The sequence below is a fragment of the Salminus brasiliensis genome, chromosome 1 (genome assembly GCF_030463535.1).
Source record: "Salminus brasiliensis chromosome 1, fSalBra1.hap2, whole genome shotgun sequence".
In the NCBI taxonomy this organism is placed as follows: domain Eukaryota; kingdom Metazoa; phylum Chordata; class Actinopteri; order Characiformes; family Bryconidae; genus Salminus; species Salminus brasiliensis.
The window spans coordinates 40188564-40260652 of NC_132878.1; the positions used below are offsets into that span (position 1 = coordinate 40188564).

General features: G+C 39.9%; 4 protein-coding genes across 4 annotated transcripts; 1 reads left to right on the forward strand and 3 right to left on the reverse strand.

The window, feature by feature from the left end:
- Positions 1 to 1600: 1600 nt before the first annotated feature.
- ism2b (isthmin 2b) lies at positions 1601 to 9926 on the reverse strand. Its single transcript, XM_072695950.1, has 6 exons — positions 9464 to 9926; positions 7896 to 8126; positions 7176 to 7524; positions 4627 to 4761; positions 4480 to 4548; positions 1601 to 3907 (listed from the first exon to the last, which is right to left on the reverse strand). Exons 1-6 carry the CDS (start codon positions 9596 to 9598, stop codon positions 3390 to 3392), a joined length of 1437 nt encoding a protein of 478 aa, XP_072552051.1. The 5' UTR covers positions 9599 to 9926; the 3' UTR covers positions 1601 to 3389.
- Positions 9927 to 20786: 10860 nt separating this feature from the next.
- sptlc2b (serine palmitoyltransferase, long chain base subunit 2b) lies at positions 20787 to 35600 on the reverse strand. Its single transcript, XM_072679663.1, has 12 exons — positions 35416 to 35600; positions 33878 to 34072; positions 33580 to 33734; positions 33315 to 33463; positions 32869 to 32993; positions 31854 to 31947; positions 31564 to 31669; positions 28664 to 28883; positions 27273 to 27399; positions 24131 to 24266; positions 23721 to 23850; positions 20787 to 22982 (listed from the first exon to the last, which is right to left on the reverse strand). Exons 1-12 carry the CDS (start codon positions 35551 to 35553, stop codon positions 22866 to 22868), a joined length of 1692 nt encoding a protein of 563 aa, XP_072535764.1. The 5' UTR covers positions 35554 to 35600; the 3' UTR covers positions 20787 to 22865.
- A 5470-nt stretch (positions 35601 to 41070) lies between these two features.
- Positions 41071 to 46480, reverse strand: snw1 (SNW domain containing 1). Its single transcript, XM_072679675.1, has 14 exons — positions 46450 to 46480; positions 45513 to 45666; positions 45229 to 45390; positions 45048 to 45143; positions 44774 to 44880; positions 44582 to 44686; positions 44413 to 44482; positions 44252 to 44317; positions 44011 to 44127; positions 43691 to 43832; positions 42695 to 42797; positions 42356 to 42473; positions 41808 to 41971; positions 41071 to 41631 (listed from the first exon to the last, which is right to left on the reverse strand). The coding sequence occupies exons 1-14, from the start codon at positions 46461 to 46463 to the stop codon at positions 41439 to 41441; spliced, it is 1611 nt and encodes a 536-aa protein (XP_072535776.1). The 5' UTR covers positions 46464 to 46480; the 3' UTR covers positions 41071 to 41438.
- A 14984-nt stretch (positions 46481 to 61464) lies between these two features.
- Positions 61465 to 66612, forward strand: LOC140575666 (intelectin-like). Its single transcript, XM_072695951.1, has 7 exons — positions 61465 to 61547; positions 61680 to 61835; positions 61930 to 62177; positions 62494 to 62652; positions 62772 to 62892; positions 63021 to 63124; positions 63217 to 66612. The coding sequence occupies exons 1-7, from the start codon at positions 61484 to 61486 to the stop codon at positions 63367 to 63369; spliced, it is 1005 nt and encodes a 334-aa protein (XP_072552052.1). The 5' UTR covers positions 61465 to 61483; the 3' UTR covers positions 63370 to 66612.
- Positions 66613 to 72089: the final 5477 nt, after the last annotated feature.

The following is a 72089-nucleotide window of genomic DNA, read 5'->3' on the forward strand; positions in this document are numbered from 1 at the left end:
ACAAAACAAGCTGTTACCTACATATTGGCAAACAGATTTCTTACTAAGCACAACAGCACAACACTGGCCCTGCTTCACTTATATCTGCATGTCTACATATGTAGTTTGATTAGACTTAGTTTTGTACTCTCTTATATCTTATTACACCAGTGTAACCTTAGTATTGTAAACAAAAGAAAGAAAAAATAATGTTTCATTAGCTTTCATATATTCAGAATCTTGAAACAATCAGAAGCCCCCAGCAAATGGCATACATTATTAAATGCATACTACATATTAAATACAATAACTACTACAACAAAAAAGTTTGACAGCGTTCCATTCCAGGTAAAACATGTAGAGCTGACTGATGACTAATGCTGGGAAACCTAAATTCATCTATCATAAATCAACTCTGTTTGACTCAGTGACCTTTACCATTTTTCCTTGTGTTGTATAGAGGTCAGAAGGCAGCCCTGCACTGAAATCATATCAACACTATGGAATTTTATTACTTCCTATTCTCTCTTTAATCCTGGTCTAAGATCAGACTGACAGACATGGATATATGCGCATATCGCTGCTGTCCAAAGAAAACCATGTATCTCCACGTTTTTAGTTTTCTCCATGGTTTAAGCCCTGATCTGTACACTGTGTAAATAATTCTGGATAAACAGACCAATCAAAATGCTTGTCCTTAATGTCCATTCAAAGCCTTCTCCTATAAAGTCACCAATTTGGAGATACATGTTTTTCATTGGACAGTGACCACATAACCACAGAAATCTTATTTGGCAGAAAGTGGGCCAGCTACCAGTGCTATTAAGTAATAAGCATTTCATGTTTTTGTATGTGTGTGAAACCTACATATTTAGATTTTTTCCATCTTGGCTGGAAAACCCCTTTCATTGGTATAGGAGCTTTACATTACGTAAAGGTTATCTAAGCTTTAAGAAGCCTTTTTTTACAACTCATTAGCAAAAATAGTTCTTTAAAGAACCACCCAACCCAAAGAAAGGGTCTTTAGGGAGCTAAAAACATTTTTTTCTAAAACGACATTTCATGTGAACCAAACTTTGTGGAATCTTCCTCCATAGTTTATTCCCCTTTTCTCTAAACTATAGCCATCGTTCCCAGCCCCCTTTTGAATACAAAGAGCCTTTTGATCCCACAGCTTTGTTTGTTTCCGATGGAGAAGATAGAGCAGGTTTGTAGAAGAATAAACAAAAGGCAAAGTGGAACTCTCTGCTCGTTCCTGGGCGTCCTAATATGAAACTGTGGCCTGGGCTCGGCAATTGAAACCAGATTGCCACACATATGCGAAAGCCTTATTGCCCAGGCAGAACGCTCGACTGTCCCTGGATGTTCCTGGTTAAGGCCCAGGCAGGCAACGGAAAGGCAAAGCAATTAAAAGTTATTCTTGCCCTGCCCCCAACCCCTGCTGCAGATATAGCAGTGATGATGGGTATTTTGATTGTCATGCCAAATCGCACTCTGGGAAACATGCGGAGGCTGGCAGCTTCGTGTCGATCAGGGCCGATGCTTACAAGCTTGAGTGAGCTTTTCATGTGGCACTCTTCTGATGTGATGATTGACTTGACTCATCATGTGATACATAAGATTTTTACTCATCTTTGTATTTATTGCAACACAGATTTTAGCTTGCAGAGCATTAAACATACAGTTTATGGTGTTTTTTTTCCTTTGATTTACTGTTAAAGTGATATGAGACAAAATGATTTCCCTTTTTCGAATCAGAGTGTCCTGAAGGTCAAAGCCTCAGCACAGTTAAGAAAATAAGACAATAAATACTGTACAGTTACACATCTAACATAAACAAATATAGTGCTTGCCATTACTGATATAAAAAAATAAACAATGGCAAGTAAATCCCTTCACAATAATAACACCACAATGACCAACTGTAATGGTATACAGATTAATTTGAATATACTTTAAATAAAGTGCCATCCTTAAAAAAAAAGGCGCATACAAATGTGTATGCACTTGAAAATGATTCCTGAAAAGATGTCTGGAGCACACACGTTAACAATATATACAGCTCCCAAGCAATGCACCATCATATACAATAAAACAATAGAAAGCTCACAGAAAATAGAACTGCACAGAAAACACACACACAACATATTACCCATCCATGTTCTAAAACATGCACTTCTTTTAGTGCTCCTCTACTTGTCAACCTGAAATTGGAGGTTCTGACTTTAAGCTTTAATTGAAGAGGTAAATGAACTGTGCTACCTGTGAATTGAGTTCCCCTGAGTTGGCAGTGGAAGTTAATGTCCGGTCAGCCTCTCAAATGTCCCCACAACCTCAAACTACAAGTCTTTACCAAAGGATGAGCCTGATGTGCTTTGTCAGAATGGAACTTCGTCAAAACCTGAAAACATTTGTTGTTGAGCAGGAATTGGAATTATTGAGTGTTTATGGGTTTATGACCACTGTGCTTTCATGGAAGCTGTTAATGTAGCTGTAGATGACTGCCATGTAAACATTTGAAAAGTTGTGATCCAATCGTAAGGCATATAACCTAACATAAACTTAGTCTGGACAGACAATTATAATGTATTATGCTTCAGATTTTTCCCATAACACCTGAAATAGCAAACAAAGTATTCATTCATCCGTGTTTACTTTTGAATAAAATAAATAAATGATGAATAAGACAACAGATTCCAAACTAAACCACAGTGGTCATGTTTGTGTTCCGGTTTATGTGCTGGCAAGTTCTCTCCTCTATCATGACACAACACCAGTTTCAGGGGAAAAGCTCCCCACACAAATACTTTCCCATGCCTAGGAAAAAAAAAATCCTTGAACTGCCTCAATGCAAACACAGATTCTGTTTGATCACGGAAGATGTTGCTAAGCCTGGAACTTTGACCAGCGTTTAAACTCGCTCCGTATGGCTTGTCTGACCTTTCTTTCCTAAAGCCATTTAAACTGAGTGACTAGCTGAACAAGTCAATGTCAGGTCAGTCATATTTTCTGTAGTCATAGCAGCATTTTACATTAACTGGATTTGTTGCTGAAAGAGTGTTGCTGTTGTTGAGAGTTTCCATCTGTTCACAACTTTGAAGTACATTCTGGAATTAGAAAAATGTGTGGCTACTCCCATATACCTTTTGACAGCTTTGACATATTTGACATATGAAAAAAAAAAACGAGTGTGCTTGTCTGTGTGCTATCTTTGACCTCTGTGCAGAAAAGCTCCTAACACTGAAGTCAAAAGCACACAGATGGCAGGGAACCATGCTTAAAAACATGTTGCACATTTAAGAGGCTGGAAAGCAGCTGTGGGATGGTTTACGTGTGAACGCGGCGTGAATTTCAACGACTGAAGTTGAACTTCATACAGACAGGTTTGGCAGTGGCCTTGGGGCATTTGATCAGTACTCCCTGGCCTCCTCCAGCTCATTCAAGAAGATTTCCTGACGGGGGTTTTCAGGGCAGTTAAGGCCATTATTGGGGGGCCGTACGGCATGGAAGCGGCTCCAGTCACCTTTACATAGGATCCAGGGCAGCACGTCCACTTTGAAGTGCAGCTCAGGTGAGAATTCTGTGCTGATGAGGTTCGGCGTGCCTGCCCCTTTGCCCCGGGTGATCAGTTGGCCTTGGCTGTCGTAGCAGCAGTGCTGAGCAGCCAGCGTAGTGCCCTCTGCTGACAGAGCAGAGCGTAAGCATCTGCTCGCTGAGGGCTTGTAGATGTCCATGCGCTCCTTGGGGTCACTGGCGTCCGTCCAGTGGAATGTTCGGTTGCGCTCCTTGTCTGGCAGGGTGACCATGCTGTGGGAAACTGCAGAGGGATAGGTGCAGGGGCAGCTGGGCAACTCCATGAGGACCTGCTGCAGGTAGCGCTGGAGGAACTCGCTCTTACAGTTCAGCCACTTCTCACAGCTGTCAATGTCTGAAGAATTAAAACCGACACCAGAGATGACTAGAAGGTCAACAAAGAGAGCTCAAGTGGACAAACGGTAAGGGGCCTGTTTATTTGGTACACCATTTGTAGGTCAATAAACCAGATATTAAATGCAGCTTACCAAAAATGACCCCTTATGCATTTACCTTGTTGATATACATTTTTCATCTATGATAGATCATCTTTCCATACACAGTTTGTTTTAGTCATGTAACTGTGAATAATTAGTCATTGACCACAGGATCACTGTTGGCTCTGTATTTACGTGCCTGTTCAGAAGTGGCACTGCGGTGCTTGAAACCCTAGCATTGCTGTGGCTCTCATGTAACACACAATAATAATATCAGTGCAATGTCAGTGTCACTGCTGGGTTACAATATATATATATATATATATATATATATATATATATATATATATATAGTACAATATACATTCATATAGTTGGTCCTATAGAAAGGTGCTGGGTAGCTACACCTCATAAATCAATAACAATCAATCAGAAACTAAAAATGTGCAAGATTTTCAATCTCATAGCAGTTCATGGACATGACGTTTACCTGTGCCAAATGGTTCTGTTCCATTGTCCATCTCAAAGGGAAACACATTTGATACTGGGTTCCGATCATCTGCAAAAAGTAAAGGATTGTTTTGCACTGCTCGTTTATATGCATTCAACTTTATACACGAAAAGCAGGTGGATTTACCAGGGCATGGGTCCAGATCACAACTCCTGGATTCGGTGGATATGCAGAAATCTCCACATGCCCTCGTGCGTGTCTGGTTGCCATGGCCACAGGTGACGGAGCAAGGGGTCCAAGGACTCCACTCCTCCTTTTTCTCTGAAGAAAGAAATTAAACACAACAGAAAGATCAAACAGGCTCAACATCCAAGCATTATATAGAACAATCAGGATCCCTAAACTAGGCAGGCTCTCACATTTAAACCTACTGCATATCCTTAAACTTTACTGTCTATCCTCTTCAGGCATAAATCAAAGGGAGTTTACCACAGCAGAAGTTCTACAGCACTTACAACTTGTCTCCGAGTTCTTTAAATACTATTATCATTACTATGTTAGCATCATTCTTTACACCTCAGCAAACCCAACCTGAACCATTCAGGAGCATACATAGTTTATTACATTGAAAATGTTGTACCCAGAACCAAAATAGGGTGATTCCACACAAACCCTTCCACTTAAGTATACAAAAAAAGTTTAGCAGGATAAATAAAAACTTTAGAGAACAGTTCTTTCGATAAAAACAATAATGTTGTGGCGTTTGTCTTTCCCTTTTCATCCAAAAGGCCAAGCATCTGTTGCACAGGAACAATTCCCTCCCTAACAACCTAACCTCACTCTAGTCCTGTAATGTAAAATGCAGATTAGAGATGTTGCATGTTTAAAATATTTGATTCTTTAGAAGACGGAGTTAGGTGCTAATGATACTGAATGCACAGACATAGTCCTGATTACAGACATAGCAATGGGTGATGAAAAGGATGGGGTGGGCTCAGGGACTGCCCACTTTGCCTTTGTGGCACTGCCAACACAGCGGCCACAATAGCCACAGGATCAGGCAAACAGCAGAGGTGTAATTACAGGACCAGTCGCTGGTGGCAAACATGTCTTCAGCCTGCTGTATGTCATATCTGACCACCTAATGGCATTTCTGTGCTTAAATTGGAAGCTTCTCACTAATATAGACTGGTCTGGCTGTGTAACCAGCCTCTCACTCGTTCATTCTTACAACAACAACAAATATATGAACATATGTTAGTGAATCAGTGTAACGATATATATATATATATATATATATATATATATATATATATATATATATATATATCGTTACACTGATACACTGATGAAAGTGTATATATATATATATATATATATCGTTACACTGATACACTGATGAAAGTGTGTATATATATATATATATATATATATATATATATATATATATATATATATATATATACACTTTCAGGTTCAATTTAAATTTTTAATTCAATAGTATTTCTGAATAGTTTTTTATGTGGTAAAAGTCTTGATTCTAAATGGTTTGGCTCAGATAAATAAGGTCTCCAAAAACGTTTTTCAATGTCTCCCAGAATGAATTCTAACAAAAACAGCAAACCTGAGCATTTATGTGTGACTTAAAATAAAATTTTGATACTATTTCGGCATAAAAAGTGACAATCCTTATAATGAAAACAACATTACATTTTGTTCTCTAAGGAAAAGACAAAACGAGAATCACAAAATTCAATGTATGGTGTTCTTTGTTTATCTAATTGTGTAGCGGGTTCTAAGTCAGAAACTGGTTCATAATAGGAACCATAAAAGTTTCCTAAGTGACTGTGCAGAGAAAAAGACATGACTATGAAGACGACCGAAGTGCTTTGACCCAAATTCGCAGTTACATCCAAACCACTTTTCTTCTCCTCACTGATCCTGTTCATACCATTTCATTTGGACTGCCACAGATGGAGACTACACAGTTAGGTGGCACGCTCGTCTTTTCCCACCCCGTTGAAGGACAAGCAAGCAGAGGGAGAGACAAACAACAGAGGCGTAATTTTCTTTAGTGGCCTTGAAAAAATTCCTGAACTGGCTCTAAACCTAAGCCGCGCTGAGTCTGGGGCCTGGCCGCGGGGGATGAAAAGAGCAGCCGAATGGCCTTTGTCACGCTGTGTTCCCAATCCGTGCTCTAATTGAGCAACCATGGACCTTGTTTTGTCCTCATGCTGCCATTAGTGACTGCATCAGGCCCCGCTTCAAAAGTCGGTGCTGTCTACCGAGCGGGGCCCGGCATCCACATCAAAGTCCCCGGCTCTCACAATAGCCCCACCGGCCAAGCGCTCGCTTTCAGTCAAGGCATGAGACAGTGCGCTTCCCTCAATCGGCCTGCTTCTCACCCTTCTCTTTTTATAGTTCTATTTCTTTCAACAAACTCATTCTCAGCTCAACAATCTTCTTTTCCTACAGCCAGTTACAGGCAGAGCCTTGGGACTGTTTTGAGCCCATACAAGTAGCATATTGGCATCCACCCCATGATCTTACAAATGCAAAGCACCTGCCTTATTGTCTTAAATACACTCCCTCTTAAAAATTCATTATCTTGAGCTCACCTTGACCTCAGGAGAACTATGTCAGCTATGGTATCTCAATCCCAGTGAGCCACACTGCTTCTATTTTAAGGCGGCTACAGACAAAAACAAAGGACTGCAGTCCGCAGCTTTGCTCACCATAGTAGCTATGTGTGGGGTCCCAGCCCAGGTTCCATTGGTTGTCCCATTCACCCCCCATCCCACCTAGCCCACTAGGGAGGGGCTCTCCACTGTCATAGTCAGATGTGTAGTCCTCCTCCTCCTCTTCTTCTTCGTCCTTCTCCTCCTCCATTGCTTGGCTCAGCCCGTCCTCGCCCGAGTCCACATCAGTGTAGCCCCAAAACAGAGGCCAGAACAACTTCTTACCGCCCAGCCAGTCTACCACAGAGGAGGGGGAAGAGGAGGAGATGGGCCAATCACTGTTGCGCTCTTTAACCAGATCCATCTCCACTTCCATCGGAGAATCATCCACCACCTCTATGGTTACCTACGACAAAGAAAAACAAAGGGCTCTAATAAGAAAGTAAAGGCTTTCCCATAATAATGCTGAAGGACTGATGCTCAAGAATATCCCACTTTCTATCCCACAGGAAATGACAATCAGTTCCTTCTTCTCTACATAACAGTTTATCCTGTCCAGGGCTGGGTTTCTTACTAGATTTCGAACATTGCTGTGAGGATCTGATAGCATTCAGTGACAAGATTGTTACACTGAGGTCAGGATGTTGGATAATCACCACCCCACATCACCCCCAAAGAATTGGATGGAGCACCATCCATCATTCCAGAGAACACATCCACTGTTCCAGAGCTCAGTGCTGAGGGGCTTTATACCCTGTGCACTGTGACCACTCTTACCTGAATGTTTGGGTTTTGAGAACCGACATCGGCATTGGCCAAGTCAGGAAAATTCTTGAGGTCCAATACGAACAATTTGGACTCCTCTTCAGGCTCAGGCTGTGGCAGGAGTCCTGGGGATCGGTGCTGGGACCACCTGCGCTGATGCGAGCCAGCCAACACACTCTGCACCTGGTTTTGCTGTAAATCATAGCCTTGGCTGATGTCGCTTGAGGCTGTCTGAATGCGTGTCTGATCAGAAGAAAAAAAGGGTAAAAACAGGGCAATGTTACTTGAATGCCGTGTGATACAGCACCATTGGTTCAACACATGGTTCAACATAAAATCTAGCACCGCTGTCATCCATTAGACAGGAACTTAGAGAGAAACACGTGAAGCTTTTTAACCAGTACACACTTTGACACACTTTGACAGTGACATCCTCTTTTTCATATCAAGCATCACTTCGTGCTACCGGAAGTCTCCCTACCCCCTCCTGGCCTGTCACTGCATTGTCCATTCATGATCAAACTGCTTTCTCTCCTGCTGGAATGTGGCCTGTCCTTAAATGACTCTGTAGTGGGAGTATGCTCCCTCACCATCACTACCATGTAATTCCTAAATTCCAAAACGTCAAACACGAAGCCTTGACAAAGCCTGAACACAGGCTCCATTGAGTTCTCTGGTGACACACATACGCTGAGAGGATTGGCAGCCTAGATTTACGGATCCATCAATATCGAAGGCCGCAAGCATTTTAAAATCATTGCTGAAGAACAATAAATGACACCCCCCCCCCCTTTGATTATCCCTATTTCCACCAACAAACACCCCCGCCCCCTCAATCCACACACACTCACCCAAATTTAATTCCAAAGCTTTGAGGGTGAGGGTGGTCAAAGCTGAGATGACCTCCCACAGCATCGAGGGCAGCAAACCAAGGGACATTCCACAATAGCAGAAAAAGGAGCCAAAAGAAATAATCAATTAGGTGACCTCTGACCCTGAGAGAGGAGAGGCCGACTGGGACCTAGTTATGTAAGACCAATAGTACTAAACTACTCAAAGCACAAAGCAGCCCCCATCCTTCCCTAGTAATGGTGAATTTATGAAAATGGGCACTGTCATCATGCCCCTCTATTATATTATATTTCCGGTGGAAGCAGACTGTGCTGTACAGAACGTAGGTTTGCTTTATACTTTTTACATAAAAGCAGTGCAGTGATTGATCTCCTACAGTTAGGACAATAGCATCTTCCTCTGGCTTTCTTCATCACCACAGCTTTCTGGATCTACCATGGCCTTTATATGTCCATGTGACTCTCACATGGCACTGGGGGTTGCTTTCCCAGCCTAAGGCTAGACAAATCAGGATTTTTAACAGGTGAAACAGGTGAAACACCCATGACATTGTAACATTGTCCAAGATTACTCCAAAAAAAACAGCACCAGGAGACGTTGGCTAGTCATACAATCCACAAAGTTATGCAGCTTCTTGGGAAACTGACCACGAGTTATCCTTATAAAGCTGAGAAGATCACATTAACCTGCTTGCCTTTACTGACATGTGGAAGCACTTCAGACCTTACCTCAGCTGCAGCGCCGTGTCTGATTCTCGCGGTCGTGGTCTTGTGCTGTCTGGTGGGGAAACACACCACCAGGTCCACACACAGCACGAAGACGACGCTGAGTGGCACACACACTCTCCTACCCGCTCCAAACATGCCGCACAGGTTAAGCGCTCCTTTGGGGGTGTTCTGGGGGGGCTTAACTGAAGCACCGCTGGGCTATACCCGTTTGCGTCCTCCGTCGAGCTGATTGAAGTTGCAGACCAGAAACATGGACTTTACGCTTCGTGAGGGAAAATGCTCACTGCAAAAACACTGGCGTGTTGGGCAGCTGGCTCCCGCGCCAAGGCGCACTCACCCAGCGCTTCTCAGTAGTACTGTACTCGCGTTTGACCAGTCGCTGCTGGTTTAGAGTGGATACGTGCTGTTCAGTAGTCCTCCAGCCCTGAGCAGACTCCCCAGAATGAAAGTCAGTCGCCTTTAAACACGCCTTTAAGGACTTCTCGAAACGGCTTGCCTACGTACTCCTCCATCAGTGCGCACCGATTCATGCTTATGTGCAGTCACAGTTTCCCCTTATAACCCCCCCACACCCACCCCCACACCCACCATCGCAGAAACTCTCGTGGAGCTCAGAAGACTGAGACACTGTACCATGTGTTGCGTTAACCCCTTCAACTTTACGAGCCTCAGTACTCAGTATATGCATCCACACTCACTGGACTTTACACACTGGCAGTCAAGTCAAGAACTTGACTAGTGTTCAGCATTGTGTTCACTCAGTCTGCTTTCCCAAAGTAGGGCATGTCTTAGCCATGCAAGATGCCATTAGCAGCATTTTGTCCTCAATGTCCTCTAGTCTTGAAGACAGCACTAGCCTCTCTTGTCATACTTTCCTAAAGTTTTTTTTATTTTTTTTTTATTTTTTTTAATTAACCTAGATAAGCAATTGTTTCCCACGCATTTGTCTCTGCTGTCCACAGACCAGTCACACTTGGAGATTTTTCTTCTTCACACATTTCCCAAAACAGTTCTACACCATCTACAACAACTGATGTTGCAAACAGCTTTACAGAAATCCAGTAATAAGACAAAAGATCAGCGACACACATACACACAGCAAAAGTGATGAGGAAAAACCCCCATTAAAGCTGGAAGAAGAAACCTTGGGAGGAAGCAAGATTCACAAGGCGGGACTGGGTAATCAGGGTGGCACATAACAGGATCTCGAGGTCTCGCAGGTACCCAGGAGTGAGCCCATGTAGGGCTATACATGTTGATAGTAGAATTTTATAATCAATGTGGATATTAACTGGAAGCCAATGCGATGTTGATAAAACTGGACTGAAATGGTCTCATGTTCTAGTTTCAGTAAGGACCCTGGCTGCAGTATTTTGAACTAGCTGAAGTTTACTGAGGTTTCTGCTGGAACAATTTAATAGGAAAAAGTTTGATAACATCATGCATTTCACGTTTTTAATTTTCTTTGTCATCAGGTTTGGCTGATATATAGAGCTGTGTGTCATCCGCATGACAATGGAGGTTAACGCCATGTCTGCTTATAACTGAGCCCAGTGGCAATCCATAATGTAATTAATAGTGGCCCTAAAATAGAATTCCACATCTCACTTTTGTATAATTTGAAGATACATCCTTTACCTTGATAACTGACAATGATCAGTTAGATATGATTTGAACAACGATAGGGCAGTTCCTGTGATCTCAACCATGTTCCCTAACCTTTCTAGGAGAATAATGTGGTCTATCGTATCAAAAGCTGCACTGAGGTCGAGTAGCGTTAATAAGGATACATAGCCTTGATCAGAGGCAAGAAGGCTGTTTCAGTGCTATGATGGGATCTGAATCCAGATTGGAATTTTTCATCCATATGGTTCTTATGCAGGTATGAGTTGTTGCCACATGTTTTTCTAAGATCCTAAATATAAATGTTAGGTCAGAAATAGGTCTGTAATTAGACAGTACCCTAAAATCAGCATTTGGTTTCTTGATCAAAGATTTAATAACTGCTATTTTTTTAGGCTAAGGGATAAATTTACAAAAAACATTATAATAGGTTTGATTATAACTGAGAGTACGTCTTTTAGAAATTTTGAAGATCATTTTCTCAAGTTCTAGCTAGGAAAGTGGGTAAAAAGCCTCCGGCCTTTCTCTTGCAACTATGTTTTGTTCTATATCAGCAACATCAGGTGACAGACATGTAAGATTTATATAATTGAGTACACATTCTATGTAGAGGTCGATAAATGGAAGGTTTTCAATAAATTTTAGGGCTGTAAATGTAAATTATGCACTTCGTCAGCAAGGAAAGAAGTAGCTTGTTTGAAATGTAATGGTCTGAGACCACTGAGCTGTGAGGAAGAATATTTAGGTTATTGATGCTAATATCCAGGGTCAAAACTAAATCCGAGGTGTGATTACAGTAATGTGTAGGACCTATTACATCTAAGATTGATTAAAATGTTTCTTGAAATAAGACATCTTGTAATATTGGAATGTCAAGTCAAGCGCTTTTTACAACTGTTGTTACAAAGCAGCTTTACGCAATCAGTAATTAGTAAAAGACAGAAAAAAAAGAAAAACAAATAACATAAAAAGACATGAAATGTCTGTCATTTGTTTTGGTTTTCCATCTTTGAGGGAAACACTAATAGTGGAATAAATACAAATAGCATTAATACCAAAATGCTGGCTTTACTTTACTTAATGTTATTATGTTAAAACATTTCTAGTATTATTTATATGTCTCTTCCAACATCTGGTTTGGTAAATCAATGCTGTGATGGAATTTACAAATCCACATGCTGGCTAGAGATGTCCAGGAGAAATCTAGAACTAGCTCACAAAACATTTAGTACTTTCTTACTTGAGAAACACTTTTAACTTTTTACTGTATTTATGTTTACCTGCATCTTTACCTGTTCTTATTTTTGTATACTTATTGCCAAGATAAATTGTTTAAAACCATTGTTGCATAGTAATAATGGTATTATACAGCAAACATAGCAATGTCATGGGTCCAAATAGCATGTGCTATAAAACCTTCAAGCATGACAGAGGGAATATTTGCTGGGTGCTGGTCAGATCTATATCAGTGTAAAAGAGGGCAGTTGAGCCTGGTGTGTTACAACTGGAATGTAAAGACTGCCGATAAGCCTGCATGTCAAGGACTCCTTAGAGCTTTTTGGAAAGTGCTTTGCTCAATAAGAAACTATTGCAATGAAAGATGGTGGTCAAAAACAGTTTAAATGATCACTCAGTTGTCCATCAGTAGTAAGTCAACTCATTTGAGGAGCTAATGATACCAGCCAGCTACCTAGACTTTCTTCTACTACAGCTACTAATACAGCAGTGATACTAGTGCACTAGTGACACTTTGCAAGGATATCCAAGTAACCACCTAGGCACTATAGCAACCATGTTGAATAACACAGCAACAACCTAACAACACGCTGTAGCAACTAGCCAGCTAGCAGCACCCTACCAACCAAATAACAACAATCTAGCAACAATCTGAAACACCATAGCAAATGCTTAGCAACAGCACAGCAACCACGTGGAACATCATAGCAACTGATTAGCAACAGCATTGCTAATCACTCTGAACAGCATAACACCCACCCACCCACCTTCTATGCAGCAAAAGCATTGCAACCATTTGTAATATCACAAGAACCCTTTAACAACAGCATGGCAACCATCTGGAAATGCATAGCAACTGCCTAAAAATCATGTGGAATATCACAGCAACCACCTAGCAACTCTAAAGTAACCACTTAGGATGCATACCAACCGCTTAGCAATAGCATAGCAAGAGCCAATAAATTGCATAAGCAAACGCCTACCAAACACTCCACATGGAATAGCACAGAGACCACCTGGAATATCATAGCAAGTGTGCTGCAAAGACACAGCAACCATCTGCAACAGCTCAGCAACAGCATAGCAACCACATAGAAGCCACATAGTATCTATATGGGATACCAGGGATACAACTTTAGTAACAGCTTGGCAAACACTTGGAACAGTGCAGGAACCACATAGCAACCACCTAGCAACACCTTAACAAGCAGTAACAATTAACAGCATCATAACCACATGGGTCAGCAAAGTAACTCCATAGCAATCACATGGATAATAACTACAGCTGTGCACTCACTCAGCATCTTCTTCAGTAAATGCAGTTTCGTGTTAACTGTACTAAGGATTTCATTAAAATTCATTTGCTCTTAAACTATTATGCATTCTAAATAATCACAACTCTGAGAAAACAATGTCCAAGGTAAAATGTCAATTCAAATTTTAATTCCTGTCGGCCTGTTATATACACTAAAGTTGAAAGGTTTAAAAAATGTTTATTCTGATTAATAAATAAGTAAGTTGTAATACAGTTGTAATCAAAAATTTATCAGCTCCCATTGTACATTTTATTTATTAGGTTTATTAGCAAAATGTACAAACTTTGATATGTGTGATTGGTTAATTGTAAACAGCTGATGTTTACAATCAAAGACCAATATAAACATCTCAACACAGCTAGCTCACAGTTATTTAACCTCACTCAGTTCATTAATGCTTCTAGAGATACAGCTGGAAGCACAGTTCAGCAAGTTCAGAGTTAAAGGATCAAAGGACGTGGAAGAAAGAGGAAGCTGTCACTGGCTGTCACTAGATTTTTGAGGAGTGACTGCAAAAGACCTCTGCACCAAGATTAGGTGGCAGCAGGCATGGATATTTCAGTTTGCACATAAAGGTGCATACTAAACACTGACTCAAAAGCATGAAGCATGGCTAGGTGATGCTCTGCAGGTCAAAATACAGGTCTAAATGGATTTAATCAAATAATTTAGGAAATCAGGAAATCCTAGGAGAAAACATCATGCCTTCTGTAAAGAAGCTGAAGCTTGGGCATTGTTGGACCTTCCAACAGTACAGTGATCCCAAGCATACCTCAAAGTCCACCGAGGCTTGGTTTCAGAAGAAGTACGAATTGTGATTAATGACTGCAGTAGTCATTAAAAGTGACATTTTCTGTTAACTTTTTAAGCACTAAGCACTAACTAATTCTTGATTTTATACACCTGTGGCAATTATTCAATTATTAAATATTGAATAAATTATTGAGGTGTGTCCCAATACGTTTGACCACATAGTGTACCATAACTCACATGGTACATAAATTCACAGATTCATCATGGTAGTGTTCATGGTACTGTGGGTGATGGTAGTATGATTGTAGCAGGAGAGTTTCTTGGTGTTTTAGAGGTGTCAGTGTTAATGCTAGGTAGAGAGTGGGTCTATCACCCAAACATATTTGCACAAGAGATGCACATATTATTTGCAAAATAATTTGATTTGGTGTGTTGAAAAAAATATGAGAGTATAAATCTGGCCCTTCATCATATACATTTGCCATGTGTTTTGGACAAAAACAAAATACAATTAAATTACAACAAATGTATGGTTTTGCAGCCCTCAGATTTAGGCCGCTGAGGCCTTATTATGTAAAGAGTGTGTGACTTAGCTCTTTTGTGTTCTGTTTTTGTTTTGTATATACTTTCCTTTGACTCAATAAATCCAATATCACTGGAACTTCCCTAAAAGCATTTGGCTGTGTCCTTGTGGTGAACTGTCTTTCGCATCTGCTTGAAGCCACACTACCACATCACACTTGGGCATCATTGGACCTTCTAACAATACAATGATCCCACCAGTGTTTGGTTTCAAAAGAAGTCCTGGAAGATCCTGGAGTGGCCGTCACAGTCGCCTGACTTGAACCCCATAGAAAATCTTGGTTGGAATTTAAAGAAGGTGGTTGCAGCAGCAAACCCAGGAGTATCACTGAACTAGACACCACTGCCTATGAAGAATTGGCTAAGATTCCTCAGGAATGCTGCCAGAAGCTGGTGTCTGGCTACTAAGTACTAAAGACGCCAGTGATGAAGGGGTTGAATAATTGTCAGACACTTGTTCTATTGGTTGTGTTGAGAGGTTTCAATTAGTCTTGTTTGATTGGTTTAGTGTAAACAGCTGAAAATTTGCACATTTTGATAATATACCTTATTTGCAGTGCTGGAGAATTTGGTGAAGAACAGGACACTTTGAAGGCAAACATGAGGGAGTTAATCCTAGTACAGTGATTAACAAACTTTAACCCAAAGAATGACAATCTAAAAGTTTCAGAAAACAGGCAAGGGCACATACATCAAAGACTGTACCTAGGAAACAGCCTAAGGTAAAATATTGCAGCTCTGTTCTAAATGTTTCTGTGAGCACTGATAAGTGTTGCGGTACCCAAAATTAAGTATGTTAAACAGTAGAGCAGAAAACAGGAAGGGTTGCTGACTGACACTTTATTACCACTGTCTCAGTCTTGACTCCTTCATTACATTACAACTGCAATCGAGGTGATTAATTCCCCACTCCAAATTAGATTAGCAAAATGCACAAATTTTCACTGTTTGGTATAAATTTTCTCCACTTTCAACACACACTGATACTTTTACTGAACCACTGCAGTCTCACCCCTTCAAGACTTCTTGGCATCTTCAGTACTTAGTAAAGCACAATTTTAATGTTATAACCTGCTGCAAACGTGAAGCATAGCCAGCCACCAGCTTCTGGCAGCGTCCCTGAGGAATCTTAACCTATTCCTATTCTGCTAGGTCAGTGATATTCTTGGGTTTGCTGCTGCAACCACCTTCTTCAAATTCCACCAGAATTTTCTATGGGGATCAAGTCAGGTGACTGTGACAATCCCTACAGAATCGTCTATGGCTTCTTCTGAAACCAAGCCTAGGTAGACTTTGAGGTATGCTTGGGATTAATGTCCTGTTAGACTGTCCAACACTGTAACAACAACAATAATAATAACAACTGTAACAACAATAACAAGAACAATAGGGGTTTAATAAAAGTACAACCATAACCATAATTATACTATCATGGTCAAAAATATTGGCAACCCTGCACTTCTTTAAGAAAATGCACTACTCCCCAAACATTGTTGCAGTTGATAATATTCACTATAAATATTTTCTTAAATATTTTCTTTTCTTATTTATCTCCAAGTCATCTGCTCTCCCTGTCCTGTCAGCATCCAATGAGCAACTGGTATTTCTTGTTATGATGTTCAGAAATGGAGTACTGGAAAAAAATATGACAGGTAATTACATCAAGAAACCTCAACTCCTATACAATTCTCTGTTGTACTTCTATTATCTGACTAGTACTTTCACAACCTCTCTTTTTTCTAAGACAGTTGAAACAGCAGAATATGATTTATTTAAGTTTCATTTACCTGACGCTCTTTTCCAGAGCGACTTACATGGTTACTCATATTACAGAGGTGGGCCAATGTAGTGTTAAGAGTCTTGCCCAAGGACTTGTATTGGTGTAGCACACCCAGACTGCTACTCTCCACACCATACACAAGCATCACTACATTGATTGACTTGATTGATGAATAGGTCTGTGTAATGTGGTAGCTCACCTGGAGGTGGATTAAAACCACCAACCTTTTGGGCGGGAGACCAGTATGAACTGAGTGAGCTACCAACTGATAAATTAGGAGTGGGACCCAGTGCACAGTTAGGCAGAATCAGAGAACAAACTAAATGCAGCTAAAGACAACAACAGAAAGTACTGAAAGAACTAGAACACTCAGAAATGGAGGAAATATGCAATTACAATAGAAAATGAAAGGTTGCTTTATAGGGGATTTGAACCCCCAACCTCTTGCTTATGAGACCAAAGGAAACACACTGCACCACTGGAGCAGCTGCATGGAATGGAGACCAAAGACTGACCAGCTCAAAATCAGTGAACAAACGGAAAAGCTTAAATAAGAGTAAGTTTCCCAAACAAAAAAGAAAAAGGTGGGGAAAAGAATGAAGGGGGGCAACAATGCTAAACAAAACCAAAGAGAAGTGGAAACTCAAAAGACTTAAAGGAAAGATTAGTTTTCACTTACGTGTTCTTTTGTTTCAAAGAACTTGAGACAAGCCCAAGAAGAGGTTAGGCCTAGACCAACAAGAGATCAGAAAAGAGATCCAGGTGAACACTCGAGGGATTTAACGGTCTTACTTGTGTGTGAGAAACCCAAGACTGAGCACAGGGCTAGAGGTTGGCTCTTCTTAAATAGGTGTTGCTGATTGCCCCTAATCAGTGTGTAGTGGTTCTGGGTTTCCCTCTACAGCCCCCCCCCCCCCCCCACACACACACACAAAGTCCAAGGAGAGATGGGACCATGGGCATGAAGGAATGGGCAAGCCTGTCCTGGGCTCCTTGTTCTGAGCACAGACCTGGCAGGCAGCTATATTGCGAGTACCGGTGATTCCTGGATGGGCTGTAAATGGTGATGCATGACCCCACTGGAGTACTTGAGGTCTAACAGAAGTAGGGACATAAAGCCTTCCTGGAGGTCCCCCACCTGTTTCATTTTCACTCCGAGGGGCATTTTATATTGCAGTCTCCGAACCCCAGGAGCCACAATCCGAGTGTCAGGGACTATGGGTTTTGGCAGTTGCTCAGAGGATGGAGGATCCCCCTGCCTGGAGAAAGAAACGGAGGTCATGAGGGGCAGAAGGTAATGGTGTTTGACTGTAATTTTATTTAAACCCCTGATGAAGCCCCCCATCCTTCTTCCCTACAAAGAAAAATCTGGCTCCTGCTGGAGAGGTCAAAGGCTGGATAAAGCCTAAAGCCAACGCATCTTGTATGTAGTCCTGCATGGCTTTCCGCTCAGGGCTGGAGAGGGAGAACAGTCTGCCATGTGGAGGACTGGTACCTGGGAGGAGGTTAACAGCACAGTCAAAAGACCAGTGGGCTGGTAGGATTTGAGATTTCTGTTTACTAAAAACCTCCCTCAAGTCAAAGTACTCAGAAAGGACTCAAGATAATTTAGGGACACCAGGGAGTGATGGGAAGGATGCATGTAGGATGGGGCAGACTACCAAACAAAACTCTTTGCAATGCAGCCCCCAGGCTGTTACTGACCGTGTTAGCCAGTCAAGGTGGGGGTTATGATGTTGTAACCAGGGGAACCCCAAAACCAGCTGCAGCTGGGGAGCACTGATCAGGAACAGAGTGATTAAAGTGGTCAAGTCTGTTGCGAGGCCACCCCTGGCTCAAGAAACTGCCCATCAATAGCGGATATAGGCAGAAGATGTTCCAGATATATCAATGGCAATCCCAATGGCATATCTCAATGTCCAGATTGCCCACAGTAAAGGCATCATTAGGAGGCGGGGTCTGGTTTCTTCCCTACAGACAGGGTGAACAAAAGCATGGCAGCCGTAAAGAAGTCTGTGGATGCACACACATCGGGTGTATTCTCCAAAACAGGAGTGGCCCAAGCAAGGGCATGACCTGTGAGTAAGGAAATTATATAAGCTACTTTGGTCCTCTCAGTAGGAAAGCAAGAGGGCTGCTGTTTAAAGGCTAGAGAGCATTGGAGAAGTTGAGTGGGACCCAAGGGCACAGTTAGGCAGAATCAGAGAACAAACTAAATGCAGCTAAAGACATCAGAAACGACTAGGACACTCAGAAACGGAAAAAATATGCAATTACAATAGAAACTGAAAAGTTTATAGGGGATTTGAACCCACAACCTCATGCTTAGGAGACCAGAGGAAACACACTGCACCACTCGAGCAGTTGCATGAAATGTTAAAACCAAAGAGGAAAACTTGGGTTGCCAGGGGAAGACCAACCAGCTCAAAATCACAGAGCGAAAGGAAAACTTAAATAAGAGTAAGCTTCCCAAACAAAAGGGAAAAAGGCAGGGAAATAAGAACAAAGCCAAAGAGAGGTGAAAACTCAAAAGACTTTTGGCTTCAAAGAACTTGAGACAAGAGGTTAGGTCTGGGACCAACAGGAGATCAGAAAAGAGACCCAGGAGAACACACGAGGTAGGTCTACCGATTTACCAGACCAAGACTGAGCACAGAGCTAGAGGTTGGCGCTCCTTAAATAGGAAAGGGACTGGTGTTGCTTATTATTATTGCTGATTGCCCCTAATCAGTGTGTAGTGGTTCTGGGTTTCCCTCTGGAGGCTGGGGGTGGCATAGCAGGTTGCCCAGCCAGAGTTGGCAACCATTACAGGACCCAAAAATATGTACTGATGTTAACGGTATCTTTTCAGGCAAGTCAGAGATGTTAGCTAGCTAGAAAGGCTGGTAAAGTAAAGTGCTGGTGGTAGGATGTTACAATAATAAGTGCCAACAGATGGGAACAATGACAGATCCTAGAACTTCACTAGTCAGCAAAATATTTATATATATTCGTTTACATCTGTATATTGAGAAGGGACATTTTGAGCTTATTGGAATATTGGAGGGAATGTGTCCATCACAACCTCGTCATTCATAGGCATCGGTTTAACTCCTTCAGAGTAGTATGACCTGCTCAAGGCAGAATTACACGTGCCATATTCCTTAAATTTCTTAATGATGGATTTAACTGAACTTCAGGGAATGTTCAGTGACTTGGACATTGTTGTTTAGTCCTGAAGGTATATTTGTAGCCAGGGATACTGATTGACCAGTGGCTGGTGTCTCTACACTACAATCACTTGAGACACATTCTCTGCACTCAGGTGATCTCATTTCATTACTTGTGAGACAACTAGCACCAGCTGCCTGCTGGACCTCTGCTGAATAAGGTCAGTCACTTTAAAGAGGGTAAATATTTATGCAATCACATATTTTACATATTTTTATTTTATTTGTAGAGACTTTCCCTGGTTGACATTAAATTGTTTTGTTTTGTAAATTCCCAAAAACAAATATCTAGGGGGTGAATACATTTATAGGGACTGTATATTACATAGCTAGGACCTCCATACAAATGCCACTAAAATGCCCTACAACATATACTAGTAACTATTATTAGTCATATTTACTTTTCTTTTGGTTAATTCATGTTGCTGTCAATCATAAGCAAAATTAATGTAATTTTTCACCGGAAGCTTCCATCAAAATGTTTCCACCTCTAAAATGATTCGTCATTGTTCACTAGCAGATGGCAATAAATAATATCAACCAATTCACCTCATCCTCCACTCAGGTAGCTGTAACCACCCTGATTGGATATTTCATTTAGAAACAGGTCACAGTGTGGAAGGAAAATACATACCATTTCTTCCAACAGGAGGAAAGATCTATTAGAAAGGTGTTATCCCAGTTGTCAACTAGTAATCTTAATGGAAGAAAAAGCTGATTAAGATTTACACACCTGATAGGTACATCCACTGCAGCTGTTGGATCAGAGGTAATATTATGTGACGCTGCTTCACTTTTATGTAAATAAATATGGATAGTTAAGAGTTTATACAACATTCTTTAATTTATTTCATTTTATGATAACAGAATGCTCAATTTTACAAGTCATTTGAGAAACATCACAGCTTCTGCAAAAAGTGCATGAGACACATGAAACATTTGTATCTACTGAACTCCTGCACAGAGATGTAAAATGTACAGACAAATATGGAATGCCCTTTGGTCTACTACCTTCCTCAAAATCAGCACAGAATCACTACAAAGAAAGTGAACCCAACTCATGTGGCCTTGTTGCCTACATCATGTTCCCGTCACATAACGGTCATCAGTAGTGCGTGCACGGAGGTCATACACTTCCTTAACCTTATTTATAGCTTCTGCCAAGATTAAGAATAAGGCTTTCATTGGGAACAGTAAGAAAAAGATACATATTAACCAAAAAGAACCTCTATATCCGATGGGCTTTCTTTAGCCGCATCATCATATACCCAGGTGGACCACAGAAAAATTCTGGAGTGTTCTTCATAAGAAAAGCTATGTTAGCAATGGTGGAGCTAGTTTTTTTTGGTCGTCGTGGCACAAAGGTGATCAACTGGTAAGGTCTCAAGAAAGAATTTAGGTGCACCATACAGCTTCGACTTTAGTCTAAAACAACTTAGCTCTTTATAGTAACAAATAGCCTTTTACTCTAAGACAATGAGCACCTTCCCACACTGCTCTATTAAGGCAATTGCTTGGGGGGGGGGGGGGATTAGTCTAAATCACAGTTTAATTTTGCAATAGGAACTGTAAGAAGAGCTTTATCAGCAAGTTCCTACACCAAGCAAAAAGGTCTTTAGCTTGTACAAAATAAGTCAGTCATACGCCACATAATGTGAAAGATCAGCAACATGCACTCAAGTAAGACATTAATCCAAATGGAATCAGAAACTGTCTATCAGCAACTCCACATTTCCAGTTCTACAGAAACAAAGCAGTGTAAATTCCTCATTTTACTTTTCCCCTAATAAATGAGACCTTCATATTGATAACATAAAATAATTACAAAAACATTACAAAAAACAAAACAAAAAACAATTAAATTAAATGCCATGAAATTGGTGGACCTCAGCAAAAAACAAACAAATAAACAAACAAACAAACAAAAAAAAAAACGACATGGAAATTTGTGCATTTGTATATATTGTTTTCCTTTAAAACATCCTGAGATATGCATATAGAAGTTAATAGATGCTACGGCAATTCATTGAAGTATTCTGTTTAACGTTTTTAACAATTTGTATCACAGAACATTGTTCTCCACAGAACCTTTAAAAATGTGACAATGCTGCTGAAGATTACACAGAATGGCTACTGCTACTACATTTCAGAGGCTTGTGAAAGTAAGCCTAAAAGGAGAGTGTAAACCACGTCCATGACATCATGTTGTTAGTTGATGTGAATTAAGTGACCTCAAAACAAAACAAAAAAATAAAAGAAATTCATAATTCATTATAAAAGTGTTTTTGACATTAGGCTTCATATAAAAAGTCTTATATGGTTACCATGAAAGATAGGAATAAGGTTTTGATATGGTGACATAAAAGAAAGAACTGCCATGTCATCTGTATGCTTCTGTAGATATGCAAAATTATTATTTACTCTTTGTAATACTTCCTCATAGTTGTTTGTTCAGTAATAACAGACACTTCTCATATGGAATCTCTTCTATTTTCTTATAATAAATAATATTACATAAAACATTTCTTTGTTTTTTATTTCAACTGAACCTTTTTTCTTTCAACAGATACTTTGGTTAAAAGCTTGTGATAAAGAAACTTTTGCTTCCTAATAATCACACGTTATTTTGAAATCCAGAACACTATATATTAATAATGATATTATTAGTATTGCCATTAGTTGGCAATAATTGTAAAAAATAAAATAAGACTCAACATCTGGTCAGTTAAATGGGGCACATTCTGATGCATTCATCCCATCAACATGAATAAATTAGGATACTCAAGAACATTTTATACTCTTTTTATATTTTGTTGCATCTTTCAAGTGGACTACATAACATGAACCACCTGCGATATGCAACCAGTGCATGGTTTTGAGTTTCAGATGGCAGACTGGTTGGGTTAGTCCTGGAGGCTCTCTAGATATGAGAAGTGGTCGGTTTCTTCTTTGCTTGGCCTGGTTTGTCGAGAGTACTTCAACTGCAGCAGGTCCCCAACTTCACTAATGGCATTTAATGCCTGACAGCCAGAAGAAGAGGACAGAAGGGTAGGTTATTAATGGCTCAATGGCACTGCATAGGCTTTATCATTTTATGCACGGTGGTTAGAGAGATTACTCTGAGGTGAGTCAGAGCTCAGTAGCTCGTATGTTAACAAACATAGGACATGGAGTGCAACTAATTTAAAATCGTTCCTGGTCTGAATAAAGCAGAAATGTACTAAGGAGTGAAGCAGAGTGCAATTCTAAGTCCAAACTTACAAACATGAACTAACAAACAAACAATAAATTTGTTAATATTGTGTTAGCAGGCGGCACAGTGAAGACCACAGGCACATAAACTATATATATATATATATATATATATATATATATATATATATATATTTTTTTTTTTTTTTATAGATTTTTTAAAATCACGTTTGGGCTTGCTCTGGGGGGAGAAACCACTGTGCTAGGTGCCGCAGGCAAAAGGCATAATGGTACAGAAGTAGGTTTGGTATATTTCTTGTTTTTCTGACTAAATACATTAAAATAATGTTAACTGAAATCCATTTTAGTTTGTTCCATATAAAACATCTGCATGGCGCCATTTTAGCCTGCCCAAAACACACTTTAGAGGGTAACTGACCTTCAGTATTTTACATGATGTATTCGGACATGACTGCCCAAACAACACATCTGAAAAGTGGCCACCTGCTAGTGGATGTTGCGAGTGAGTGTAAATATGTATGGTTAGATCAAGCATGATGACTCACAGTGTCCAGCATCTCTCTGGTGTGGGCGGCAGACACACAAAAGCGTGCTCTGGACTCGATTATGGGTGTGGCGGGGAATCCAACCACCACTGTGCCAATGTTTCTCTTCAACATCTCTCTCCCAAATGCACTGTGGAAGGTAATTACAGCAATAATAATATAAAAAAGGTCGGAAAACAAAGTAAAAACTATTTTCCTTAGTTAACTATGCTCTTAGCTCTAGTAGTTAACTAAGGAAAAATAGTAGTTAACGTATTTGAATGCATACTCTTCAAGTAGCACCATACATGCTCATTTCAAAATCACCACCACCAGAGTTTTGTTTAAATCTTACAGCAACACAACCACAGCAAATTTAACCTGTAATCTATCCTCACTTTCCTCAAAGTTGAAATATGAATACAACAAACCCAATTTTGGCAGGCATGTAGAGCATCAGGGGTACCACAGGAGAGTCGCTGTTCCCATAGATGATAAAACCCATTTCCTGGAGTCTCCTACGGAAGTACGTTGTGTTCTCGGAAAGCTGACGGAGTCTCTCTTGACCTAGAAATGAGAAAATGCAAGTCTGAGAGGATGGGATCTGCAAATCAAGATTAAAAGAAAAATCCCTGCTTCGCCTTTAATAGCCTGTCTTCCAGTACTGCACTATCCATTCTGTACGTCCCTACAACCTTTGCTTATCCACAATGTGCTGCAAACATATTCTGCTTGCTACTGCGCTTACTGCTACATTGTGTGTTAACAAAAGTCCAATCCCCCCCCTCTCTACCACCACCAATGCTGGTTCTGTTTGTGCTAAAACCCAATGGGTAAGCGTCAACAGTCGGGAGACAACAAAAGACAAAATTGCAAACATGCGCCTTCAAAGGCTTCCGTGACTACGTGTCTGAAATGAAATGTGCACGGCAGTTTTATCAGGGGGCCTGAGGAATTTGGGGAAGAACTGCTGGAGAAGAGACACTGCTGCTTACTGCTCTATTACATTTCTCCTCCGACATTCCTTTCATTGTGAGGGGCTCTCCAAGAAGAACTGCACTGCCCCAATCCCATCACATATTGGATACTGTACTCAACAGTTTACATTTACAGAGAAGATCATCTATATACCTATATATAAATCTAACAAAACAAGCAGCTATCCCAGTGTAGTCTGAACTTCTTTGTTACTTTTGCAATTCGATCTCACCCTCAAACTAGATCCTGCGTACTTCTCTTAGAATGCAGATGAATCAGATAAAGGCCTTTGTCAAGGCGCTAGCATTCATTAAAGCCGTTCTAGTCAAAGTGTAACTTTTGCGTCCTTTTCTGACAGGCGGTTTTGAGGACTGTTATCTAAGCCCTCTCCTTTCCAAATGAACGGCCTGCTCAGACTTTATGTTTTTATGCTAAAAGACACAACACTGCAATACCAATAAATAATACAATATGTATTTCAGTTTTTAAACCACTAAAGACACATAGGTAAAAAAAATACTTTTTTGTTTGTTTGTTTTATAGATATTTAGATATTTCCTTTTAGGCAAAAACTCCAAATACTGTAAGACATGGCAAAGGGACCGACCTATCCAATAATATCCTGATACCAATAAGGTGTAACCAGTAATAGAGAAGCTTGCATCAGGAACCTGCAAAACTTGTTTGAACCGGTCATCAGTTAGACAATGAGGACCAGTCCAAAGCAAACACTATTACATAATGACACACAAGGGTTCCCAGCCTTGGTAATACATGGTGACTTCTTTTGAACATTCATAAAAGTGTCTGCTGGTGTGATTATGTGAAGGCGATCATAACAATAACAACAACAACAACAACAACAACAACATCTGAAGTCTAAAGTAATTCAATAAAGCAGACACACAGTATAGACAAGAGCAAACATGAAGTTATTAAACAGGACAGATGTTTGTCATGCAGTCTGTGCTGCCACCTTGTGGATTGTTTCTGCTTTCACAGCAGAGCGACTGGACCCATCTACAGCGATTACTTAACGTGTGCAGGTGTTTTTGATGTTTCGTGCTGATGCAATATAATAAGAAGTGGAGGTTTTTGTAAATCCAATGTATTCAATTAACCTAGTTTCACCCATAGTTGGCCAGCCATCTGTCTGCTGCTGCTGTTTTCAAAAGTAAGTGAATTACAAGAATCACTACATGATATGAAAACCATGAGCCATGCGGTCCATATGTCAGAAACAAATGATTTAGAAAATGTCCAAAAGTCATCCCACCAGGAGGTGGTTAGCAAACGTATCATATTCGTTCATCGTAATGAGTCAGAGGAAGAGACAACTGTTTAAATACTGTTGACAGGCTGCTTCTAACTTATACCAACAGACTGCTCCTTACTGCCACACTAAGGAGCCTCTCCAGTCATCTGTTTTAGCACAGCAGGTTACCATCACAGAGCAGAATGCGGTGCTGTAGATCACATTTATTCATGATACTGCATTTGATGCAGTTTTAGGTGGTCAAAAGGCTTTCGTAGTGGCTTGGTATATGCAAATTTTTAAGAGCCAAAACTGTTATGAAACTGTTGTGACTGTAATCAACATCGTTATGATTAGATTCACAGTTTGAGAGTTCCATGTACCGAACTCTCCTTTATTCCAAAATGCCCAAAAACATAGTTTCCCATGCCAAGGCACTTTTAAATTGGAGAAAATTGGTAAAGCCTGGTAAACAATTGGTAAAGCCGGGGGTAATATTTCATGAGTTTAACCATTAAGCAAGTTCCATTATATGTTATTAAAAAAATACATAATGATCAAAACCATGTGTAGGCAGTTAGGTTAAGCATACATAGTACTGTCAGGACTAAATTACTCGAATTTTCCTGTTATTTTAAAAGAAAATGGACAAATATTAAGACTAGACTAACCCACCTGAAGGCCACTGCAATAGATGCAAGCTATAGGTAATTTGAAATGCAGGATGGGGAACTGAGGGCTGGAGTCTAACACAGTTTGGTGATTTCTCTGCTCTACACACTAACCCTGGCAATCAACTGGCGTGTTGAATCAGGTATATCCAAGCAGGACAAACCAAGGGTCTGTTATAGTTAGCTGTGGAAAATGCAGGCATTTGTGTCTTAAGCAGCATGCTTAAATCAATAATAGTGCCTATACTGCCTATACTGCCAGTATTCCCTTTAAAGACGAGATATCTGCAGATTGAGTGAAACAAATTTAGGCAAAAAGCATTTTGGAGCCCAGTGAACTTTTTACTTATGTTTTGAAACTGTTCTCTACAAGAACTGATGGCACACTGGTGGTACTGAGACTCCAGGAAAATAAAGACTAGCAGTGGGGTTATATGAATCTAATATGAATCAGTGTCTGTGCTTTTAGCTCTGCAAAAGGAGGACTATAATTAAGACAAACATTTCATTTAACTCTTTACAGGAGAACTTAAAACTATGCTCACCTGGAACATTTTCATTATTCTGAAAAAGGCATGAACCAATAAGCAGATCATGTGTTGATAACCTCTATTAACCACCTCCCTCTATGTACACAGGCATATTAAAGCACTACAGGTAAAAATGTACCTAATGTCGTGCCATCCTCCCCCATGATACATTTCATAGAGGTGATAATCTGCTGGATCACTGGAGGAGACATGGAAGTGGCATAGATTGCACTGTGAGAATGTGTGCGTAGGTAGTCGATCAACTCCTGAACCAAAAACAAAAAAGAAAAACAAAACACATGCATTTGCTACATACTTCTTCAGCGTTCACATACTTTTTCTGTACTTTCTGCAACCTTTTGGTGAGTTTGACATAAAACAATCATGAGATTACTACTACATTACATGAGACATAACATTGCATCTGATGAGACCATGGCCTTCCTGTTACCAAACCAACACACAACAAATCAACAAACAAGTTACACTACTTTACTACTTTACTTAAGAAAGGTCTTTGGAAATCCTTGGGGAAAAAGGCACCAAGAGAAACTATTTCTTCTCAAATCATATGTTCAAATCATAGATTAGTTAAAGCTAAGCTAAGAGGTATTGAATGTGCATTCTGTGCATGTTACAGTATGATGCATCATAACAGTATGTGTCTACTGCATGTCAAATTGTTATCTGAAGCTTTGCTTCTATTCATACATAGTAAAGAGTAGGGATGTCTCAATTAAGTTATTTTCCCCCCGAATCCGATCCGGCTCTATTAACGCAGAGTATCAGCCGAAACCAATCTGATCTAATGGCAAGCTGCCACTGTTGGGCCCTTGAGCAAGGCCCTTTACCCTCTCTGCTCCCCGGGCGCTGGAGTTGGCTGCCCACCGCTCTGGGTGTGTGTGTGTACTCACTGCCTCTAACACATGTGTGTGTGTGAGTGTGTGTTCACTACCAGATGGGTTAAATGCGGAGGACACATTTCGCTGTACAGTGTACACTGTACAGTGACAAATACGTGCACCTTTGCCATTAATCTTTGTGTTAATAATATAACCACACAGTTCAGATAGGATGTTCTACTGATTAATACATTTAGTAAAATCACTAGCAGTTTCTATAATGAGACATTGTGGACTGATTAGTTTAGTAAAGTCTTTTCTTTTTTTTATATAGTATGTGTGTATAATCCAGTCTGACTCTCCTCCCTGACCATTTAGCTTCTAGCTCCTTTAACACACTGCAGTCAAATAACTTCCTGTGTGTGGGTGTAGTGGTACACACTTTAAAGTTCAAAAGAATCATGCGACTGGGGTTTCCACAGAGTACACCAACTGGACAATAATGTTCGTTAATGGTGTCTTAAGGACATGGCACTTATGTCATAATATGCCTTTACAATGTGTAATAACAGAAGAACTAAATTACTATCACTGGTGGGTTAGAAGGTTAGCCCGACTGCACTGCGGATTTGCATGATTTTTATTTAAAGCTCTACACTGATGTTCTTGGTTAGACAGACCAGCCTACCTTCTTTCCTCCTATGTAGCCTCCAGCAGCACCAAAGCTCTTTGTGAAGGTACCCATCATGATGTCAACATCACGTGGGTCCAGACCAAAGTAGTCCACCACCCCTCTACCTCCTGGTCCTAGTGCTCCAATGCTGTGGGCTTCGTCCAAGTACAGGTAGGCTTTATACTTCTTCTTCAGGGCAATGACCTCAGGCAAGCGCACAACAGAGCCCTCCATACTGAACACAGAGGGGAAAAAATTACACACAAACACACTGAACACTTATATAGCAGATCCTCCATTTCTGCTTGCAAAAGTTTTCAGACTGAGACACAGACATGGATAGTCAAGGAGAACAGAAGCGACAAAATTCCTATGGCTATATGGAAAACCTGAGCATAGATCAAACTGTGTTGTAGTAAAAAGTGTCTGAGACTGAGATTGGGGCAAACTGCAAAGTAGGCTAACCAAGCATGAATAGGGTTCACACTCTATTTCCAAAGATTTTTCAGGGACATTTATGACTTTTATACATAACATGCAAACAATAAGTGAAAAATTATTATATGCAAATATTTTCAATAACAGCACATCTTTTCCATAAGATGCAAATCCCTTAATGCCCTTGAGATCTGAGAGGCTAGTGTTACTTTGCAAGAGTCAAATAAAGGCTATTTAGAAAGGAGTGATTTAGAAGTTGTAAGTTAGATACGAAATCATGAACACTGCTAAACATATGGGTAAATCATTCTATGCATCATTCATTAGTTTGCTAGCAAGCAAGAAAACATTTACTGAAAAAGTTAATAACACAGTTATGACACATAACACAAATGACTGATGGTTAACAAAGAAAACTTGCCAATGTTTGTGAGACATGCATGTACAGGTACAGTGCAGCAAAAAGTATTTAGTCAGCCACTGATTTTGCAAGATCCCCTACTTAGAAAGATGAGAGAGGTCTGTTTTCATTTTCATCATAGGTACACTTCAACTATGAGAGACAAAATGAGAAAACAAACAGGAAATCACATTATTAAAGAATTTAAGATTTTTAAGGAATTTTTGTAAATTATGGTGGAAAAGTATTTGGTCACCCACAAACAAGCAAGATTTCTGGCTCTCACAGACCTGTAACAACTTCTTTAAGAAGCTCTTCTTTCCTTCACTCGTTACCTGTATTAATGTCACCTGTTTGACCTCGTTATCTGTGTAAAAGACACCTGCCCACAACCTCAAACAGTCAGACTCCAAACTTAACCATGGCCAAGACCAAAGAGCTGTTGAAGGACACCAGGAAGAAAATTGTAGACCTGCACCAGGCTGGGAAAAATAAATCTACAACAGGCAAGCAGGTTGGTGTGAATAAATCAACTGTGGGAGCAATTGTAATCATTGATAATCTCCCTCGATCTGGGGCCCCATGCAAGATCTCATTCCGTGGGATCAAAATGATCATGAGAACGGTGAACAAAAATCCCAGAACTACACGGAGGGACCTGATGAATGACCTGCAGAGAGCTGGGACCAAAGTAACAAAGGCTACCATTAGTAACACACTACACCAAGAGGGACTCAAATCCTGATGTGCCGGGCGTGTCCCCTGCTTAAGCCGGTACATGTCCAGGCCCGTCTGAAGTTTGCCAGAGAGCATATGGATGATCCAGAAGAGGACTGTGAGAATATCATGTGGTCAGATGAAACCGAAATGGAACTTTTTGGTAAAAACTCAACCCCTTGTGTTTGGAGGAGAGTGAATGCTGAGTTGCATCCTAAGAACACCATACCTACTGTAAAGCATGGGGATGGAAACATCATGCTTTGGGGATGTTTCTCTGCAAAGGGGACAGGATGACTGATCTGTTTTAAGGGAAGAATGAACGGGGCCATGTATCGTGAGATTTTAAGCCAAAACCTCCTTCCATCAGAGAGCATTGAAGATGGAATGTGGCTGTGTCTTCCAGCATGACAATGATCCCAAACACACCGCTCAGGCAACGAAGGAGTGGCTCTGTAAAAAGCATTTCAAGGTCCTGGAGTGGTCTAGCCAGTCTCCAGACCTCAACCCCATAGAAAATGTGTGGAGGGAGTTGAAAGTCCCTGTTGCCCAGCGACAGCCCCAAAACTTCACAAACACAAAAAATCACTGCTCTAGAGGAGATCTGCATGGAGGAATGGGCCAAAATACCAGCTACAGTGTGTGCAAACCTGGCTACCTGTGTGCAAAAGACTTTTAACCTCTGAAAATGTTTAACCTCTGTCATTGCCAACAAAGGTTATGTTACAAAGTATTGAGTTGAACTTTACCAAATACTTATTTTCCACCATAATTTACAAAAAAAAAATCCTACAATGTGATATCCTGGATTTTCTTTCTCATCTTGTCTCTCATAGTTGAAGTATAACTATGATGAAAATTACAGACCTTTCTCATCTTTCTAAGTAGGAGAACTTGCAATCAGTGGCTGACAATACTTGTTTGCCCCACTCTATGTCCTATTCATCAATAACGAATATTTGGATAGTGACTTAATGCGCATTATAATACAATGAACACATTAAGATATGATGCTGGTGTAATGCATCAGTCCACATGACAGTGCAATAATAAATAGAACAAGCAGATAAAATATGCCATATCAGTGGATCAAGAGTTCAACTCTTCCTTGACCCACATATTTCCCTTTTTTTTTTTACTCATTCTCAGGTTTCTCTCATTTTCCAAGAATTGTAGGAACCCTGCTGAAATGGCCATTTCTCATTACAGCAAAGCCCTAAAGACAAAGGCAAATGCAACTTAACTCTGCCAATGATAAAAAGCAATTTGCATGAAAGCGAAAAAGAACAATTTATCTGTTGTGGAGTATAGCCATTAAGCCTGTTAAGTACAGAAACTATATTTAAGGCACATGCCGCACCTGTAAATTCCCTCAACCAGTATAAGAATTTTCTTCCAGGGACGGTGGGTCCTGGGCTGACCATGCACAATGGCATCTCTCAACAGCTTCTCCAGGCTCTGCATATCTGAAAAAGTAAAAGAGAGGAAAAAGAAAAATTGAATTGTTTCAATATGTTAAACCACAAGCCTGCAGTTATTCAATGACTTACATCTCTTGAGCAGAGATATGCTATAAAGAAATGTGTCCAAGAAATGTGTCTGTGACACACACACAAAACAGCAAATATGTTAGAACTGAAATGAACGTACTGTTGTGTTTAAAGACGCGAATGGTGGAACCAGACAGGCGTGCCCCCAGTACCAGTGAGGCATGGTTCAGTTCGTCACTCAAAATCAGGCAGCCCTACACAGTGAAAACACCTTTTTACAAAATGTCCAAAAACATGTAATTTGACAATTTTATCAAAGTCCTTCAATTATGATTCACATACACATATTTTCACACAAGGTTAAACATGACCAACTAAAGTAGCATAAATGTAAACTGTTTATTAAAAAAAAAGTTTTATATTCTGAACATGATTATATTTATATTCATGAACTGATTTTTAACCATTATGCGTAATAATGGGACTGAAGTTGACAAGCACTGAATCTATGCTACTACAAACACTGGCTTGACGTAACATCAGGATTTCCAGGAGGAAAAACACAGTCTTTCCAAATATAAGGAAACCTAACTGGAATGTTACTTAAACGTATGTTGCAATCTGTTGTAACCCAAGACAGGAACTTCTGTGTACACAAAACAATGTGACGGTCTCCCTGTAAAGTACAATAGCTCCTAGAACAGGAAGCTGAGGTGCCACAACCTAGCTGCTACGTGAAAGACCTGTGGAGGGTGAACTTCCTGTACGGGCCACAGATTATCTATGGAATAATCTTCACGTTCTACACGTCCACTTTGAAAACATTCAGCCCTCAAAACGGACATCCTTCAATTTATCCCTGGAGTTGCAGTTTAAGTTGAACTAAAAGAATTTCAGTAGACCTGTAGTAAACATTGTGCCCTAACATTCCCTAAATGCCATCCTCCATTCTGGAGGTTATGTTAGGGCAAGTGTCAAATGCACTGCATATGTTAACGTTCCTCCTCATTTAATGCACCTGATTCAATTGATCAGCTACTCAGCATGGCCTTTATGACATGAACGCAGGTGGAAAGCACGGACCTCTACAATGCCCTCTCTGAAATTGTACTTCTGAGAGTTAGGAGGTCAACACAATAAAAACAAACAAAAAACAACAACAAAAAGTTACTTACTTTGCCTGTGAGCGCCGGAATATTCATCGAGTTGGTAGCAAAACCCATGCCAAATGCCATGGAGGATTCAACACCCAGGAATCTCGCCACTAACTTCTCGAGCTCTTCGTGTTTGTCAAGATTTCCTTTAAGGGAAATAAGACACCATACATTACTAAAGCGCAACTGAAGTATAAACTTTAAGTATACATTAAAGTCCAGACAAAAAGAGCAGTATTTCCTGACTAGAGGTTTAATGTTTAACAAACATCTGACCATTGTACACCAAACATGACTCATCTACAGATATTGCGCTTTGCACGATCAGTTTAAATTTCTCAACATTGTTGATAATGCAGGTTGCACTGCGCTATTTCAATTATTTCAGTATTAAAATGAATACTAATTTAACTCTTTTCATATCATTAACAATTTAAATACACCAGCACATAACATCAATGGATTACCTAGCTCATGCCTAGTGCCACTCACTCCCACTCCGTACTTCACTGTAGCCTCTGCAGCTGCATCTGCACAAGTGCCAGAATTCTCTGCAAAACCCAGGTAGTTATAGGAACCCATGTTGATAACATCTTTCAGGACTGTTCCAGTGTGTCTATGGGAATGAAATGAGACAGTGCAATTGATTGAAATGACAACTGCTGTATTAACATTGTGATTATTATTAGCATCAGCAACATTGTCAAGAACAAGAGTCATTTGGTTATTCACTTAAAAGTCCAGTTGTAATCATGGGTCACACGCTCCATGACATCCATCTTGGCCCCTGGCACACTGCATATTGGCCTGTTCCAGTTGTCCCTGATCCTCATGTACAAATTCCTGGTGTAGAAATTTTCAAAGTCCTGGTACAGTGGAACAAAGTCCTGAAGACAAACAAGACATGCATCTTAAACATCAGAACAAGTTCATTTTCAGTTTCGGATTACTGTACCCTACTAAATGTGTCTAACTGTTGGGGGTAACTGACCCCTTCAATCTAGTGACAACTACAGGTCAAATCATTTACCTTCTGCTCATCTCTCTCTTTAGCTACATGGCACTTCTCGAAACTCCAGTCCCGTAGAAAATCCCGCAGGTAGCCAAAAAGAGTGAGGATTCCATAGCCCATGTAAGTGAGCACAGCCACGAGCAGTGGGGTCTCCTCAAACGACTCCCCAAACGGCTTATTGTAGAGTGCTGCACTATGCCCAACATCATGATTCTGCAAGCATTCACAAAACAAAGATACATGATTGACCAAAAAAGAAATATTAAAGAAATGATTAAAATAGTAATAATATATTAATTCAACCAACACAGAGACTTTGGGAAACCCTACTCAAATCTGGGGAGCACATTCTCTCATACTGACAGGAGAGTTACTGAAGGTTTAAACTGACCAGTGGTGTTGAATAACTCAATTACCATAAACACAAATGAGTTTTGTGGAATATGGCTTTCTACTAAACCTTTGTGCACTACAACCACACGAGTCATTCATTAAACCACTCCTGCCACTTAGCAAATGCATGTGATCCAAGTCATGCATCTCTCTGGAATATCACTGCTGACTATCAGCAGGCAGTACGCCTACATCTGGTCAAAGTGAGCTTCAATTAGAAGGATGGAAAAAGTGTGTATGCGGGGGAAAGATGTGGCTTTAATGTGTCATAAAAACAAATAAGTCATATAATTTGCCTTATTTAGCACAGAGGCTGCTTTCAATGTGCTTTTGCCAGTGTTTTGACATCTGTGTGCTTTTCCTAAGTTAAACCTAAGCCACCTAGCCAGCTACCATTCCCATCTACAGTATGTACAGTACTGGCCGGCACTCCTGTATACATCTGAGGTTCTCTTAAAGTAAACAAGCTTTAAATACATCTGCTGTCTTCTTCCCTTGAGAAGAGCGGCCGTCTCCCCGATGGGCCGCTCCCACGGCTACCAGGAGTTTCATGGTAGAGGGGAGGAGGCTCCGTCAAAGGAGCTGTTTTACTCAGGTTACAGGACACAGCCCAAACCAGCACTCTCCATGGCAGCGGCCATGTAAACAGACGGGTGAACTACTGCACGTTTAGCAATACACCAAAAAACACACAATCAGCTACTACACTGGCATAGGCCTGATAATGACCCATGTAACCCACAGTAATGTGTACAGCGAAATGTGTCCTCCGCTATGTAGCTCCAACGCCGAGTTTCTTGCCCTAACCGACATAAATCATGAACGAGCCACGAGCTACAGAGCAAACCGCGAGAACCAGTCAGTCATTCAGTTTGTTTCGGTTAGCTAGCTAACAACAAAACACCAGCTAGCTATAGAGCTAATGTTGATGGGAAAGTTTTTATTCTTTTAATGGGAAATGTCCAGACAGATGTTTAAACGATTTTAAAGCATATTTGGAAATACAGAATAAGACATTTGCTCGGGGAGAGAAAGAGAGAGAGAGAGAGAGAGATTTAAGCCAGTGCTCAGCAGAACACTGTGCTTCCGGGTAGGCTTAAATACACAGAGAGAGACAGAGAGAGAGACCACTTCTCTCCACAGCCGCTAAGTCAGGCCCTCACCTCCTTCAGACGATGGCATTTCCTTTGTTGGAACAGGCAGTGGTTTTTCACGAATCCATTCCGCCCGTGTTTTTTGCCATTACTGGTCCGGAGACACGTCTCTCCATTCAAAAGTTTGCTAGCGGAGCTCTCCGTCATGTTGCTCGCCTCTTCGCTCACACGACTCTCCAGTGCACTTGCGTAACCGTCAGGCTCGTGAAGAACAGCGCCTCCCTATTCGTCAAAGGGCGAGTCCACCTCCGCCAGATTACCGGAAAAACACGCCCCTGCGGCTCTGCTGGATACTACTGGATACTACCGCTCTGCAGGACCACTGTCAGCCACTGGGGGGATTGAACGTCACGCAAAGGAGTGGCTCTCCAGGGAAAACGTCACTACGCGACGCGATTACGCTATCCATATATATATGCTATATATATATATAAAAGGAAATGCGAATGTGATATTTTCATTATCTTAAATAAATCAAGTACTGTTTCCGATAAATATTCTCATCATAGTTTTTTTTATATTTAATATATTAATATTAAAATATAAGTGTGTTCAACTGTATCTGGATCTGTAAAAGTCAAGAAATAAATAGGTAGGAGTAGTCAGGACGTGTCTGTCTTTCATTAAACTGAAATAATCTTGTCTAGGCATATCTTAAGCCAATTTGCATATACAGAGGCAATTAGCTTGTTAGGATTAGGATGCCATCTATCTAAGTAACTGGTGCTTTTGACAGATTTAAGGAGTATTAGTATTACAATACTTTGTTTTATTGAATTTGATTATTTACCTAATACACCATATTCTTTAAATAATTCTATAAGCAAATGTCCTTAAACGTCCTATACATTTCACAATGGCAAGGCAGTCTGGTGCAGGGGATAGATTATAAAGAGCTTGTTGTTATTACGTCTTTGGATTTTTTAAACAGAAGTGGATCGTCAAAAAGAGCTTTACTCTCATATGAAATTTTAAACTGGCTAAGATTTCAAAAAGTAATGGTACAGAAGAGGGAGAGTATTAATTTCCAACAGTATCTTGATCAAATGTGTGAGGAAATTCTTTTTATCCATTTTATTTTTAATGTTAGGTAAAGATAAATAAAATCAATTAAAAGATCAATAGATGCATGATTTGGTAAACAGGCAGGGAAGATCCTAGAGCATGAAACTGCAAGAAATGAAGAAATAGCTAATGCATATACAGTCATGAAAAACAATAAGAAAACATAGCTGTGAGCTGCGATTTACAGGGTCCTCGCAATTTTGAGAGTCAGTTTTTATGAACATCATAAATTATTCAAGTAACATCCTGATTGGTCAAAGCTAAGCCTGTAAAATGCCAGCTGAATGTAAATAGGCTGATGAAATTCAAAAAATGTCTTTAAAGTCCTTTTACTGTCACTTAGGTTCTGTTAAAAACTTTCAGCTTGATCTGATGAATGGCTGCTGAGAAATATGCATTTTTTATATGGCATTTATAGGGCACCAAAATTAAAAATGTCCCTTTTTTGTAGAAAAGTCAGATTTTGTTTTTGATAATTGTTGACCATTGTGGTCTTGTAAAAAAGGATGCAGAGCTGCGTAGGTCTTTGTTTTTTTTTAAGATCTAAGGAATAAGAAAAATGTGAAGCGGTTGCATGTGCTAAAGCGCCCCATTGAGGCCCCTTGTGTCTAAGTAGCAGAAGGGAGTACTACCGCTTATTTAAGTTTTATGCCTTTAGGCCTTATGGTTTCGCCTGCAATCAGTTTTAGTGTTTTATCTGCAAAAATGGAAAAAAAATGAATGACACATGCAGGGGGCTACATAAGGGTTAGGTTGGTCTAGAAAGCAAGCAACAGCAGAGAAACCCAGTCATCATTGATGTCATTGATGAAATGAAAACCACAGACACAGTTAGATTCTGATTGAGGTGACTGGACACCAGGTAAAATTTAGTGCAGACAAAAGGAGCATGATTCATAGACAAAGGAATTTTTAATTAACTGAGATGTTGATGCTGCAGTCCCACCGCTCTCATGGGTGTAACCTCATGTCTGTGCTTCCTTCTGGCAGTCTATTAACAAACTAGGGCTGGTATAACTAGTTCAGATCACTATCTTCGCATAGTTAGCAATTTTTGATCACACAGTATAACAAATGTTGATCAACAAGTATAACATAAAAGCACTTTCAATATTCCTAAACAGGTTGTACTAAAATTTATATATCGTTTGTTATATATACCATTTGAGGCCTTTACATACCTTCAAAAAACGATATGAACACAACTCATGGGGTGGGTGAAATGGGTTTTTGATTTCCATGTTGCATGACAGATCTCTGTTAAGGTCATTTACACACTACATGACCTTTAAAGTTGTTAGGCAGTGTCCAATGTTCTGGAGAGAATCTTCCAAAATCTTGTTTTCCTATCAGTGCAGAGTATAGCAGCATCTAGAGGCTGTACTGGAAAACACCACTTGCAGTCTTTTAGTGTAATAAAAGCTAATGAATAATTAGAATGAACACAGACTTATAATAAATGAACATATTTCCTGTCCTCTACACATGGAAATTGGAAAGACTTTCAACTGAGGACAAACATGCTGACCTGACACATACAAATTCACTTTGTTATCTTGCCAATGGAGGAAGAACAAAAGCACTTTGCTCAGTTGGCTAAAATCACTGAAGGTGAAAAAAATGACATTCCAATCATTCCACTTTGCAAGTTGTTGTCCACTGGCCTTCAGATAAGAACATATCAATCTTTACCATTTTTATTCTATAAATGACGAACAAACATACACCTTCAGAACGCTAACACCAGATTTGTAGAGACTCATTATCTACCGGTCCCAAAAAAAACTAAATACAGCTCACAACCTGAACAAAGGCAAAGTTGAAAAGAGGAAAGAAAAAGCTGGGTTCTTGTTACTAGAAGAACAACAGCTTTCAATTGGGCAGGGAGTGCAGCTTCAAATATTTCATTTGAGAATAGAAAGAAGTGGGAGAGTCTACACCGCCAAGGCTGGTGGTGCCGACAACTACTAAAATTATTTTTACAGTTCTCAAAGACATGCTACGGAACATCCGGACCAAGTTGTGAAAGTTTATTTTACAAAGTAGGACAGTTAAACATTCCTTCAATATGGACAAATTAGCACTTCCGTGCTCATGCATCTTTATGGGGACCTTTTTTATGAACCTATATCCCACCCAGACAGAGATCATGGCATAGAAAATGAACCTGAGCCCAACTCTCACTACACTAGTCGGTATTTGTGTTATTGGCTGGTGCACTAAGGCAACAGTTCTCTTCTTATTATTTCCCACAACCATAGCAGCCCACCAGGATTGTCCCAGTGACCAGTCCATCCCTGGATGGTATGCTAAACTTATGGTACAGTGGTCATTCTCCTGCTCTACAACAAACTGTTAGAACAGAATGGGCCCTTACTAAACTTTAGCAATCAAGAAAGCCATACAGATGATAGAAGTGCACTTCTGCAGTGTAGCTATAGGATTTCCCGCTTCCATTTTGGACTAAAACAAAAATAACTATTAACAAATTAACTAAGAACTACACTATCTATTGTCAAAATGTTCCGCTTGCACATTCATTCCAATTGCCAGTGTAATATATACCCACAGTCCATCGTGTTGATTGGTTTGAAGATTCACCAGTAGCTTCTCTGAGGAGGACAGACGCTCTGCAATAAGCTCACGTGCATAATGAACACACACTCAAAGCCTACAGCACAAATGCAAAAAAATCAAGCCTGTTTGTAATAAACATTTCTCACAGCCTTGGCCAGGCAAAAAAAAAAAAATCTATAAACTAAACTATAAGAAATCAATTACCACATTATTGACCCATCCCAAGTCTTCCCTGCGTACCAAGACTTTGAAGGAGCTGTACTGGAATTGGCATACATAGCTTTGCCAGGTGCTACAGCTGTTTTTGCTACACGGACAAAAGTACTGGGGCCCCTGCTAATTCACTGTTTCTTCCAAAATCAAGAATATTTCAAATGATGGTGTGACACCAGCAAGCAGAGCTTTAGAGCTCACTGTACGGTGCATTGTAGAGAAAAGCAGATTGTCCCAGTTGAGAAAAATATACCAGATCCAGCCACAGGAAATCATTTGTGATATTTTTACTAAGCACTGTTGTGAATCATGATGGCATATGAACAGTGAGCACTTTGTAAACTTTGTCCAGGACGTCTGGGCACAGTTTTTGTCAATACAGGAAATCATAAAGGTTTTGTAGTTTAGCTTATTAATATTAATGTTGGATCTAAAACACATTTGTCCTCTAGCCATATGCCAAAGCATGTATGATCTATGTTCACTGCTATACTGCGAATTAGTCATCAGCATAGAGGTGCACTTTGCAATCACCCATGGCAAAATGAATCAAATAGACCTCTGCAATCCAGAGGCTCTCCATAAAACATTGGATCCCCTTAGTTACTATAGCAGCTCAAGATTTAGTAGGTGCCAGGTCCACACAGTGTTTCCCTTCCACACCATTTGTAATCTAACTAGTTGAATTATGTTTAAAACCAATAAATTGTTGAGTTCTTAACAGTAGGAAAGGCTATGGAGAGGTCAAAAAAGGACTTTATTTTTTAGCTGCCTAAACGTAAGCCAATGTTGCCCAGCACAGGTGGAAGATAAGAAATAAATGTGAGTATTGAACCTTGGCTGGGGATCACAGGACTATATCGCTTTCTCTAGATATTTTAACTTTGCAAAATTCTCAAATTGTATGGACATGCTTCTGACAGTTATGTCAGATATGGATAAACTATCACAATTTAGCAGAAATACATCAGCGCCAGCAAAATCCAACTAGATGCATGTACTAAAATGTTTTTTTTTTTTTTAAACAATGTTCATGAGGAGAAAAAAATAATAAAAAAAAGAAAAAAAAACACACCGATCTTTCTTGATCTTTAACATAGCCATAAAGCCTAAATGCTCCACTTCATTTAGTCTGTGATTACATGCATCATGATAAATATCCGGTATCATGAAAAATGTCTTTAAATATTGTAATATAGTATTTTTACCATATCACCCAGCCCTACTTCTACAATCAGTTACTGGTTAATTTAAGTTCATTTAAAGTGTATAATTATTACTTTGTTTCTTTATTCATGATTCATAGAAAATGTTTTCCTATCCAAATGTTTATCTTTTTATCTATACAATAACAAATTACCTCAAACTTTTTTTTACCACTCTACCTCTGCAATAATTATCAAGAGTAAATTAATTGAACTAGGTTTCTCATTTCTGAATTCTTAATTCTGTATAATGATTGCCACTCTAATTCAACAAGGACATTTGATTACCTCTTAATCGAGCACATTATTAATGAAATAATCAACAGACCAAAAATGAAACTATTAGCCAAGTATAATTATGTTGAATTTGAAAAGAACCTTTAAGCTTAACATGGCACTAGGCAGGTGCACCAGAAAAGCACAGCAGCAGAATCATTCCAGAAATCTTTTGGAAAAGTAAATCCATGTTAGTTAAATTCAACTCCCTATTTGTTACCTTGATGGGTATTAATGGGGATTAATATCAACAGTTTAAAACAAAAGATACATACCATTACTATAACCAAATTGTAACATGCATGCAATAGTAACGTGGTTGCAATGATTTAATTTGTGTGAAATTTATTAGGTGGCTTTGCCATATGAGAGTTTATGTTCTATCAACAGTATCCGAAGTACATTTCCCTTAAAGTAAAAATAGCAAACATCTAGATTTTTTTCTGAATATTAAAAACGAACAGAGAGAATGATAATCTGAGGGGTCCTATCACTTCTTACAAATGCAACTTGCAGCTAGCTCAGTAAAACACATTACATCCAGTTTAGTAGCTGTATGTACCAAAATCTTAAAACATTCCATAATATCTTGCTGTTGTCATATTACCAAAAATTTTAACAGACCCAAAAAAAAAAAAAAAACATATGCTTTAGCACTAAATTATGACACCTAAATTATTGGGCCAAAGAAGTGCTTCACTCCTTCCTGCGCTTCTTCTCATGGTCATAGTCTTTAGAGCGCCCACTAGTGGACGGCCGTTTGGAGCCACCATGCTGCTTGGCTTCTTCCAAGAACTTATCCAGACCAAAGGGATCTTCCTCAAATTGGACAGGTCCATCCCTGCGGGGACCATGGTCAGTGCCAGAGAACTCCCTATCAGGTACAAACCTAAGTGGAGATAAAAAGATTTTATCATGAACAGACTTCCAAAGATAACCGGCCTCTCAATCCAATTTTCAGGGTCTGCAACTAGTAAAACAGTTCACGACTGCTATTCTTACTAGCTAATTCAGAGTATTATTTGTAGAGCAGATGCTACAGACATTGCAAATTCCCTGCGTTACCTGCTGCTCTGCATAAGTGTGTCCAGGTCATCTCCGTATATATCCTTGTCTGCATTTTTGCTGGGCCTGTACATGTTCTGTGCCATGTCCCTGCCACTCTTGAAGGGCTGGTCATATACATTGTATGTCTCATCCTCTCCCCCAGCGAAGCCACTGTCCATTCCCTGTGACAAATATATAAAAACAACTCAAGTTAAACAGAATCAGATGACCTTTTAAACGGCGCAAAAATCCAGGACACTGGTTGAATTTTGAGGTGTGTGCAGCACAACACATCATGTGGCATGATTACTGCATCTGCTGTGAAATGGGCCCGATGCTCCATGCACATCTTTATTGGCGAAAGTGAGAAGTCAAATTGTATCACAGTTTGGAATAAGCTTCTCTTTGTTTTTTTTAAAACAGAAAAATTAAACTAGTTATTAACAATACAATACTAGTGAGAGCACAGATACAAAATGCCAGATTAAACAACTTGAAAAAACATTGCAGTCACCTGTGTGTCTGCATAAATAGGTTCAACAATGCACAGCCAATAGAAATGTTACCCTGCTCTGGTTGAAGAGCCTCTGGTCATACTGAGCCTCGCTGGAAGTGCGGGGGTTGGGCTGGCCAAGAGCAATCAGCTCACTGATGTCTCGGTCCTGGTCCCTCTGCAGTTTAGACCTGAAATCACACAATGGTTAGTTATGTGCTACAGCACATGTCCATTTTAAATAAATACTGAATTGCCTAAACTGAAATGGGAGTTAAAGCAACAAGCGCTACTGGATAGAGTGGTTGAGAATCTGACCGTAGTTTATTGTGCATGATCATGCTTTTCAAATTAAGACAAGTGTACGACACTGGCACAAACCAAACTGCCCAAGATTTGATATAGCATGTACCTCTTATCAGGGGCCGCTCTGGAGATGTTCCTATCGTGCTGCCTCTCTTTCCTCCTGTCATGACGAATCTCATCACGCTCTCTGACCTCACCATCCTCCCCTCCTGCCAGCAGAAGGAATGCATGTGTGAGAGAAATTCTAATTTGAAGCACTTCGGTCACTATGCACAACCTGCACAAAACCCAGACCTTATGTAGCAACGCATTTGCAAATATGCCCAAAGGACACATGGTGTGACTTGTGAATAGCATAATATCAACATATATCAGTCAACTAACAACTCTATGGACATCAACTGACTTTACAAGCAATGGCATTTGGCACACTACTGCGGCAGGTACAGTTGTGATCAGATGTCTGTATACGTCACTGGAGTATAGGGCTTTCAATGATTTCTTTCAACTGTTCTTTTTCCAGTGCAGAAAGAGTTTATGAGTATGACAACATACATTTGACTATAACTGGTAGCTTGTCATTGCCCATATAAGAAAAGGGTTCGAGTTTGACAGTACTTAATGGACAGACCAACACAGTATATTTGGAAATTCCCATGAGCTCGGGACAGATCTGAGAAGAATTGTAGATCTCTCAGATCCATTTCAACCCCAACATTGTTAAGCATGGTGGTGGTAGCAACAACCACTGGAACTGATACACTGCACAATGTGAAGAACAATGAAGTGAATAAAAATTCTGACCACCTCAGAATTCTTCAGCATAACCTTTAGATACCCCTGAAACACATACTGAGAAAGCAGAATTCTACTGAGCATTCGGAAAGACCTTGCCAAAGCCCTAACCTTAAATGTATGAACTATGGTGCTTCACGATTTCAGTCTGACTAACCAAAAACAGCTCCAACAGTTTAAAGAAAATCCCTGAAAACCCAATATGAACATGAATGTCATTGTAATAAGTATGTAAACTTCAGAACACAACTGTACTGAGTAAAAAGACCACCACCTATTGCTGAACCATACCACATAAGACCTATACCTTTTTCTCCATGGCCTTTGATTCCTGCTCTTCTGTCTCGGGCCATCTTTGCAAGCTCCCTGAGCTTCTCCTCCTTCTTTTCTTTTTCTTTCTGCGCCATCTTCTTTTCCACCTGAGCTCGCATCTCCACTGCTTCTCTGGCCTGAGAACATCACAAGAATGTCAATATGAAGCAAAAAAAAGCCATCTTGCCTTGTTTTTCCTGAAAACTTGTCCCTTGACCCTGGGCCTGATTCCTTCTTGTGGGAAGGTTGTGCGTGTGGCAATGGGACCATTTAGTGGTTACTTTCACTTATGGCTGTTAAATATAGACTGGTTACCTTTCTGTCTGCAATGTAGAGAGCCTCAGCTAACTTTGCAAAATTCTCATTAATATGAACTGTCTGAAGGCCTCTTCCATCGGCGGCCAGACGTTTATCCAGTGGGATCGTGTAACCCTGAAAAACATCAATTAACATGTTTTAACTTTAAAATATTTGGCATCCAGGAGGACACAAGCATTAATTGACCGATAGGCCACTGCGTGTTTTTTGCAAAGTAAAAAAACATGACTTATGAAACCTTTGCGTTCTTCCAGTTTGATATGCACGGAGGAATCTTCCACTCTTGCTGTTCTTTCACCGTCATCTGAGACAAAAAATAAATCAATTAATACAGAGTTCCGATTCAGAAAGTGTGCTATGGAATAGGTAAATATAATGAGAATTTTGATGGATCCCTACCTTTCTGCTGGGAGAGTGCATGACTGGAGCAGGGGGAGAGGGAGGGCCACGAGGAATCTTCTTATTTATTCTATACAAAATAGACATATGCAAAAATATACTTTAAAATACTTTACAAAATACAAACAAAAATGGCGCTTTTACAAAAGCTATGGGTGCCGTGACCTACTTAAAACGTGGTGGCTCCATTGGGTCTTTCTGCATCTCCACCATACGGATGACCCTTTGCTTGGCCCCAGAGTTAAATGCCACTCCCTGCTGAGAGGGTGTGTACCTGTTGCAAATTTAAAAAATAATTATGAAACGTCCATGCTGTACCATGACTGACAACACACATACTTGTGATAAGTTTAAACATTACCGTATGTATTGTGCAGGTGCCTGTTTATCTGCTGCACGTACAGGCATGGCAGCAGCAATTTTCTGGGACACCTGCTTGTCTAAAGCAGCTCTGGTCTTCTCTGTGAGCTGAAATAAAATTTACATTTGGAATACTTTACATAGAGGACTTCATAAAAAAAAAATCACGTTTACAAAAGAGATATGGTAAATAGAGTCAGCTGTTTGAAATGGCAAGCTTAATTTGAGGGGGAAAAAAAAACACACAAACATTTTATATATTTTACACATCTCACCTCTTTAATAGCCTCCTCATCTGGTCTCTGTAACTCTGGGGCATCATCATTGAGCACTTCCTTAGGAAGCAAGTCTGTGTATTTACTGAATATAACCTGTTTAAAAAACATCACAAGAGGAGTGAGTATAAATGTTACATTCATCACCAACAATTCTAAGCTGCTTCAATATAACACTCACCTTATCCTTTCCTTGGCCTTGTCGCGCGATAGCATCATACTTGATTTTGCCCTCGGCGTCCACCTGCACAGCAAGGGCATTGGACGTCTTCTTCTTTCTGCCCATCTCCAGTGGATACTGAGCCACATGGATCTCCGGAAATGCGCCTCCATCGCCAAAGTCCTTTAAGCACACATTAACAGAAGCACTACTAAAAGGATCTACAGCATGAGCAAGATGCTTGCATTCGCTCTATATTCTATATCTATACATCTCCTTGTCTATACAGCCCCCCACCCCCCTACCTCAAAACCTCGGGGCACCCATCCTTTTCGAGAGCCATAAGGAGGTGGTTCTCTTCGAGTAGACACCAGTGCTGTGGACTGGGACCTCTGTGCTCTGCTCTTCTCTTCTGCCTCAAGCTGGTCCTGGGACAGCTGAGTAGGCGCGGGTAGAAAGCTGTAAGACAATCGGTATACTACAATTAAAACAATACTGACCGATCTATCAAGTTGGAACTTGGCCTACTTGGATGTATATACGGAAATCGTGTTGCACTATTCATCTGAGAACGTCTGCCTTTTCCCTCAACTGACAGAGCCCCTGGTTTAGATGGCAAACACTTTCAGTACAGCATAAAACCCACAGCTAGCTAAGTCCAGTCGCTTTGCTTGCTCAACTTGGCAATACAAAAAAAAACAACCTTTCGCAGACATGGGATGACAATGACCCAAGTTCCTAACTTCTTTCTGACCCTAAATGATCAAATGTTGGTGTTCTTGCAATGAGATTTCCGAAAAGTTGCTGCGTTAGACAGATTACTACAAGCGGGGGACGTTCAGCGTTAGCTGGTTTGGCTAGCTAGCTAGCTAGCATGAACTGTGAAATAACGTATTGCTAGCACTAGCTAGCTAAAATGAGATCAAACTATCTAGCGGATCAGCAGAAGTCTTACTAAACATCACATTTAACAACACATAGATTAGATTTTAGCCAAATGTAGCTGTGAATACTTTAGTGTGGAAGTAGCTAGCGCTAGCACTAGCTAGCTAGCTTTATTAGCATGCTAGCAAAACTAGGCCTTTTAACCGAATAATGGACCGAAATAACCAAAGAAAACAGTGCACATACAAGAATGTGTTAACATACAGCTAGTATATCGGACAGACACAGCCAAACGTTATATTACAAATAACGTTAGCTAGTATTTGTAACACCGAGCAGGCTTACGCCGCGACTCACCTCGCCAGCGACATTTTCCTCTTTGTTGAGTCTGACGTCACGCGAGATCTGACTGCATCGCGATGTTTTAGACAAATATCGCTAGCACTAGGGCCCTAGTCCCAAATGGTGAGCCGTGGTCCTCCTCTGGTTCACACCAGAAACCATCCATGACCCTATTTTGTGACACCATCACCCAAATAGTCAGATTATACTGTCTCATTTTTTTCAAAGTGTGAAAGTAACGCACAAGTAACAAGTAACGCAATTAAATAGACGAAATTGACGTATATTGAGCTGAGGCCTGACCTCTCTGCGTTTGCATTCTTCGTAGCTAAGAAAGGGGATGCAATAAAAAGCCCTCTGCTAGAGCATGAAAATAATATCCCAACGTTTATTTTCCAAATCCACGGTGGTGACCACAAAATTGTCACTGATAAGACAATTCAGTATTTTCAAATTTATTTATAGTGCTTTTTATAACTGGCATTGCCACAAAGCGACTTTACAGAATCAGTAATTAGTAAGAAGACAAGAGATCAACAAGACATAGACCCTAAAAGACCCCCCAGTGAGCAGCCAAAGGCGACAGTGGCAAGGGAAACACTCCCTCAGAGCTGGAGGAAGAAACCTTGGGAGGAGCAAAGCCTCACAAGGGGGACCCATCCATCCTCCTCTGGTCAGAACAATTTATAAATTATTGATAAAAGTCACTGTTAATCATAATATCATAATACCAGTATACTAATCATGATATAATATAGGGAGCCTCGTAGTTAGTCTGATGGGTGGCAGCTGGTCTTATGCAGGTAAAGGGGACCCCAGCAGTCAGTCTTCTAACAAGTCGGGCAGGATGAGTGGGCATCCATTTTCTCAGAGAAGGTAAAAAGACAGAGTTAGTTCCGAATGGATTTATGGAGATCAGAGAACATTGAGCACTATCAGTATCAGTATACAATATGATGAAACCTGAGCCTACAGAGAGGAGGTTAGCTTACTGTCACACTGGTGCCAGGAAAACAACCTTTCTCTTAACATCAGCTAAGACAAGGAGCTGGTAGTGGACTTCAGGAAACAGGAGTGAGTGCACACCCCTATCTCCATCCCTATCTCTGGAGGGGGTTAGCAGGAGGAGGTTTTGTATGAACTGTCGCATAACAGGACGTTATAACAGGACCTGCATTGTGGAGAGTATTATGACAGGCTGTATCACCACCTGGTAGGGAACTGCACCGCTCAAGGAGGTTCTATACTTAAGCAATTAGACTGCTGAATAAACAATAGCTTGTGGACTATGGACCTCATCTGTAACATCACACCTTCCATACAAACACACTCTGCACCCAGCACTTACGACTGGAAACCCTATGCACAGTCACGCAGCACCCACAAAGACTTCTCCCCTCCCATACTACACCTGAACTCACACCCATCCAGTGTCTTTTTTGTCCATTTTGTCCGCGTGCAAGCAGCGAGACGACAGCTCCAGCATCTCAGTGTACTACAATTCCCTGTGTCCGCGAACTCCTGAACCTGCAGACTTTATCTAAGGGGAAACATTAATTACCAAAAGCTAAACTAAACAGATGAGTTTCAGCCTAGATTTTAAGATTGAGACCGTGTTTGAGTCCCAAACATTATCTGGAAGGTTATTCCAGAGTTGGGGGGCTTTATAAGAAAAGGCTCTTCCCCTGCTGAGGTTTTCTGAGTATTGGGAATGAGTAAGAAACCAGCACCCTGAGATCTTGATTCTTGATGTTTCATAAAAGTATTCTTGATGGTTCATAATATGTAATAAGATCCCGCAGGTAGTCAGGACCAAAGCCATGTAGGGCTTTATATGTTAATAGAAGAATTTTGTATTCAATACGGAATTTAACTGGGAGCCAATGAAGTGCTGATAGAACTGGACTGATATGGTCATATTTTCCTAGTTTTAGTAAGGACCCCGGCTTGAACTTGTTTATTGAGGTTCCTGCTAGAACAACCTGACAGTAGTGCATTACAGTAATCTAGCCTTGAGGTAATAAAAGCGTGTACTAGCTTTTCTGCATCCTGTAGAGATAAGAAATTTCTTAGTTTGGCAATGTTCCTAAGCTGCATAAAGGCTGTCCTACTAATATTAGCTACATGTTTACAAATGATAGATCTGAATCCAATATGACGGCAAGATTTTTAGCTGCTGGACTATGTATAATGGAAGCGTCAGCCAAATCTAACATTAAGTCTGATTTCTTATTCTTACATTAAGTTTATTTCTAGTGTTCTAGAGTTTTATATCCTTTACACAGTCTTTAATTTTATTTAATCTAACTTTATTGTCAGGTTTGGCTGATATATAGAGCTATGTTTCATCTGCATAACAATGGAAATTAACATATTGTCTACTTATAACTGAGCCCAGTAGTAACATGTATAATGTAAATAAAACAGAGCCTTGCGGAACTCCATATCTCACTTTTGTGTAATTTGAAGATGAATCTCTTAACTTTATGAACTGATAGCATTCAGTTAGATATGATTTGAACCACAATAGGGCTGTTTCTGTGATTCCAACCATCTTTCTAGTAATATAGTATGATCTATTGTATCAAAGGCTGCACTGAGGTCCAGTAGGGCTAATAAAGATACATAGCCTTGATCAGAGGCAAGAAGAAGATCATTTGAATCATTTCATCTTCACTAGGGCTGTCTCTGTGCTGTGACTGGGTCTAAATCCAGATTGGAATTCTCATACATGTCATTCTTACTCAGGTATAAGCAGAGTTGTTGGGCCACAGCTTTTTCTAATATCTTGGATATAAATGTTAAATGTTGTTGGAGATGGGTCTGTAATTAAACAGTACAATAGGATCAAGATTTGGTTTCTTGGTAAAAGGTTTTATGACTGCTAATTTAAGGGTTTTGGTACATGCCCTAAGCTAAGGGATAAATTTATGAGCTTTAATAAGTGCCCTTCTATATTCAATAAGGATGTACTTCCAGGCAGAGTAGAACACCTCTAGTTTGGTTGTCCGCTATTTACGTTCTAGAATACTTCACAGCACATCACACTTTTCCGATTTTTATTTGATAAAAAATTTGAAAACCACAAATCATGTTTGTTCATGCTACATTGCGTTGGTCTATTATTTAATCTCAATAAAATACATTTAGGTTTGTGGTTGTAAGGTCATAAAATGTGAATAAGTTCAAGAGGTATGATTACTTTTAGAGTTATCATTGGGGTACACCTTCCTGCTCTGGGTTATATTCTGACCATATACATAATCACGGGAGTGACCTAGGGGGTGTTCAATCAAGCAAGCTGACTTTTTGAGACATAAATATATCAAAATATGTCATAAAATGGATCCATCAAGGAAGTGCCACAATCGCATCAAGGATGGGTAGCATCACAGTGACTTCACAAACAACATCCTATATTAGTGCTTAAGTGGTGCTTAAGAGGAGTCCTAATCAGTTCAGTCATGAACTGTGTGCTGGAGAGGAGCCTCAAGTGAGGGGCGGAGCTTAGCCCTTGCACACTTGAGCACATGTGCATGAGCTCCCCAGTAGAGGGAGACAATACAGTGGCAACCAATCGTGGGGTGTCAAAGGACCTCCACGCCTGTGTGACATGATGACAAGATTGCAGGTTGTGAACATAGAGACCATATTTTTTTAAACCAGTGTGCAATAGAACATGAGAGAGAGTGTGTTATCGTGAAATATCTGGGTGTGATGAAGCAGACACGAGCCGAAGGTGAAGGTGAATGTCCATGACTGCGCATTAAATAATATTGGCTCTTTTAAGTGTGTATATTTCTTGATCAAGTCATGTTCCATCAGTACAGAGTGACAAAGCCATCACAACAAGCACAACTACCAGCTGGCCCGGGAATATGTAGTCAATCTTCTGATGAGGATGCTGTTGTATCCACTTTGAGCTACACAAAAGATGTACCAGACCAATGACAACAGGGAGTGAGTTTCTCTAATGGAAGAGAACTTTCCTTTCCAGATTAAAAACTATCTAACTAACACTGTGAACGTGACCTCACTTGCATCTCATAATGAAAGCACGAAAGAAACACTACAATATAAAATATCATGTGTAGAATAAGAATAACTGGATAGAAAAACTGTGTAAGAAAGCACACGGCAGAAAAGAGAGAATAGTAAAGTGATCATATGATATTCATTTTGGTCATACAAAGGCAGACCAAATGTAGAACAAGAACTACCTACAATAGTTTGTAGTGTGTGTGTGTGTATCATAATGCCATTATGAAATATTAAATCTTTGAGTAGGGCACTTTGTTGTTGTACACTGACTAATGGAGTATTGGGGGTATGACTCATGGGATAAGACAGTATGCTCAACTTTCTGCTACAATAACCCCCATATCATCTGTTTTTCTACATGTCTCTCTCTACACCACTCTCTCTGCATATCTCTCTACAATGTCTCATTCTCCATATGCATCTCTGTCAGCTTCTCTCATTCTATCTGTTACACACCTGCCGGGAAAGAAAGGACGTCTATATGTGCATATGTTTTAGAATGTTGGCTTTTTGCATTTCGTCAGCTCTGAAACTGTGGCTGTACACTCAGAGCTCTTGCGATGCTCCCAGCTGTGCAGGACCCCTTAGCTGCACTGAATGCTCTAAACAAACAAAGCACCCTACTAAACAAAACACTATGAATAAGTCACTTGGTTCCATAGTTTACTCAGATAACACAGTGTAATGATGAGTCTACCGGTTGTATGTATTCTCTCCAAAAACCGGATTATGACTTATATTTATTAAATAGTGCTGCCTACATCCTAAGCAATCATTTAGTGTCAGCATTCATTACCAAAATACAGTTAGGCTCACCTAAAAACATAAAACAGCACACATTTCATCAGCTCTGAAAGCTGCACACAACTGTAAAGAACCCTAAAGCTGCACTTAATCCCTCAAAGCCTGGGTGTGCAATACATCGCTGATGTCTGTTGTTCCTTAATGAAGCATACTACAAATATAAAACACAGAGTATTGGATTGTATTGAACATAGTTCAAGAACAAAGAAAATATTTTTAAATAAGCACACCCCTCACTTAGTCCTTCATTCTCACCTCAAAAATAAATGTTATCCTAACATTACATATCCCTGTTGTCATCAACAGATTTTCCAGTATGTTGCTGCATTAATTTTGATGCTCTACCTGAACTAGCCCTCCAGTGCCTGCTACTCAGAAGCTGCCACCATCATGCTTCACAGTGAGGATGATTTGATCTGCAGTGTTTGGTGACCACCGAACATTGCGTCTAGTCTGATGGCCAAAAAGCTCAATGAGATGAAAGAACCTTCTTTCGATTGACATTGGAGTCTCCCACATGCCTTTGAACAAATTGTAGTCAAGATTCCATTCTCTTTGCTGCTCCCCCATAAAGCTTTGACTGGTCAATAAGTTGGGCAACAGTTGTAATGTGTAGTCTCTCCTGTCTGATCTGCTAAAGCTTTTAACTCGTCCTCAACATTCATTTCCAAAAGCTACAACAGTCCTTGGTCACAAACATTACCTAAAAAAGTTTTTCCAGAATTTAGGGAATTTTCATTTTATATGAAAAGGTTATTCCCCCTGCTGAAGCTTACTGAATTCTGGGAACCACCACCAATTTTTCCAGTTTTACTAAGAACTAGCTGCAGCATTTTGAACTAGTTGAAGTTTATTGAGGTTCCTGCTGGAACATCCTAACAGTAGTGTATTCCAATAATCTAGCCTTGAGGTAATAAAGGCTTATACTAATTTTTCTGCATCATACAGACATAAGGCATTTCCTAGTTGGGCAGTGTTCCAAAAATGGTTGAAAGCTGTCCTGGTAATATTAGCTATATGTTGGTCAAATGATAGATCTGAATCAATTATGACGGCAACATTCTTAGCTGCTGAAACAGCTAATCAACCAGGTTTAACATTAAGTTTACAGTTTTTCCCTGCAGCTTTTGACCCCAAAAGGAGAACCTCAGTTTTGTCAGTTTTGTTTTAAATTTTGCCTAATTTCCTTTTATCGGGATTTGTTCAATGTTTTAATGTTTATTTATATAGCGCCTTTCACAACAAATGTTGTCACAAAGTGCTTTACAGAGATCCAGGTCCACGCCTCTTATTAGCAAGCACCACAATGGAGGTGGTAGCGACAGTGGCAAGCAAAAACTCCCTCATACTAAGAGGAAGAAACCTTGGGAGAAACCAAGACTCAGTCCGAGGAACCCATCTGCCTTAGGTCGACCCGCACAGCACAAACAAATAACAATACTGCTGGAAAAAATGCTGGAGCTAATGTAGGAACAGGTTATGAAGTATGAGTGTGAGTAGGTGCTTGACATATGCTCAGTGTTAATGTTAAAGTCAATGCTTTGACTTTGATTGTATGTGTATGTATAGCAATGGAGTGTGGAAGGAGTGGATCATTGCAGAACTCCAGAGCAGAACCGTAACACAGCAGGGCAGTGGAGAGCCAGGCTGAGCGAACATCAGGGCACAGCAGAAGGAACAGGGCACCTCAGCACATGCAAAAGAAAACAAAAGAGAAGAGAACTCACAGAGCTTTAGCAGAGAGAGAGAGAACAGAAAGGAAGGAAAGAAAGAAAAAAGAGGGTTAGGAGACTTGTGTCAAAAGCTCTGCTGAGTATAGGGACAGGCCTGAGTCCGGAATATGGATGAATGGACACCTCAAGACTGGATGGCAGGGCATCTCAGCATATGTAAAAGAGAGAGAGAGAGAGAGAAAGGGGTTAGGATGGTTGTGTTGGAACTTTGCTGAGTAGTGGGACAGGCCTGATACCAAGACGCAGGACCTGAACCAACAAAGGGCAACTCCAGGCAGGCAGCTCAGGACATGGCGGAGAGAGACAAAAGATGAAGATTAAAACAAGGTTTACGTTTACCGAGTGACCTGTAGCAGAAATGGTTAGACAGACAACCACAATAATAGTAATAACAAGCCTGTCTGGGACAGAATAGTGGCGATATGTAATCAGAGCAGGACAGAAGTATAGGATAGAACTATTGTTAACTGAGTTATCCGAAAGCTTGTGTAAAGAGAAAAGTTTTAATCTAGCTTTAAAGACTGAGAGTATGTCTGATTTATATATATTAACAGGGAGGTTGTTCCAAAGTTGGGGGGCTTTGTTTTTTTATGTAATGATGAGCTAGTTGTTCTCTGGGGAACTATTTTTCCAAAACACACTGTCACATCTCCCTCCGTGGCTCCATGAAGCCATCATTACACCTTTCACCGCACCCAATCAGAGACTGTTGCCCCGTTTGCATTACCGGAGTACTTATTGGTTTTGGTCACCATCACTGTGATCATGTATATACCTGTTCTGTTCCAATGTACTGTTACACAGTATTATCAACTTTCCTTTGCTTATTAAGCATTTCTCATTTGTTTTGACTGCCCTCTTGTGTACTAATTACTTCCTGTTTACCTGTGTTGCTGACTGGTTTGGTTGTTTGTGAGATTGCTCTTCTGGTATCTCAGTTCTGGTTCTGCTCTGTATTGTTGGTTTGCTGGTTTTCTGCTTCTTGTTTTCATATATTTTGTTGTGTTACATCCGCAAGCATCTGAATAGTTTCCCAGTCGTAACAGAAACCTTCGCCACTATGCAGATGGCGTATTACAAGGAGGTGCAAACGGCATTGAGTAGTCAAGGACAGCTGTTAGGTCAGCACAAGTTATTTGACTCTCTGAATCAGTCTGTGGGTGCTCTGAGTCTACAGCAAGGAGAACAGCAATGAGAGCTTACTCAGATCTCTGCTAATCTAATAGAGATCTCTACACAACTATTGAAACATTAACCCAACATTAAATAAGTCCACGTATTACTAGGGCTTTAGCTGTTTTTCCCTTTCAGAATACAAATACTCTGTGTGTAAACCAGAGAAAATTTAATCTTTATAAAGGGTTCTTGCTATGGTGTTTTGCTATGGATTTTTTTTGTTAACTCACCACCTAGTTCTGAGAATGCTTGAGTTGTTGGCTCAGATTCATCAGGGATCATGTTCAGTTGTGGATTATGCCCTACATTTTTGTACTCTAGCTGCGGGTAGTGGGTGGAAGGAGTCTGCATTTTTAGTTGTTTCATAACTTTCTTAACCCTGCTATATTCAATGAATTGGCATTTAGAGATGAGGGACTGTCTCTAGAGGATCTTATTTCACTGGTCATTTGCCTTGACCAACTTCAAAGCACTACCAGCACCACTCTATGGCGAGTCGTCTCCTCTCCACCACATCTGCACAGGACAAGAGGCCCGAGCAGTAAATTCATTCCCAGCGCCATCTCCCAGACACCTGCTTTGAATTCTACAGATGAACCCATGCAGCGTGACTCCCCTCGTTTATCACCGGAGAGACTTCGTAGGTTTCAAGGAGGCTTGTGCCTGTATTGTGGTACTGCTGGCCACGTTCTACATGATTGTCGGGTTCGCCCACACAGACATCAAGTGCCATCTCTGGGAAAGCGGTGCAGTCTACTTCACACGCTAATATGATGAGTGTTCCCACGCTGGGTATGGTTTTGAAGTCTTTATTCTTGCCAGTCTCTAAACTGCCCTAGTTCTGTGTCTGTTTTTTCAGCTTTGATTAATTCTGGTGCTGAGGGAACCCAGGTGCTTGTTCAGTCTCTTGTCACCTCAAGACTTGACTACTGCAACTCTCTTCTGGCTGGTCTCCTTTTGCGCACCATCAGACCCCTGCAACTTATGCAGAATGCAGTGACACGGGCCGTCTTTAACATTTCAGCCAGAAGTCAAAAGTTCAGCCATGTCCCTCCACTATTGCATTCTCTTCACTGGATTCCTGTAGCTGCCTGCATCAGATTCAAAACCCTGATGCTGGCCTACAAAGCCAAGACTGGACCAACCCCTCCATACATGAGGGCAATAGTCAAAAGGCGATCTGCACCAAGATCCCTTCGAGCCTCAAGTATGACTCAGCTTGACCCGCCATCCCTTAAGATCCATGCAAGACAAGTGTCCAGGCTTTTTTCTTTCCTGGCACCGAACTGAAGACTGAAGACCCACCTACTTCAAGAATACTTGGGTGAAGAGTAGAGTATTATCTCCTTATTTACTTGTGTTTAGTAGTGTTTAAGATTAGAGATATCTTTGTCTACTCAAACTAGCTAAGGTTATTCTTGAGCAAATAGCAAGGCACGTTTGTATGTTGCACTGGATAAGAGCCATAAATGTAGATGGAAATGTAAGGAAGGTGATGAACAGGAGGCTCTTTCTCACCATGGGTGCACTATGAGTACAAGGACATGCTGTTTGGATTATGTAATGCTCTGTCTGTCTTTCAGGCATTTATTAATGATGCTTTCAGGGATATGTTAGTTTGTTTCATTATTGCGTACATAGATGATGTTTTGATTTATTTGATAAAGAAACTCATATCTGTCAGGTCCGTCAAGTGTTAGCTTATCTTCTTGAGAATCAGTTATTTGTCAAGGGAGAGAAATGTGAGTTTCACATTGACTCTGTCTCCTTTTTGGGTTATGTCAACAGCCCTGGGGGTGTGGTCATGAATGACAAGAAAGTAGGTGCTGTGGTTAACTGGGCGGTGCCTACTACCACCAGAGAACTACAGCAAACGTATGAATGTATGCACAATGGTCCCTCTTTTTTGCTTGAGTTCAGTTTACTATTATGTATCACCCGGGGTCGTGTAACAATAAAGCTGATGCTCTATCACATGACACTGAAACAACTGCTTTGGAGGAACCAGTCAATGTACTGCCGCCTGGGTTAGTAGTAGCTACCATTAGATTGGTCGTAGTGGTAGAGATCTGTCGGTTCCCAGTGTAAAAGTTTACCCCTTGTAAAACACCTGCCGCTCCCAGTACCCTTAGGTTCTTGGTCCTCATAGCAGTTGACTTCATTACCGACTTATCTGACTGGCAGGGTTGCACAGTGATTCTCACTGTAGTGGACCGATTTCGATTTTCGACCGGCGTTCGATTCATTCCTTTCTCATGACTTCCCATGGCATTTCAAACCGCCAAAGCTCTATTTCAACACAAGGATATTGTGTCAGATAGAGGTACTCAATTCACTTCTCAGTATGGAGAGCATTTATAGAGAGGTTGGGTTTGTCTTCTGGTTACCACCCCCAATGCGAAAAAATGCGAAAAAATTAATCAGGAACTAGAAACGCTCTGGGTGACCGAGTCTGGCTATCGACCAGGGCAAAGCAGAATAGTCCAGAAACCCCCCCCAAAAACCCCACACCAACACCATAGAGAACGTTCAGTATTGCAGCAAGAAAACTGGCAATGCTTTGCAAGGAGCAGCAGAGTGAGAGGTGGTGGCTTTGTAGAGGGAGTGATTAGGGTATTGCAGGTGTGAGTGATTGAGACCATTGCTGGGGTATGTTACACTTTGCAAGGCTGGTCAAAAATCATCACATCTGAACTCCCTGCAACACTTGACCCACTTCAGTTTGCATACCATCCTGACTGCTCTATGGATGATGCCATATCAGTAGCGCTTGGCACAAGAACAGTTATGTGTGGATGCTTTTCATTGACTTTAGCTCTGCCTTCAATTTGGTCATACCTCAGCCCTTGGTCAGAAAACTTGAACCACTAGGCATCAATACTACACAACACGAACCACATCAAGTTTGGCAATGACACAACAGTCATGGACCTCATGAGCAACGACAGTGAGTCTGCCTTCAGAGAGGAAGTCAACCAATGTGTGGTTCACTTTGACCAGCTCAGGGACTGTCTGCACTCTGCACTGTAACTTGAATCAACTGGCCACTTCATTAACACCGCATCCTTGTTTCTACACTCATTGTTCTATAATTACAGACTATAGTCTATCTGTTTCTCTGCATACTTTCAAAGCCTCTGTTAACCTCTACAGTGTGTAATTACAGATCTACAAAGTGTTCCTACATGGTAAGTGAAGCTATTATAATGGACAGTGAGTGTAGAAACAAGGAGATGTTTTTAATGAAATGGCCAGTCAGTGTACACAATCATTTTGGTTCTAAATAGACCAAAAGGGCTCTGTTATTGTTATGATAAAAACTTTTTTGGTACTATATAGTCATATCAAAGGCTGTGTGTGTAAATTCTCCAAAAATATAAAGAACCATTGATCATGCATGGGTCCATTTAAACCTGAAATATTGATGTATAGAACCCATGGTTCTTCAAGGGTTCCTAATTATAATATTTCTTTTTGGAACCTGTGTAAAAGTTGCTCCATTTCCTCTTTGCAGAAGCAGGCACCCTTTATTAAATGGTGGCACTAACATCAGAAAGCATCTTGTCAATGATGAAACCTTTTCTGGCTCAGGTATTCTGAGTTCCTGGTCAGATATTGATTTTGTAAAGAGCTTACAAACACAGGTGACACCACATGGGGCAACATCTGTGAAGGCTTGAATTGGTTTGATTTTTGTATGCCATCTGATTTTGGTACAGTCCAGGATCACTCCGACATTTGAACTGTACCGTGTCAACATTTTTTTTAATACTGTTGCTTGGACCTGCTACATATTTGTATGATTAAGCAATGTACAGTAAACGGGACATTCATTAAACTCATGTACTTTGTGCTTTTCATTTGTTTTTGATCTCTTTATTTGCTAGGTGCAGCGCAGTAGCAGAGCTCCCCCTTTTCCTTCCATGGCAGTGGTGGCTCAGCGGTTAGAGCGCCAGGCTATCAATAACAGGGTGGTGGGTTCGATTCCAGGGCTTGGCAAGCTGCCACTGTTGGGCCCTTGAGCAAGGCCCTTTACCCTTTCTGCTCCCCGGGTGCTGGAGTTGGCTGCCCACCGCTCTGGGTGTGTGTACTCACTGCCCCAAGTGCACTAGTGTGTTCACTACCACAGATGGGTTAAATGCGGAGGACACATTTTGCTGTACAGTGTACACTGTACAGTGACAAATATGTGCACCTTTACCTTTGATGGTCATTTGTAGTTAGCAAACCATAGAAATATTACAGGTGAAGAGGCTGGTGTAGAGGAGTGGAACATATAATGAGTTTGTAAGGCTCACATGGAGAATTATAAGCTTGTCTTTAACAAGGCCGCCCCTTTAGTAGCAGACCATGCTCTAGAGTTTCGGCTATTGGTTGGAAGGTTGAATTAACCTTTTATAGTCCCTCTTGTGAACTTTGTAATGCACAGCATTTCTCAATCTTCCTACTTTTGACCCCTTCTGCTACTACACTCCCACTTTTTAATTCGTCCTGCAAATTTCCTGCATTTCAACACAGCCAGCTGACTCTTTCACCAAACAAGAAAAGCTAAATAGTTAAATATGTTGTTCAGGAAACTATTTGCTGTTAGCCTGGGACAGAGGGTCCATTGGGAAATAGCTAATGGGAACTGCCACTAAAACTTAAACAGTAGGACGTTCACCAAGCTGTGGACAAAGCATATAAAACTGAGAATTGTTGTGAGAAACTACTTATAAAAGTTCTGCAATATCATCTTTTGTTTTTTTGTTTGGCACAGGAGGTCAATGATCTTATACAAACTGAGAAACAAGTTTACATTTAGTACAGTTTCAATTATTTAACTCTTTCTGGATATTTAGTCTGATTTCTTTAAAAAGGTTCAAAACAACACAAACAATCCAGTACATAGATGGTGCTGTCCAGTGTATTAGTACTACATTTTAGAGCTGATGAAGAATTAGAATTAGAATGAGACATTTTTCATTCAACTAAAAGTGCTTAATTTGAAATTCTTTTATTTAAAGTATTACTAGTCTAAAGTGCCTTTCTTTTATTCTTGCTTTCTTTTCTATTCCTGGGCTTACCCTAATATGTAATGTTTGGTTTCTGATGCATGGAATAAGTACCATTTCTATCTGCTTCTGCCTCAGCAAGCAAGCCCTCTCACTTTTGCAAGACTAAACAGTCATAACTTTCACAATGTTGCTGAGTGGAGGCAATTCAATTCAAAAGTCTTGAAAGCTTGGTGAATAAAATACATTCCCACTCAAAGGCACATTATTAGAGTGCCTTGAGCTTGGAAAATCTTTAAAAGCTTCTCAGTGAAAATTAACAGATGAAGGGTAATTTTTGCAACTTAATATGCAACCTGGTGACTGAATCTGTTTAAAAACATTATAGCAAAGTCCTTATTGGTTTCTTAGCAGAGAATTTACCATCTGATACCTGCATGTGGAATGTATATGTGGTAATGAAGTGTTATTTGTCATGTGTGGTGGAAATTTTGTGACAGAAGAAACACTAAGTCTCTGAATCAGTATCAAAGTGAGTAACAAATTTATTGAGAGGTACAAAGCAAAACCTTAGTTTCTGCCTGTCTGCTCTGAGCTCTGCATGGTCTGCAGGAGCCTTTATCATCGCTGGGCTTTACCCTCACCCACTCAGCAATGACTGACCAGATAGCCTTATATGGTATAAACAGGCTATACATTTTTCTGTTACTTGCATGAGAACCGTCCCAGGAATATGACCCCACTGACCCCATCTGGTCCCTGTTTATGGGGGGGGGGGTCATTCTAAGGTAAGTGCTGACCGGAGATCATTCTGTCCTCCCGTCGGTACTTCTTCTCTCGCCCACTTCTGCTTATCATCTATGTCAGGGCGCAGAGACAGACAATAACAGTGTGAACAGACCCCGGTACAACATAGATGAAGAACATATAACAAGAAGTAACCGAGGTCCCCTTACATATCACAGAATATGCATCAACAATTTAGTTATTGATTATGAATCATCAATAACTTCCATTACACATGCCACCACAAACTGTTCACTACAGTTCTAATCCAGTTCAGCAGCACCATCCTCATCTGTATATATGTACCTATTTATGTGTTTGCACGCCTTGTTGTAAAGTATTGCCAATCTTTGTAACATAACAAGTCCAGAGTGTAATGTCCTGTTCATTCTCGTTTACCAATCTATCTTGTTTTGCTGTTTTTCTCTTCTTTTTCCCCGTTTGGACATGCTATTTTTGCTATTTTGGATGGCCTTTTTGTTCTTTTGCCCTATTATTTATGTTCTGTCTCATTCACCCCATGTTTGTATTAGCATACTATTATTTTGAGAATTATAATTTGTTGTGAGATCTGGTTGTCTGGATCCTGCAAACATGCTTATCAAGCCACCACTCTCATTTCTGCATGTCTTGATTAAAGCAGCTTCATTTGGTTTTGCGATTGTGTAATGTTGTCTAACTATTCTTGTAATGATGCAGCTAAAAAAGGGAGTCTGTTGTTTGCTTTGCCTTTACTGCATATTTATATGAGTTATATATTTAATATAGTATATAATCATTAAATGTATTGCAGCCTTTTATTAAGTTGGCTGCTGTTGTTTTTCAGGCCGGTTGGCTGGTCTTTGGCCGTTGGGACCTTATAGGTAGCCTACATACCGGGTTCTTGCACATACTATGAAATGTATTCCTGCTGGCACCACCAAAGTCATGCGTGCCTTTTATGATTTTGGCCTTATATTTCCAAATGTTTTTTGACACCTGCTCACCTACGCTTTTTTAATCCAAAATCAATAATGTTAAAAAGGGAGTTTACCCCCTTCCTTTGCTGCAGGAACAGCCTTCATTCTCCTGGAAAGGCCTTCAACAAGATGTTGGAGCATCATTAAGGTCAGTTTTCTATCTGATTAAGACCTGGCATTGGACATGATTATCTGTTCCTGAGAGTCCTATCGCCAGTGCTTTTCTATGTGTGCAGTTGATATTATAGAAGCAACTATATGACTGATTTGAATATTAAATTGAATTTTTGAATGTTGAAGTCAGTGTCATGGTGAGGGGTTTTTAAACCCACTCTAGATAAAATCCACTTTATCAGACCTCATCCTACATTTAGGATTAGTCAACTTGAGCAAACAAATAATGAAGCTTTACTCTTTGTTTAATGATTAGGCCTAAATATTGAGTAACAGTAGAAGCTCCCGATCAAAGGGTAACTTCAAACTGATATAAAGATCAAACTGGCTTTGTGGGCTCAGGTAAAGGCTCAGATAGAAGAGTTACTGTAACTGCTTTAAAATGCTGCGTGGAATGTTCTTGATATGTTTCGTTCTTCCAATACAGCATAAATTTACTTGGTTAGGTAAGTGGTTTTATTAAACATCTATTATTCATAAGTATTTTTAGAGAGGCTTTTGAGTCACATCAGTAACAGTCATGATCTATGTTCTTCCCTAATATGTTAATACTGTCCTCTGTCTGATGCAATCTGCAGTGGGACCACTGCATGTAATGGGCGAAGAGGTCACTGCTAAGCCAATACTTGTAAATGGCACTTATATAAACCCAGAACTTGGTAAGTATCATGCTAGGCTGAGAACTCTGAGTCGAAGCTGCTTGGACATCAAAGAAAAATTTGGAGCAAAAACTGGTGAGTGCTCTTAAACAAAATACCTAAAACATATTTTAAAATATGGCTTTGATGTACTTCTTTGTCTAACACAGATCACAATATTGTTCTTTAGATGGAATATACTACTTAACAACAAAAAATGGTGTGGTGTACCAGGCATACTGTGATATGACCACTAATGGGGGAGGCTGGACACTGGTAGCCAGTGTGCATGAAAACAATATGGATGGAAAATGCACTTTAGGTGATCGTTGGTCAAGCCAACAGGGTAGCAACCCCAAACGACCTGATGGTGATGGAACATGGGCTAACACTGCCACATTTGGTACTGCAGAGGGTGCAACCAGTGATGACTACAAGGTAGATTATCACGTCTTACATGTACTACAATTAAACTCAAATCTCAGAATCACTGTAGACTGGTCCATGTAAGTCAAAAGATCATGAACACTTCAGATACTGAGCTGGTGTGGAAGAACTATAGTATGTTTAGCTAAACTGCCATTTTCAGTTGTTAAATATTGGGAATAACCATGGAATGACAAAAGAAATCCAACAGCATTGCAATATATGTGACACACTTCCAAAAATTGTGTGTAATTCCAAATTGAGTGTAATTCCAAATGCAGTCTAAATCATACCACATAACTAACAGCACACTTATTCAACATCATAGAATCCTGGTTACTTTGACATCAATGGAGAGGATGTATCTGTGTGGCATGTTCCTAATGATGTCCAGCTAAATGACTGGGCGAAAGCCTCTATACTACGCTATCACACTGAAACCAAGTTCCTCAAGGACAATGGTGGAAACCTCTACCACTTATTCAAGGTAAAGCATTATGTTTATATTGTGATAAAAAGCTAATAGTTATATACTGTTTTACATGACTGTAAGTTCACACAATTCAAAATATGAGAAAAAAGAAAGAAAGAATTTCCATTTTTCAGAAATATCCAGTGAGGTTTGAAGCAGGAGAGTGTAACAAAGATACTGGGCCTACCAGCCCAGTGGTGTATGATACTGGAGACAAGAACAAAACAACAAACTTCTATGGACCATTAGTAAGGAGTATGTACTGTTTTTTGTAGTATGAACAACATTTGAAATTGTTTGCCTTGGCATCGTGACACCAAGATTGGTTAAAATACCATGCTCTTGAGCTCTCTATGTTAAATTTATGTCTGTGTTTACCTTAGATCAGTTTGAGCCTGGCTTCGTCACCTTCAGAGTGTTCAATGAGGAGAAGGCAGCTATGGCCATGTGCTCCGGAATCAAACCAACAGGATGCCACACTGAATATGTAAGTATATTTTTCTTTGAGGCATTAGCACATATGTATTATGAATGATGTATCTGTAAGGTGTGGCTTAATCTGTGTTTGTGCATTTGCAGTATTGCATTGGAGGAGGAGGACACTTTCCAGAAGAAACTCCTCGTCAATGTGGTGACTTCACTGGCTTTGACTGGAATGGTTATGGAACGCACACTAAAGCAAGTGCATCCAAAGAAATTATAGAGGCATCAGTTCTGATCTTCTATCGTTGATTGTTTTCTCCTGAATTGACATGATCTCACTGCCAGTCATTGTCAATCTAATGCATATCTACCAATAATTAGCTTATAATAATAATAATAATAATAATAATAATAATAATAAATAATTAAGGCAAATTACTATGTTGCTTTTATCAGCACTACTCACCAAAATATTTATTTATCCAACCTGCTGTTTTGTGCTTTTGGTAGTGAGTGGAAACTGCTATGCGCATAGTCTGAATACATTGTTCTGTGCAGGGTTTGACTCCCAGACCTCTGTTCCCACACATATTTTTCTAGATAATCTATTTTTATTTTTTTGCCTCAAAATGCATTATTTGGCACTATATTTACAAGGGTTTCCCAATAGCCTTTCTAATAAGTAAAATTGTGCTACTTTAAGGTGCACCCATTGTTGACACAGGTGCTCAGCTACCCACACACAGCTTGTATAATATTCATAGAAAAACACTGCTAATAGAACAGGATGCTCTGGAGCAGCCTTACACGAGCCTAAGGTCACTGTGACCAATGCCAAATGTGAGTTAGAAGGATATACAGTCCTACAGCATTGGGCTGTGTAGCAGGTGAACTGTTTTCAGTAATGAAGATCCATCCAATACCTTTGGGATGAGTTGAAGCAGCATTTGTGATCCAGACCTAATCATCCAATATCAGTACCTGACCCAAGGATGAATTAAGGAAAGTCTGCCCCACCCTACAAACCCCTCCAAAAACATAAATAAATTAATACATTAAACAACCTGTCAATAACTAACCCTAACACAAGAATTCTATTTTATATATGTTTCTTTCTACTCTTCTTTCTTGCAAAGTCATCCACTAATTCATAAAAATTAAGCTGTCTGACCAATTCTGATTCAATGGCCAGAAGTGACATTGAGTTCAGGCGGTTTTGTCGCATCCTAATCCTGAGTTCATTCTTAATACGAGCCAGTTTGGAGAATGAACGCTCCCCATCACAATTTGTGATAGGCACAGTCAAAGCACTTACATAGCACTTACATAGCACTTAGACTTTCTAAGTGCTATGTAGACATTTGGAAAGGTTGACTGTAAATTCAAATTTATCATGGTTTTGAGCATTTTACTAGGACATTTTTCTTTTTCTGTTATGAATGATTTGTATTGTATCGATTCATCTGCCAGGCTCATGTTCAGATCTGAAGGATATGCTGCAGCAAGTGAGTTAGCCTTTAGCTTACTATTGGACATATTGTCAGGCATGAAAAGAACATCAAATAGCTCAGTTAAGTGTGTGTATGCATTCAAATGGTGGTTGAGACAGGACACCAGTTTGTCAATGACAACATTGAAAGTTTCAATCCGAAACTTGTCCTCTCCGTTAAATGCTACACCTGGCTCTGCACTATCATCAGACATAATTTTGCACTTCTTTGTAAGCTGGAGGTCATGCCTGTACCCTTGGGAATCAGCAGTGGTGACATTTAAAGCTGCCCCTTCAAACACCTCAAAGTTATCTCTCTGTGCTGCCACAAAGTTTCGTAAAGACAAGAGACGTTGTGTAGCTGTACATATGTCAATATCATGCTTCTGCAGCTGCAGGCTTGTGGCTTGGAACCTCTGTAGTATTGTGTCCCAGAAGTATGCCATGAAGGCCATCTCCAATGTGTCCAATTTGTCACAAAATGCAGAGGCTTCACTTCGAGTTACACATTTCTCCTCCATATCTTTAGCCATATCATTCAATGCCTCTCTCAGTTGTGCATAATATTTCCAAAGAGCCTTAGTTGACTCAGCTTGTGTACTCCATCGAGTACCTGACAGTGATTTCAGTGTGAGTTTGATATCAGTATCACGGAAAACCTTTCCCCACCTGTGTGTAGATGATGCACAAAATGTGTACATTGCCTGTACAAAGTCAAAAAAACGTCCATCTTCTGGGCTACTGTCAACAGCATTGACATCAACTAAATTCAGTGAATGTGCTGCACAGGGAACATAACAAATCAAAGGGTTTCTTTGTTTAAGATGACCTTGGACTCCATTGTACTTTCCCCGACATGTTACTTGCATTATCATATGACTGGCCCCTACAGTTGGATTAGTCTAGGGCCAGATTCTCCACCATAGCAACAACACACTCTGCCAAACTGTCCCCACTATGGTTTTCATTAGGCTCAAAAGCAAGAAAACTCTCAACTACAAGTTGGTCCACATGAGCAAGGTCTGGAGTGGAGTCGACTGTAACAGAGAAGTATTTTGATTCTTTGATCTCATTAACAATTGCCTGCTTTGTTCTCTGTCCCATCAAATGGATAAATTCTTCACACACTGTCGATGATAAGTAGGACACAGAACCTTTTCCCTTACCTCCAAACTTTTGGAGGTGCTCAGCTAGGAATGGGTCAAATTTGGCTGAGAGTTCTATGATGCCCAAAAAATTACCATTGTGAGCTTAATAGCTCATCATCTCCCCTGAAAGCAAGTCCCCTCTCCCCCAAAAACTGGATGACTGCAACAACTCTTTTCAAAACTTCCCTCCAGTATTGTTTTTCTGCATCAATTTGTTTGACAATATCAGAATCAATTGTCGCTGTGCCTCTGGAGCGATTATATACTGCTAGCATGCCAGCCCTATGCTCCACACTCCCCTCATGCTCACTAATCCGCTCTGAATGTTTCCAGTCAGAAAATCCATAAACAAAAGTATTGTGCTTACTGGAAAACAGTTTGCAAACAAAACAATACACACAGCCAGTTGAAGGAGAGTAAAGTAGCCACTGCATAGTCACAGACCTGCAACTTTCCTTTCATGGTCTTTCTGCTGCTGGTCTGTGGTAGCCTGGCGCGGCTGGCATTCCTGCTCTGCACCTGACTGGGTCTGCAAAGGTACATAGTCACTGACAGGTGACACTAAGCCAGTGGTGATCACATCTTCATTGCTAGAACTCTGATCACTGCTAACATTAGCAATACTTGTCTCACTCATATCCAGTTGTTTCTCAAAGAAGTTTGAGATCAAATGAATGCTTTCAGGAAATCTGCCTTAATCTCAAACTACTTTTTTGCTCTTTTTTTTGAGGCACCACTTTTTTGTTCGGGATCCATGTTATTAATGGCAAGTGTTTCTTAAGATGCAAATATAGAAGCTTGTCTTGCAAATTCCTATTCCTATTCAATACTTACTATGTTGTTTCTATGTTGTATGTTCAGGAAAAAATACAATCACAAAATTGCAGAACCAGATACAATATGTAATAAAAAAACCTGACCTATAACTATTTTGCTATAAATTGTTGTTATTGTAAATGTATTGTATGTGTGTATTAATATTATAAACACTTACACTTCTACTATTATCAACAATGTAATATGCAAATAAAAATAAGCTTTTAAAAAAGCTGTGAGTTGCTAGTTTGCAACATTACACTAGCCTTGAAAAAGGCTGTGAACCTTTCAAAGTTTAATATATTATATATAGTAATATAATATTATATCATGTAATATAATATAATATAATATAATATAATATATAAGCCTTTGAAAAGACTATGAAAAGAATGTAACAGAATATGGGCAAAATAGTATAGTAAAATATAATGTAAAAATATTTATATATATTATAAAATAATATAATGCAGTATAAAGGGCAATGAGCCTTTAAAAAGGCTGTGGGTTGCTGATCTGGTAATAGCAAGGTAAAAGTTGTAGTAAAAGCACAGAGCAAATTCACAAGCTGAACTGTCTGAATGTGAGGAGCTTTGATACTGGCAGGGGATTTTATATAGATCTTGCATATTCACTTAAATAAATAACAAGCTAAATAAAATATGTTTTCCAATAAATAATCCTCAAAAAAAAAAATCAGGGTTACATGCATATGCAGCCACAGCTACTACAACAAAAAAAGTTTCATTATCAGTAACCAAACCAAAATTGTGCTACTCAGTAAAATTTGCTTGCAGTTCTGTTGTATGAAAAGGCACTTCATGCATTCGTTCAGAGCTGGAGTGACCACTGGTCTCTTTACTGTTATTTATTAAAGGGGAAACAAGAAACTAGTCAAATGGCTTGTTGTTTTTACATAAGTGAAATCACACCCATGGCCAAATTCACACAATTGAATTGGTGTCAAAGATAGCATTCATCAGAGAAACTGCTTGTCTTAAATTTAAATAGTTGCAAAATTGCTAAAATAATTTGTGTCTCTGTGCTTAAGAGAAATTGAACATAATAATTTTGAAACAATACAAATTCAGAAACATTAAGTAAGGGCCTGAATCTCATATTTACAACAAAACATCTGTTATGAAATATGGTAGCTTGCCTGGCAATTTGTAGGTCCCTAGAAAGACAAGGAACCATGGTAAACAACTTCTATGGACACCCATAGCAGGGGCCCTCGTGATCAAGGGCCCTCTAATGGTATGCCCTGCTCTTTTCTAGGGCCCCCTGGTAGGGGCTCCCATAACCAGGGCCCTCTAAAAATATGCCCCCCTCTTTCCTTGGATCCCTAATAGCCAGATGTCAAAAATGGAGTAAAATGGAGGGCCCTCAGAAATAAAAGTATATTGTATCATAAATGTGATGATAAGCATCGCAAAATGTTTTGGGCGCTGGCCCCACTGGCCCGGTCAGTAATCCAGCCATGACAGCATTGGGTTACAAAAGAGAATCGCTAAGCTCCGCCGCTTCCCCCACCTCTTTTTTGTTCTCGGTGCGCCCGACGCACATACACGTAAATACAAATAGACCCCACACATGAATACACGTACATACATACACGTACACACTCCTACACCCACATACATACGTATACACTCCCACAGTTGTAGATGCATACCTATACTTCATAGCAAAGTTTGACCAAAGATTTAGCTTTATATATATATTTCTACGTGATTGTGTGCTCCTGCTCACTATCTTTACTATTTTGGATTAATAAATGCTATTCTGTTTGAACCGAGTTGTTTGTCTTATCACTCAGATGAAATTGAGGCCAACATACTGTCCCTGAACTCCTAACCTTCAGAGTCTAACTGAGTCACAGTTGAGAATTATAACCAATGATTAGAACCCTGATACAGTAACCTGCTTATTAATACATTTATACTATACATTGTCATTTTAATGTTAATGTTAATGTAAGTGTACACTAGTAAAGCAGTTGTAATGTATAAAAAATTTATTTAATTGCACTAGTTTCTAGTCTGTAGAATATTTGTTTACAGATATATGCAGTAGCATATCTAATGCCTACAAAAGCATAATTAAAAGTTCAATTCTAGTACAGTTAAGTAAACTTAACACAAAGTTATGGGTTTACACAGTTTCTGTACAATTAAAGTATAGTAAAGTGCAAATACAGTAGTTCCATCTCATTGCTCTTTAAGTGCAATAATTATTAGTTTGGAAATAACTACACTCTAGTGCACTGTAGCATAATTAAGATTAGTATTCTTGAGCCTACATTTTTCATTTGGAAAGGGTTGAGAGAGCCTTGCTGTCAGTAGTTATGTTTAAGGATGTGAAAGCTTTAGGGTTTAGAGCTAGCTATAGGGTTAATATGGGCTTAAGGGTTTTATCCAGAGTTAGGTTTGGGCTAGCTTTTGAGTTTGGAGCTAAAGTAAGGATTGTAATAACTTTAGGGTTTGAATCTAGTGTTTGGGTTAGAAGAGTTGTAGGAGATTGAGGTAGGGTTAGGCTTGTGAGAGCACAGCCATACAGCATTTAGGTATGTTTAGGGTTGTGAGATAGGTTTAGGTTTAGAATAGACCCAAGGGTTGTATCTAGGGTTAGGGTTGGGAAAATCTTAGGCTTTGGAGTTAGGGTTAGGGTTGTAAGAGACTTAGTGTTTAAGACAATTTTTAGGGTTAGAAAAGGCTTAAGGGTTACATCCAGGGTTAGGGTTTGGAGAGTCTAAGGGATTGGAGCTATAAATTGGGTTTTAAAGGCTTTCATCTAGAGTTAGGTCTTGTAAAGACTTACAGGATTGAGGTAATGTTAGTGTTGTAGGAGCTTTAGGGTTTGGAAGTAGGATAAAAGTCAGTATAGCTTTGGAGCATAGAGCTATACTAAGGGTTGCTAGACCCTAAGGTTTTGAGCTAGGCTTTTGTTTAGAATAAGCCTCAGGTTTGAATCTAGGGTTAGGGTTATGAAACTCTAACGGTTTGGAGGTAGGCTTGGGTTTTGAATAGACCCAAGGGTTGTATATAGAGTTAGGGTTGGGGAAATCTTAGGCTTTGGAGTTAGGATAAGTGTTTGTAGGGATTTAGGCTTTAGAGTTAGGGTAAGTGTTTGTAGGGATTTAGGGTTTGGAGTTAGGGTTAGGGTTGTGAGAGCCTTAGAGTTTAAGATTATTGTAGAATAGGCTTAAGGGGTTATATGTAGGGTTAGGGTTTGGAGAGTCAAAGGGATTGGAGGTAAAATTTGGGTTTTACAAGCTTTAGGGATTTCCTCTAGAATTAGGGTTTGTACGTCCTTGTGGGACAGAGGTAAATTTAGTGTATTGGCAGCTTTAGGGTTTGGAGCTAGAATAAGGGTCAGTATAGCTTTGCAGCATAGAGCTATGTTTAGAGTTCTGAGTCCTTTGAAGTTTGAGGCGTTTGAAGTTCGGCTTAAGATTAGTACATAAGGCTCAAGAGTTGAATCTATGGTTAACCTATGGAGAAAATGCACTTAATTGTATTTAAAACATACTGAGATTTGTCTACGTATGTTGTATTTTTACTAGCAAGTTTATATCATCATTTCTTTCATATTGATGTTTTTTAACAATTCCAGTAACTGAGTCTGATATATTTATTTTTTATATTTGATTCCTTAAAACTCTTGAAGACAAACTATGTGATGATGATCCCTTGCCTGATGGTGCTCAGGAAATTGGGGCCACGACCTTTCACGACCACGACCCCTCCACCTTGTTTCAAAACTGCATTTAAGCAACTGTTTAATTGATGTCCAAAAATGTCCAAAAAGTCCACACGCGTTCTACGATTTTTGTGTATTTTTAGTGCAAGTTCTTGAAAAATTTCATGCCAGTGATGAATTTTCATGTATCTGGGGTGTATTTTAAACTTTTTATGCGTTTTGTGCGTTTTGTGCGTTTTGTGCGTCAGGTACGTGTTCTACTTTTTTTGTGCATTTTAAGTGCAAGATCTTGAAAATTTTCATGCCTGTGATGGATTTTCATGTATCTGGGGTGTATTTTAAGTGTTTTATGCATTTTAACCCTTTTTTCTGCGGTTTGTGCGATTTTTTGCATCAGGTACACGTTCTACACTTTTTGTGCATTTTTAGTGCAAGTTCTTGAAAATGTTCCAGCCTGTGATGCATTTTCATGTATCTGGGGTGTGTTTTAAGCTTTTTATGCGTTTTAACCCTTTTTTCTGCGGTTTGTGCAATTTTTTGCGTCAGGTACGCGTTCTACACTTTTTGTGCATTTTTAGTGCAAGTTCTTGAAAAATTTCATGCATGCGATGCATTTTCATGTATCTGGGGTGTGTTTTAAGCTTTTTATGCGTTTTAACCCTTTTTTCTGCGGTTTGTGCGTTTTGTGCATCAGGTACGCGTTCTTCAGTTTTTGTGCATTTTTAGTGCAAGTTCTTGAAAATTTTCAATCCTGTGATGCATTGTCATTTTAAGCTTTTTATGTGTTTTGTGCATTAGGAACGCGTTCTACACTTTTTGTGCATTTTTAATGCAAGTCCTTAAAAAATTCATGCATGTGATGCATTTTAATGTATGTGGGGAGTATTTAAGTTTTTTGTGTATTTTAACCCCTTTTTCTGTGGTTTGTGCGATTTTTTGCATCAGGTACGTGTTCTACACTTTTTGTGCATTTTTATTGCAAGTTCTTGAAAAATTTCATACATGTGATGCATTTTCATGTATCTGGGGTGTATTTTAAGCGTTTTGTGCGATTTTTTGCGTTAGGTACGTGTTCTACACTTTTTCTGCATTTTTAATGCAAGTCCTTAAAAAATTCATGCATGTGATGCATTTTAATGTATGTGGGGAGTATTTTAAGCGTTTCGTGCATTTTAACCGCTTTTTCTGTATGCATGAATGATTTTTTGCGTCAGGAACGCGTTCTACACTTTTTGTGTATTTTTAGTGCAAGTTCTTGAAAAATTTCATGCATGTGATGCATTTTCATGTATCTGGGGTGTATTTTAAGCTTTTTATGTGTTTTGTGCGTCAGGTACGTGTTCTACACTTTTTTTGCATTTTAGGTGCAAGTTCTTGAAAATTTTCATGCCTGTGATGGATTTTCATGTAACTGGGGTGTATTTTAAGCGTTTTTTGCATTTTAACCCTTTTTTCTGCGGTTTGTGCGATTTTTTGCGTCAGGTACGCGTTCTACACTTTTTGTGCATTTTTAGTGCAAGTTCTTGAAAAATGTCATGCATGTGATGCATTTTCATGTATCTGGGGTGTATTTTAAGCTTTTTATGCATTTTAACCCTTTTTTCTGCGGTTTGTGCGATTTTTTGCGTCAGGTACGCGTTCTACACTTTTTGTGCATTTTTAGTTGAAGTTCTTGAAAATTTTCATGCCTTTGATGCATTTTCATGTATCTGGGGTGTATTTTAAGCTTTTTATGCGTTTTACGCGTTTTGTGCGTCAGGTACGCGTTCTACACTTTTTGTGCATTTTTATTGCAAGTTCATGAAAAATTTCATGCATGTGATGCATTTTCGTGTTTTTGGGTGTATTTTAAGCGTTTTGTGCATTTTAACACT

Coding starts and splice junctions, on each gene's coding strand:
- ism2b (XM_072695950.1), bottom strand. CDS start 9,598: ATGTTTGGAGCGGGTAGGAGAGTGTGTGTGCCACTCAGCGTCGTCTTC. Junction 7,525..7,895: donor CTCAAAACCCAAACATTCAG/GTAAGAGTGGTC, acceptor TCTTTGTCGTAG/GTAACCATAGAGGTGGTGGA. Junction 4,549..4,626: donor TGATCTGGACCCATGCCCTG/GTAAATCCACCT, acceptor TACTTTTTGCAG/ATGATCGGAACCCAGTATCA.
- snw1 (XM_072679675.1), bottom strand. Junction 44,318..44,412: donor TGCACTCTCCCAGCAGAAAG/GTAGGGATCCAT, acceptor TTTTTGTCTCAG/ATGACGGTGAAAGAACAGCA. Junction 42,474..42,694: donor AGAGCGGCCCCTGATAAGAG/GTACATGCTATA, acceptor GTGTGATTTCAG/GTCTAAACTGCAGAGGGACC.
- sptlc2b (XM_072679663.1), bottom strand. CDS start 35,553: ATGACGGAGAGCTCCGCTAGCAAACTTTTGAATGGAGAGACGTGTCTC. Junction 31,670..31,853: donor TCGCGTCTTTAAACACAACA/GTACGTTCATTT, acceptor TTACTTTTTCAG/ATATGCAGAGCCTGGAGAAG. Junction 22,983..23,720: donor CCAGAGAGATGCTGGACACT/GTGAGTCATCAT, acceptor TCTGGCTGTCAG/GCATTAAATGCCATTAGTGA.
- LOC140575666 (XM_072695951.1), top strand. CDS start 61,484: ATGCTGCGTGGAATGTTCTTGATATGTTTCGTTCTTCCAATACAGCAT. Junction 61,836..61,929: donor AAAATTTGGAGCAAAAACTG/GTGAGTGCTCTT, acceptor ATTGTTCTTTAG/ATGGAATATACTACTTAACA. Junction 62,893..63,020: donor CTATGGACCATTAGTAAGGA/GTATGTACTGTT, acceptor TGTTTACCTTAG/ATCAGTTTGAGCCTGGCTTC.